The 71,725-nt window shown below is 43.4% G+C and overlaps 3 protein-coding genes, 1 long non-coding RNA gene and 1 pseudogene across 5 annotated transcripts; 2 read left to right on the top strand and 3 right to left on the bottom strand.

Moving 5' to 3' along the window:
* Window positions 1-5,206: 5,206 nt before the first annotated feature.
* LOC308611687 (UDP-N-acetylglucosamine--peptide N-acetylglucosaminyltransferase 110 kDa subunit-like) lies at window positions 5,207-8,392 on the top strand (the record flags this gene model as incomplete). The annotated part of the gene is made up of 1 exon (XM_081260382.1): window positions 5,207-8,392. Exon 1 carries the CDS (start codon window positions 5,252-5,254, stop codon window positions 8,390-8,392), a length of 3,141 nt encoding a protein of 1,046 aa, XP_081116508.1. The 5' UTR covers window positions 5,207-5,251.
* A 7,761-nt stretch (window positions 8,393-16,153) lies between these two features.
* Window positions 16,154-45,154, bottom strand: LOC308611689 (ferritin light chain-like; annotated as a pseudogene). The gene is made up of 3 exons: window positions 44,927-45,154; window positions 21,101-21,572; window positions 16,154-16,187 (listed from the first exon to the last, which is right to left on the bottom strand). The product of its transcript is annotated as a ferritin light chain-like (transcript).
* Window positions 45,155-48,833: 3,679 nt separating this feature from the next.
* Window positions 48,834-55,752, top strand: LOC308611691. Its single transcript, XR_014015008.1, has 3 exons — window positions 48,834-49,599; window positions 50,494-50,609; window positions 55,087-55,752. It is a non-coding gene; the product is annotated as an uncharacterized lncRNA (long non-coding RNA).
* Window positions 55,753-56,896: 1,144 nt separating this feature from the next.
* Window positions 56,897-60,127, bottom strand: LOC308611688 (speedy protein E4A-like; the record flags this gene model as incomplete). The annotated part of the gene is made up of 5 exons (XM_081260383.1): window positions 56,897-57,195; window positions 57,356-57,524; window positions 59,044-59,129; window positions 59,614-59,755; window positions 60,123-60,127. 5 exons carry the CDS (start codon window positions 60,125-60,127, stop codon window positions 56,935-56,937), a joined length of 663 nt encoding a protein of 220 aa, XP_081116509.1. The 3' UTR covers window positions 56,897-56,934.
* LOC308611686 (uncharacterized protein) lies at window positions 59,671-61,299 on the bottom strand (the record flags this gene model as incomplete). Its single annotated transcript, XM_081260381.1, has 2 exons — window positions 59,671-60,785; window positions 61,154-61,299. Coding segments are annotated over 2 exons (618 nt in total), but the record flags the coding sequence as incomplete, so codon positions are not given.
* Between the last annotated feature and the right edge of the window lie 10,426 nt (window positions 61,300-71,725).

The raw sequence follows: 71,725 nt of genomic DNA, 5'->3' as shown, positions 1-71,725 counted from the left end.
TATGATAATATGATATATTAGTTATTTCATCAGCATCCTCAACACAGTTATAAGCTTTTGTGGGGCTGGGATCATACATTCTGTAATTTTTCTCAGTACTTACACTTACTTTGATAAAAAGCGCATTCATTCATGTAAACATCATTTATTGAGTGTTAATTAAATGTCTCAACTCAGTAAATATTGTTTGAATAAATGCATGCATGAATGAGGGAGTATGCAATAAGTAGCCTAATGTACCGCCCAATGTGAAAAAACCAAAAACATAAACACAAAAGCAAGCCAAAAAGTGGACCAGGACTTTCTGTAAAATATCCTGCTTTTTGTTGGATGAGGCCATGAAAATCAAGATGCTCCTGAAAGGTCTTAAGAGCTGACCAAGAATAGTAAACAAATGAAATTCTCTCAGGCTTATTCAACCCTATCACTGGACACATTTATACCTCTCAGGAATGTTATTAAAATAAGAGATTAATAAAGCTTTTAGAGATGAGTTGATAAATCTCTAAATATTTAAATCTTCATTTCCTCCTAGGTTTCTCTATTTTGGGTTTCCAAAAGATTTCAAGAAACCACAGGATAATTAAAAAATTAGACATTATCTTTCTTACCTTCATGTTTTTTGATGGCAAACACCGTTTTATTTTCTCCATAGTGCCGCCCAATTTCCACCAGTACAGTTCTTAAGTGAATTTTGCTCTGGGTGGTGGGATATATAAGATGTAAATGAATTGTTTGTATATGTTTTCGAATTCTTCAAAAGGGCCTGGCCATGGAAATGCATTGAATATTACGTAAATAACTAGAGTAACTTCTTCAGAATTATTATTCTATTCTGGTTAGGATACTCTCTGCTCTGGTTTGTTAAAATTTCCCTCTAGAGTGGTTTTAATTTTGTTTCTGATAGGGTCCTAGGATTTATTGCCACACCCATCCTGCATCTGTTTTTCTTTGAATTACTCTCCTTGCAGTTTCTGATTCCTACAGGGCCTTACAGGTTAGTGACAACCTGGCCATCACAACTCTGGGAAGGACAGGCCTACTTTTCAGAGGTGTTGATGTTTTCTGTACCTGAAGGTTTTCAAGAGATATCAGTCTTCCTCACCATCTCCCTTGGCCCTCTTAATGGACTAAGCAGTTCCTCATGAAATTTCTGTAGGATATCTGTACTAACTTCTCAATATTGTTCCATCCTGAGTCTAAATTCCTGGCCTCAAGGTAATGTTAGATTTCTAGCTCCAGCCCCTATTTACATAAGGCCTATACTAAGGAACGGAACCCATACACATCAGTCTGCTCTTATTTCTCTGGATTTAATTTCTCTGTTACTTTCTGAAACATGCAGGTATTCCTTTCTTTCTTTTAATCTCAGCTATGTGCTTTTAACTTTTTCAAAATTGACCCAGAATTTACATGTGTCTCCAATAAGAGTACATTAAATTGAGCTTAGTCTGCTCTTCTACTGGCATATTTGATACCCAAATAATTTGCTACTTAACTGGATTCAGTTACCTGTATTTTCAGGCACCTAAAACTCACCATGTTCCAAATTTCCCCCTTTATTGTTAGTAATTTTCTTGGGAATCTGGATATCATTAGACAGAATAAAGTTAGTGAGTGGCCCAGGAATGCCTGAAATTTTGTTTGTCAGAGTGGCCAGAGAAAGTTAAGCAAAGAAGAAAACCAAATGAAAAGCAGAATCACATTATTATGGCTGAGACAAGATTCCATGCAGAGCTCTCTGTGGAGCTGGGTTGGGTCATAACTTATGCCAGAGCTCTAGGAGGGGTTGACACCATCTCATGCCAAGCTCTCAGTTCTGGGCTAATGTCAACTCTGGTCCACTCTATGGAGTGGAAACTTTGGAGGAATGGCCAATGTGTTCCACGGTGTAGGAAGAGGGAAATTGTGAATGTTACTTTCTAAATTGTGGAGGAACTAACCACTGTAAATGTGCCTTGAACTATGGTGTTTAATTTGACCAGTCAGATCAATGGCTTTCCCCTTGAATGAAATGCTGCTACGTATATGAGTGGAAAAACAAAACTGGTGTAAGGAATAGATAACTAGTGGGAAGCAGCCGCATAGCACAGGGAGATCAGCTCTGTGCTTTGTGACCACCTAGAGGGGTGAGATAGGGAGGGTGGGAGGGAGGGAGATCCAAGAGGGAAGAGATATTGGGACATATGTATATGTATAACTGATTTACTTTGTTATAAAGCAGAAACTAACACACCATTGTAAAGCAATTATACTCCAATAAAGATGTTAAAAAAAAAAACTAGTATAAGGAGATGGAGAGACTGGGAGTCTTATTTTCCCAGCAATTAACTTTTCCTCGACCATGACCTTCCCTTTGAGTCTCCTAGACCTTGGGGATGATTGCAACCCCTTGGGTTGGGTGATGGCAACCCCATCTTCACTAGAACCTCTATAGTTAACTTTGATTTTTCCCACTCCGTCTATCCATCCCATGTATGCAGTCAGACATTTGATCTTGGACTTTTATTGACAAAATATCCTTGAATATAACCATTTCTTTTCACTCCCACTGCTACTGCTTTTGTCACTGCCTTAACTAGGGCTTTATCTTTAAGTCCTTTATATAAATATATAAATAAAATATACAAATAAATAAAATATAATATTAATTCTGATGATTTTAAAGTCTTTTCTTGATAAAGACTTTTCCTGATAAAGATACACAATATCTTATATAAATATTTTTGTATTATCTGTTCCTTTCTTAGAATTTTAGTCAAATGATTCTATCTCTTGGTATGTCTAGAACTTTTTGATTGAATGCTGACTATTTTATTTGGCTTTTAAAATTTTTCTCCGTGGAAATGTTGTTTTGCTTTACTCTACCTGGAAGTAGCAAATCTTCAAATTACAATTTTTTAAATGCTTTCAAATATCAATACTATAGGTGTCACAAAATCTAGAAAAATGACATTTGAAAATTCACTACTGCCAGATGTGTCTCTATAAAACTTTTTCCCCACTCTTGTAGCTATATATTCTTTAACTTCCTCCTCATATGACAGTTTATGTGTTTTAGAAATAAAATTTTCAGAAATAAACTTTGTAGTTTATAGACATAGATTTCTTTTAATGGTTGATTAGAGTTTGCTTTTAGTTATTAATAGTTTAGAAAAGTTTATTTCAGCGTCACAATTTATTATTGATAATGTCACATTAATTTTCATTGTTAACTTTGAGAAAACCTCTATGGATTACTTCCTCATAACTATTTACTATTATAAATGCATTACTGATTTCACTACTGCTATAGGATTGTGCATTACAGGAATTCTGATAAAATACTCATTCACACCATTCCATTACACACATTATTGATGGGCTATATTCTTTTATTTATTTATTTATTTATTTATTTTTGACTGTGTTGTGTCTTCGTTGCTGTGCGCAGGCTTTCTCTAGTTGCAGCGACTGGGGGATACTCTTTGTTGCGGTGTGCAGTCTTCTTATTGCAGTGGCTTCTCTTGTTGCAGAGCACGGGCTCTAGGCACGCAAGCTTCAGTAGTTGTGGCTCGCAGGCTCAGTAGTTGTGGCTCACGGGCTCTAGAGCACAGGCTCCATAGTTGTGGCACATGGTCTTAGTTGCTCCGCGGCATGTGGGATCTTCCCGGACCAGGGCTCGAACCCGTGTCCCCTGCATTGGCAGGTGGCTTCCTAACCACTGTGCCATCAGGGAAGCCCCTGGAGTTTATTGTTTTTTTGTTTTTTTGTGTTTGCGGTATGCTGGCCTCTCACTGTTGTGGCCTCTCCCCGTTGCGGGGCACAGTCTCCGGACATGCAGGATCAGTGGCCATGGCTCACGGGCCTAGCCGCTACACGGCATTTGGGATCTTCCCGGACCGGGGCACGAACCCGTGTCCCCTGCATCGGCAGGCAGACTCTCAACCACTGCACCACCAGGGAAGCCCTGGAGTATATTCTTGACAGAAGGAAATGTCCGTTTTGACTAAGCATTGAAGAAAACTGAATCTTTGACTTATCTTTCACATGCCTGATGATTGAAATAATTTTCCACAGAATAACTTCTGGTTTTATACTTTTCAGTTCTTTTTTTCTTCTTCAAATGCACATGCTTTGAGAGCTGTGAAGTGCAAGACATGGCTATATTGTAAGGTGGTTTTTGTCCTTACATTTCTGTGTCTTGTGCTAGTTAAGTCAGTAGAGTAGTCAGTAAGAGTACTGGAAGTTATTCCTGTAATGGGATATTATATAGTCAATTACATATGGTGGTGTCTGAAAATCACATAATAGCCTCACTTAAAACATCTCCTTAGCCAGGTTTCAAAAAAGCCTGTGACCAATCCAATATGATCCAACATAGCGGACTATGATAGAAGGAAAATTGGCAAAGAAATAGACGCTGGTCTTACCTGATGGAAGTTAAAATATCTCACTTTTGACAATTTTGCAAAAACCTATAATTACATGAACTAATTTCTAGGGTTCTTCGTAGGACCTAAAAAGGAACCCATAGAGTTGTGGAACAACAACAGAAGCTACTGTGATGAGAAGCCCCGGCACCACAACAAAGAGTAGCCCCCGCTCACCTCAACTAGAGAAAGCCTGCACGCAGCACTGAAGACCCAATGCAGCCAAAATAAAAATAAATAAATAAAAATAAATAAATTTATCTTTTAAAAAGTAACACTCAGGTTTGAGTCATGAGAAATTTGATGAGGAGAAATTAGCTAATGTTTTCAGAACTTTTAAAATATCAAACTCAGTCTCTAAGATTTTAGCATCATATACAACATCGGTTACTTATTAGTGGTTTGGGAAGGCCAATTTAAAATTTTCTCATCTTACTGTATTGAAATTCATGGCCCTAATGTTTTCCACGTTGACTATATGAATGATGAAGAAAAGTCAATCATGTATCTCATTTCCAACTGGACAGAAAACAATATTTTAAAAAGTGTTTGGACTACTGACTTTTGATTTCTTGTAAGGCAAATGGATAGGTAATTTTTATTCCCTGATTAGCAGAAAAATGGTGGAAGAGGGCAGGGTTAAGAATTAAGATTTCAAGAGCATGAGAGGTAGATGGCCAACCAGAGTTCCTAAGGTTCGGTGCCTGTAACCGTTGCCGCCGCTTAAGCAGCAGTACGGCTGCTGCGCTCGTGTTTGCTACCTCTAGAAACATTCTTGCCAGTAGTGGCGGCAGCGGGACTCAATTACCCCCTTTTTTCACTCTCTCCAGAAGCTCCAGATGGCGTCTTCCGTGGGCAACGTGGCCGACAGCACAGAACCAACGAAATGTATGCTTTCCTTCCAAGGGTTAGCTGAGTTGGCACATCGAGAATATCAGGCAGGAGATTTTGAGACAGCTGAGAGACACTGCATGCAGCTCTGGAGACAAGAGCCAGGCAATACTGGTGTACTTTTATTACTTTCATCTCTACACTTACAGTGTCGAAGGCTGGACAGATCTGCCCACTTTAGTACTCTGGCAATTAAACAGAACCCTCTTCTGGCAGAAGCCTATTCGAATTTGGGGAATGTGTACAAGGAAAGAGGGCAGTTGCAGGAAGCAACTGAGCATTACCGGCATGCATTGCGTCTCAAACCAGATTTCATCGATGGTTATATTAACCTGGCAGCCGCATTGGTAGCAGCAGGCGACATGGAAGGGGCAGTACAAGCTTACGTCTCTGCTCTTCAGTACAATCCTTATTTGTACTGTGTTCGCAGTGACCTGGGGAACCTGCTCAAAGCCCTGGGTGGCTTAGAAGAAGCCAAGGCATGTTATTTGAAAGCAATTGAGACGCAACCGAACTTTGCAGTAGCTTGGAGTAATCTTGGCTGTGTTTTCAATGCACAAGGGGAGATTTGGCTTGCAATTCATCACTTTGAAAAGGCTGTCACCCTTGACCCCAATTTTCTGGATGCTTATATCAATTTAGGAAATGTCTTCAATGAGGCACGGATTTTTGACAGAGCTGTGGCAGCTTACCTTTGTGCCCTAAGCTTGAGTCCAAATCATGCAGTGGTACATGGCAACCTGGCTTGTGTATACTATGAGCAAGGCCTGATGGATCTGGCAATAGACACCTACAGGCGAGCTATTGAATTGCAACCACATTTCCCTGATGCTTACTGCAACCTAGGAAACGCACTCAAAGAGAAGGGCAGTGTTGCTGAAGCAGAAGCTTGTTATCATACAGCTCTCCGGCTGTGTCCCACCCATGCAGACTCTCTGAATAACCTAGCCAATATCAAAGGAGAACAGGGAAACAGTGAAGAGGCAGTTCGCTTGTATCGTAAAGCATTAGAGCTCTGCCCAGACTTTGCTGATGCCCATTCAAATTTAGCAAGTGTATTGAAGCAGCAGGGAAAACTGCACGAAGCTCTGATGCATTATAAGGAGGCTATTCGAATCAGTCCTACCTTTGCTGATGCCTACTGCAATATGGGAAACACCCTACGGGAGATGCAGGATGTTCAGGGAGCCTTGCAGTGTTATACTCGTGCCGTTCAGATCAGCCCTGCATTTGCGGATGCCCACAGCAATCTGGCTTCCATTCACCACGATTCAGGGAATATTCCAGAAGCAATTGCTTCTTATCGCACTGTTCTGAAGCTTCAACCTGACTTTCCTGACGCTTATTGTAATTTGGCTCATTGCCTGCAGGTTGTCTGTGATTGGACAGACTATGATGAGCGAATGAAGAAGTTGGTCAGCATTGTGGCTGACCAGTTGGAGAGGAATAGGTTGCCTTCTGTGCAGCCTCATCATAGTATGCTCTATCCTCTTTCTCATGGCTTCAGGAAGGCTATTGCTGAGAGGCATGGGAACCTCTGCTTGGCTAATATAAGTGTCCTTCATAAACCACCGTATGAACATCCAAAAGACTTGAAGCTCAGTGATGGTCGACTGCGTGTAGGATACGTGAGTTCTGACTTTGGGAATCATCCTACTTCTCATCTTATGCAGTCTATTCCAGGCATGCACAATCCTGATAAATTTGAGATATTCTGTTATGGCCTGAGCCCACATGATGGCACAAACTTCCGAGCGAAGGTGATGGCAGAAGCCAATCATTTCATTGATCTTTCTCAGATTCCATGCAATGGGAAAGCAGCTGATCGCATCCATCAAGATGGTATACACATCCTCGTAAATCTGAATGGTTATACCAGGGGTGCTCGAAATGAACTCTTTGCTCTCAGGCCAGCTCCTATTCAGGCAATGTGGCTGGGGTACCCTGGGACTAGTGGCACGCTTTTCATGGATTATATCATCACTGATCAGGAAACTTCACCTGCTGAAGTTGCTGAGCAGTATTCTGAGAAACTGGCTTATATGCCCCATACTTTCTTTATTGGTGATCATGCTAATATGTTTCCTCACCTGAAGAAAAAAGCCGTCATCGATTTTAAGTCCAATGGGCACATTTATGACAATCGGATTGTGCTGAATGGCATCGACCTCCAAGCATTTCTTGATAGTCTATCAGATGTGCAAATAGTCAAGATGAAATGTCCTGATGGAGAAGACAATGCAGACAGCAGTAATACAACTCTTAATATGCCTGTCATTCCTATGAATACTGTTGCAGAAGCAGTTATTGAAATGATTAACAGAGGACAAATTCAGATTACAATTAATGGATTCAGTATTAGCAATGGACTGGCAACTACCCTGATCAACAATAAGGCTGCCACTGGAGAGGAGGTTCCCCGTACCATTATTGTAACCACACGTTCTCAGTACGGGTTACCAGAAGATGCCATTGTGTACTGTAACTTTAATCAGTTATACAAACTTGACCCATCTACTTTGCAGATGTGGGCAAATATTCTGAAGCGTGTTCCCAATAGTGTACTGTGGCTGTTGCGTTTTCCAGCAGCAGGAGAAGCTAATATTCAACAGTACGCACAAAATATGGGCCTTCCCCCGAACCGTATCATTTTTTCCCCTGTTGCTCCTAAAGAGGAACATGTTCGGAGAGGCCAGCTGGCTGATGTCTGCTTGGACACTCCACTCTGTAATGGACACACCACAGGGATGGACGTCCTTTGGGCAGGGACCCCCATGGTGACTCTGCCAGGAGAGACTCTTGCTTCCCGAGTTGCAGCTTCCCAGCTCACTTGTTTAGGCTGTCTTGAGCTGATTGCTAAAAATAGACAAGAATATGAAGAGATAGCTGTGAAACTGGGAACTGATGTAGAATACCTGAAGAAAATTCGTGGCAAAGTCTGGAAGCAGAGAACATCTAGCCCTCTGTTCAACACCAGACAATACACGATGGAACTAGAGCGGCTCTATCTACAGATGTGGGAGCATTATGCAGCTGGCAACAAACCTGATGACATGATTAAGCCTGTTGAAGTCACCGAGTCGGCCTAAATAATGACTGTGTGCCCAGGAGAATTACCCCTGTAGCTGAGCCTCAACCTTCTGGGGGAAGGGGAACTACTTTTTCAATATCATGTTGCAGATGGGTGACACACAATGATAAGAAATAGCACAGCCAGACTTGCTTCCTGCATGATCATGACAGGGAGAGACACAAGAGATGGGAAACTGCTGTTCCACAAGGAGATTCCATCGAATTTTGCTGCAGCCAGGTGTCTGGAAGGTCTGGAAGGTAAGTCTGGAAGGTCTGATCTCCCTTGGTCTTCCAGGGGATGGATGGTTAGTGTGGAAGGGAGATAGAGATTGCCCAGCCATTTTGTGATTATCATGGATGGATTGAGTCTTCTGAATTAATTTTTTTCTTTCTATTTTGGGTATTGGAGCTTTTAAAAATGTTTGGTTTCAGGTATTTTTATTCATGTGAAGTGTATATGATTCTCTTGAGATAAGGTGTTAAGCTGAAATATTCCTTGTTTTAGTTTCTGAACTCTACAGATAAATGGGGACTTTGCTGGTGTAGTCTTTTTCTAGGTTTTATAAACCATTTGAGCCTGTATCAGTCATTTTAGTGTCTGACATAACGTTTGGAACTCTCAGTGCTTTGTTGGTTTGTAGATGATGGCTTCAATCCTTTTTCTGGTCCGTTTCCTTCTTCCCTTCCCCCCACTTTAAAAATTCTCCTGTAACTTGGCTAACAAAAAACCAAGTCTGATTCAAAACCTCCCAGAGTGTTTCTCTTAAACACATCATCTGGTGCCAAATGAAGACTCTTAGGAGTGCTTATTAATTATGAAGGGCACAGTTGTGGTACTGTCACGGATGATAATAATAATGGATTTTTGGCCTAGAGTTTTGTCCTATTTCACCAGTGTTTTACTGTTGACTGCCCCTCTATGCTGCTTCCAAAAGTGATAGTGTGTGATAAGATGTTTACTTTCATTTCTAAAGTTTGTTTTTTTTTAGGTGAGTCCTGTTCTTCCTTTTTCTTTCAGCAGAAATGAAATTCCAGGTAAGTATAAGTATTCAAATATTTGATCAGTAATTCACAGTTATCTCCAGTACATTAAATAACTTTCATCAAAAAACATGTTATAGGTAAAAAGTTCTGAAGGACCAGCTATGTATATGATAATTATGTTTCAGGCCTTCTAGGGTATTATATATAATAACTTGTCTTCTGGTCGTGGTCTTGAAGTCTTTATGGATTCAGCCTCAGTAGTAGCGAACTGCACTGCTACTTGGTTTGGAGTACAAATTAGACTTTAACCCTCCTGGAGGTTGAGTTTTTGGTATTGAAAACCATAGGAATGAAATTATTGTATTTCAACAAAGGATCGAGGGCTTGAGGCTTAAACAAGCCAACATATGTGTGGGAAGCAGTCAGCCTTGAGAGCACCTTCGGACATGCCAGGCATGCCGCTGCTGCTCGAAGGGACTGTCCCTACTTGTTCCCCTCCTTGTTCCATTCCATGGGAGATAAATCACCAGGGCCCAGAAATCAGAAAGAAAGTAAAATGAGACAAGCAAAGCTGTCTCCTCCCTGCACATGCAGGTTATTTTGGATGATTCTGGGCTTATGGGTTTTCTCCCAGGGAAGTTAACCTTGAGCCGAGACAGTCATTAGATAATGTAAACCACCGTCTGGCAACCTTCCCTTTTCTAGTCTATATAATCTGCACCTGTAGCATAATAAAACTTACCTTGCAACCATCAGTTGTCTTGGTCCTTCTGACCCCATTCGTCGGTGCTACTTCAGTTCCTTACCCCGTCCCTTCTGACCCTGGGTGGTGAAATCCTCTTTCTCCGGCTGGTCCATGGCAAGTGGTGCCCGAACAGGGACCTGAAGCATGAAGGCAATTAAAAGGAAAAGAAAGTGCAGGTAAGAGAACCCTTATGCAAAATATGTGTGGCCACGAGTAAAAGTGAAACTAATAGAGGCATAAGGCAACAGTCAGAAGTAAAATAAGATGGGGCAAAAGGGCTCAAAGGAGCGTGAATTATTTGCTCAGGTTTTACTTTCGATGCTTATAGCTCGGGGTAATAAAGTTTCTACCTCACAGTTGACTGAATTTTTGCAGCATATCCATGATGTATCTCCCTGGTTTCCTGATGGCGGCTCTGTGACAGAAATCTGGCAGAAAGTTGGAGAAGATTTAAAAAATTATTATGAGTCTCGAGGGCCTACTCATACTGCTGTTGTTACATTTAGTTTGTGGAATCTGATAAAAATATGTTTAGGTTTTTCTCATGATAGTGTTGATTTGAATGTAAAGTCAGAAAAACATAAGCCTCTGACAGAAGACAAGACTGTATTATCAGCTACTGTGTCGCCACTTCCTAAACCGAAAGAGCTAATTAATTTAAATATTTCAGATGAAGAGGAACATTTTGACTTAACCGATGAGGCTTTTAAACATAAAAGAGAGAGAAAAAAAAACATAAAAGAGAGAATCATCCTGAGGATGATTTTCTAATGGCTATGACAGATAAGTCAGTGAAAAAGCTGCAAATTAGTAAGGACTGTCTTCCTCAAAAATCTACATCTGTAAAAATGCTCAGTCTCTTGCAACGTGCTGTATAAGCAGCAATAAAACGAGGAGAAGATCCTATTTTCTGTTGTCCTGTCATAGAAAGACCTGATCCTAATCATCCTCAACAGGCTATTAGGGAGCATCAGGCTCTTCCTTTTAAAGTTTTGAAAGATTTAAAATCTGCTTGTGCTCAATATGGGCTCACTGCTCCTTTTACTACTGCTATGGTTGACACTATTGCAGGAGAAGCTCTTTCCCCCGCTGATTGGAAGTCTATTGCACGAGCTTGTTTAAATGGTGGAGATTATTTAATATGGAAGTTTGATTTTTATGAACGGGCTGCTGAACAAGCAGAAAAGAATGCTACCCATGATATTCCGGTGGATTATCATATGCTGATTGGGGAAGGACCATATATTTCTTTACAAGATCAACTAACTTATACCTTTGTTGCTTATCCTCAAATAAATCATTTGGCATTACAAGCCTGGAGGAAATTACCTTCTACACACAAAACTGAGGATCTTTCACAAATGAGACAGGGACCTGATGAACCATATGCTGATTTTGTAGATAGATTGTTACAGGCGGTGGGGAGACTCATTGTGGATGGACTCACTGGTACAATTGTAGTTAAGCAACTTGCTTTTGAAAACGCTAATAATGCAGGTCAGGCTGCGATTCGACCTTGGAGAAAACGGGGAACACTGGAGGATTATATTCGCCTTTGTGCAGACATTGGGCCTGCTTATATACAGGGTGCTGCTATGGCTGCAGCATTAACTAAAGTGGGGTTTAAAAACAATCAAAAGAGAACAAAGACTAGTTTTCAATGTGGAAAGGCAGGTCATTTTGCTGGAGAATGTGGATTTTTTCATTGTAACCCTGCTCCTTCCTTCCCTACTCAAAAACCTCCAGATGGTCCGAAAATCCCTGGTTTATGCCCTAAATGCAATAGGGGAAAACGTTGGGCACGAGATTGTCACTCAGTGGCCCACAGGGATGGGACACCACTGTCGGGAAACTCCTCCCGGGGCCTTCCCCGGCCCCAACAAATAATAGGGGCAACGTCTGCGTATCCTCCTCAAACTATCAATCAGACATTAACCAAAAACAAAAACATACAATATCTTCGCTCTCCAGAGCAACAGCAGGAAGCACAGGACTGGACCTCAGTACCTCCGCCCGATATGTATTAACTCCTGCAATGGGTCCTCAGGCCCTCTCTATGGGCATCTGTGGACTTTTACCCAAGGGTTTGATTGGACTGTTATTGGGAAGAAGTAGTGTCGCCATGAAGGGTTTAACTATTATGCCAGGACTCATAGACTCTGAGTACGAAGGAGAAATAAAAATCATGGCACAAACTATTAAAAATATAATAACGATTTCTCCTGGTGATAAAATTGCACAATTGCTACTTTTGCCCTTTGTACCTCATGGACAAATTTTACAACATCAAAAGAGAGAAACAAAGGCTTTTGGATCATCTAGTGCTGCCTACTGGATTCAGAAGATAGGGAAAGAACGTCCAGAAATGAAATGAACCATGAATGGAAAGGTTTTTTCAGGTTTTTTAGACACTGGAGCTGATGTCTCTGTTATGACGCAGATGCACTGGCCTAAACATTGGCCCGTTAGTCCTATTATTACAGAACTTCAAGGAATAGGACAGAGTTCTCCTATGCAAAGTAGTCAGTTATTATTATGGCAAGATAGTGAGGGCCATTCAGGATACTTCTAGCCTTATGTTTTGCCTGGGCTGCCTTTAAACCTCTTGGGCCAAGATATATGAAAAGAAATGGGAGTATTACTTTATAGTCCAAATTCTCACGTCTCTAATATGGTGTTGGATCAAGGATTTCTTCCCACAAAAGGGCTGGGAACAAATCAAAAAGGAACTGTCCATCCTATTGATGTGAAAATAAAAAGTGATAGACAAGGTTTGGGTTTTTCTTCGGGGCCTTGGATTCTCCTCCACTCACTGCTGGTCCAATTACTTGGCTGAGTGATGACCCTGTATGGGTGGACCAATGGCCCCTCACAAAGGAGAAATTAGAAGCTGCAGAACAGTTAGTACTGGAACAATTAGGGCATTTAGAAATTTCCAATAGTCCTTGGAATACTCCTATTTTTATTATCAAGAAAAAGTCTGGAAAATAGAGGTTATTACAGGGTCTAAGAGCTGTTAATAAAACTATGCTAATAATGGGAGCTCTTCAACTAGGCCTACCCTCTCCAACAGCCATACCACACAGTTATCATCTTTTAGTTATAGATTTAAAGATTGTTTTTTCACTATTCCTTTGTTTCCTGAAGATAGAAAACATTTTGCTTTTAGCTTGCCTTCCTTAAAGTTTAAGGAACCCATGAGGAGATGTCAATGGAAAGTATTGCCTCAGGGCATGGCAAATAGTCCTACATTATGCCAAATATATGTGGCTCAGGCCTTAACTCCTGTGAGAAAAAGGTTTCCAGTGTTATTTCTCATACATTATATGGATGATATACTTTTAGCCACTGACAATATTTCTTGATTAGAGACTGCTTCTCAATTTTTACAACAATCCTTACAATCATTTGGCTTGGTCATTGCCTCAGAAAAAATTCAAAGACAATCTCCATTTTTCTATTTGGGAAAATATATTGATAACTCTACCATTAGGCCTCAAAAACTGCAAATTCGAGTTGATAATTTAAAAACATGAAATGATTTTCAAAAATTACTTGGAGATATTAATTGGCTAAGGCCTTCCTTAGAACTTCCTACTGCTCAGTTAGAGCCTTTACTTGATATTCGTAAAGGTGACTCAGATCCTTCTACTTCACGCTCTATGACTCCAGAGGATTTCAAGCTTCCCAAATAGTTAATAGAGCTATCAGCTCTGCACAGTTAACTCGAATACATACTCACCTGCCCATGTCTTTAGTTGCTTGTCCAACACCTCATGTGCCTACTGCCATCTTATGGCAAACTGTTGGAATTATTGAATGGATTCATATGAAAACTCCATCCTCTAAAGTTATTAACCCTTATTATGAACTTATTATTAAGTTAATAATGCAAGGTAGAACTAGATGCTTACAACTTATAGGTCTAGAACCTTCTCAAATTATTATCCCTTATTCAGTTAGTCAACAAAATTGGCTTTTTCAACATAGTAATGAATGGGGTCTTGTTCTTGCAGGATTTTCAGGTACCTTGGAATGCCATTAGCCTGCTGATAAATTGATCCAATTCAGCAAACTTAACTCTTATATCTTTCCTTCTATAATTAGGCAACAGCCTATTCCTCATGTACCTTTGGTTTTTTACAGACGGTTCTTCTTCAGGAGTGGCTACTGTAATCATTGACGATGGAACAAAACTCATTAAACAAACTTCCTTGACTTCAGCTCAACGTGTTGAACTGTTTGCTGTCATTATGGCTTTTAAACATTTGCCTTCTATATCTTTTCATTTGTTTTCTGATAGTAAATATCTTATTAGCTTATTATTTCTTCTGGAGACTGCGACCAGAGGATATACTAATGACCCTGAATTATCATCGTCTTTTCGTTTGCTTCAACAGCTTATTCGTTCCCACGATGGTCCTGTTGCAGCTCTGCATATCCGTGCTCATTCTAACTTGTCTGGTCCATTGTCTAAAATGAATGGGACTGCAGATGTTTTAACTCGATCTAAACGTGATCTTTATCCTGTGCATTTTCCTCCCAAAAATAAAGTTAAAGTTACTCTTCCTCCTCAATCTCTTTTCCCTAAAGCAGGACGTATCCCAATTTACCGTCCTCCTCCTTTCCGTTCGTCATGCTGTCAAGAATGGCTAAGGTATTGCATTCATTATCTTCATACTGTTGATACTCATGGTCCATGTCCTGGACACCCTCATATTATGGTAAGTTATGATCAAACTGCTTCACAAGCAGCACAACAATCGCATGCTTTACACCATCAGTCGGCAGCTACATTACGCAAACAATTTTCCCTTACTCGTGAAGCTGCCCTGACAAATTGTTAAGCAATGCCCACAGTGCTTACCTCACCTTCCTGTTCCACATTATGGTGTTAATCCTCGTGGATTATTACCTAGTCATTTATGGCAAATGGATGTTACTCATATCCCGTCTTTTGGGAAATTACAGTTTGTTCATGTCACTATTGATACTTATTCTGGTTTCCTCTGTGCTACAGCACAGACCCGAGAAGCTACTAAACATGTCATCACTCATTTATTACACTGTTTTGCTTTCATGAACCTTCCCAAAATTATTAAAACAGACAATGGGCGCACTTACACTAGTGTTGCTTTGCAACATTTTGTAATTCATTACAAATTACCAATATTACAGGCATTCCATGTAACCCTCAAGGACAAGGTATTATACAACGTGCAAATAGATCTTTAAAGCTAACTATTGAAAAAATAAAAATGGGGGAATTATATAGAACAACACTACATAACCTTATAAATCATGCTCTGTTTATTTTAAATTTTCTCACTGTTGACAGGGGAAAGGTTGGTGGCTGAGCCAAGATTGGCCTTTCAGTCTCTGGAGGTCCTCGGGAAAGATCCGCTAACCAGCACTTGGCGTGGTCCTGATCCTGTGTTGATTTGGGGACGTGGTCACGTGTGTATATTTCCCAGATCAGCTCCTGGACCTCTCTGGCTTCCTGAGCGCTTGCTTAGTCAAGCAAATAGATGGCTCGCCACAGCTCACAACTAGTTCAGAAGATGAAGAAGCTCTGCATCTCTCCCGAAAATTTGACAGTGTTGATTCAGCAAAAGAAGAAGAAGAGGAGACCACTTGCCAGGACGACTCAAAGGAGTGATGTTCCAACTTGGGGACAAATTAAACAATTGGTTTCACGAGCTCTAGAGTTAGTGAAACAACAGAATAATCCTGTTACACCTGTGACTTTATTTTTGGCTATGTTGGCAACCATTTCATGTGTTCCCTCTGTTAATGCAGCAACTTACTGGGCCTATGTACCTGATCCTCCACTATTAAAACCCATATCTTGGTCTGAAGCAGAGTTTCCTGTATTTTACAATGATACTGTTTATGGGCCTCTTATTGGGAATATAAAACAAATCAATATGTCTGTAAATTATACTAACTGGTTTAGTACCTATCCTGTCTGTCTTAGCCCATTGAATCTGGAAACTGGATGTGTAAAGGCTATTAGTTATGAGCATACAGATGTTTATGAGGGAATGGATCAATCAATTAGTTTATCAGGCTCTCCAGGCATCCTTCGTTTTACAGGAACCAACATTACTCTTACATGCCCGGCTACCAGCCGACGAGAGGATCTTAAGGATACCATCATTTGCTATAAAAAGGGGCAACCTATTAATATTAGAGGTCAAATCTCATACGCCTCACCACTTAGGGATTCCGCTATTACTATAGCCAAGGTTACAGGTGAAGATTCAGGAAATTATTTGTGTATGAAGCGTTTACTTGGAGGACAAGGGATACTTATGGCTGGACATATGGTTACTATTCTTAAGAGAAAATCAAAAAATCCATTTCCTCCTTTTATGACCATTAACTTTCCTGGATCCAATTTTGAATGTTGCAATGCATCTTGGAATAATAACCAAATATGGTGTACTATAGATTATACCAAGGGGTAAATTCTTATCTCTTGTATTCCCGTCATAGATAGGTTTATCGCATTTCAAAAGAACTGGGGTATATGGAAACTAGCTCTAACTTATTCCAATACACCTGTTATAACTTGTGTTGCTCCTCCATATACACTTTTGATTGGTTCTATTAGCATTGGTAATTCTTCCAAAGGAGGATATAATATTAGCTGTGTTCATTGTATTTTTACAGTTGTGTGTTCCCTTCTGCAGGAACACAATCTGTGCTTATACTAAAGTAACCCATATATGTTATGGTGCCTGTACATCTGAGAGAACCTTGGTAGGAAGATACTGGAGTACAGGCATGGGTGGAACTCTCTAAAGCCTTGCAGAGAAGGAGACACTTTATTGGGTGGCTAATAGTAAGTTTACTTGCCTTGGCTGCTCTGTCTGCTACCGCGGCTACTGCCTGTCTTGCTCTTTCACAGAGTATTAATCATGCTCACTTTGCTAATCAATTATCTCAAAATACCAGTCTTGCTTTATCTTTACAAAGTCACATAGATTTACAGATGAATAACAAGTTAGATGAATTTAAAAACGCAATTTGGGGGATTGGAGATCAGATGGCAGCATTAAAATTGAGGATGCGTTTAGCTTGTCATGAAAAGTATACATGGATTTGTGTTACTCCTTACAAGTACAATGACTGTATTTGGGAATGGGAAAAAGTAAAAATGCATCTGCTGAGTGTTTGGTCAGATAATAATATTAGTCTTGACCTTAAGAAATTAAATGCTGAAATTCAGGATATGCAAAATGCACATCTTGATGATATTTGGCAAGAAGATGTAATTAAAACTTTACTGGACCATTTAAAGTGGTTAAACCCTCAGTCGTGGATTACTGGAGGGTTGTCAGGATTTATTACCCTGGCCATAATTTGCCTATTTTTGATAATAATCTTCTCATGTCTGTTTCGTATCCTCATGCAACAATATACTACTCTCGGCACTACGCTTCATGGAATTATTTTGCAGCAAAAATTAAAAAATAAAAAAGGGGGAACTGAGGGAAACAGTCAGCCTTGAGATCAGGCTATGGACATGCCAGGCATGCCGCTGCTGCTCGAAGGGACTGTCCCTACTTGTTCCCTTCCTTGTTCCATTCCATGGGAGATAAATCACCAGGGCCCAGAAATCAGAAAGAATGTAAAATGAGACAAGCAAAGCTGTCTCCCCCTTGCACATGCAGGTTATTTTGGATGATTCTGGGCTTATGGGTTTTCTCCCAGGGAAGTTAACCTTGAGCCAAGACAGTCTATAGATAATGTAAACCACCATCTGGCAACCTTCCATTTCTAGTCTATATAATCTGCAACCGTAGCATAATAAAACTTGCCTTGCAACCATCAGTTGTCTTGGTCCTTCTGACCCCATTCGTCGGTGCTACTTCAGTTCCTTACCCCGTCCCTTCTGACCCTGGCCGGTGAAATCCTCTTTCTCCGGCTGGTCCGCGGCACATATGAATATATGTTTTTGTCTTGCTGTACTGCACATATGCTGTCTAGTAACAGATATTTTGTCTGCTAGTAGTGTTGTAGATTATGTCTTTCCAAAGCGCTGAGGCAGTGCACCTATTCTGTAGTTGCAGCTGATGCCTGAATGTATCCTAGCTGACAAATTATTGATTAATAAGAACTTGAATTTCTAAAGATTAGTACTGTTAACCAAAATCTGAGCAAGGAGTCTCAAATGTAATTCTTAGCCAGAATTACATGTTAATGAACCATTTAACAGTGTAAATCGAGGAACATCAGTGTAGGGATTTCTTTTCATTTATTTTTTACCTGTTTGAAATATCAGTTAAAGGTTGGCAGCTTGGTTGCAGACGAACGGTCATTTGAAGTTCACCAAACTACTTAATGTGGAATAGGATAACAGACTTCCAACGCCCTCAAGGCTGTGACCTTGCAGCCATTTTACACAGCACATCATCATCCTATAGGGATGAACCTTTCCCTGGCCCGAAAAGTAGCCGCTCTGTTGAAGCTTTGCTTATTGGAACAGGCTTTTGTTTCCAGGTTACATGTCTGTGGAAGACTTAATTCTGAATAGAAATATAGATATTACTGGAAACTAATTGTTTTTCTATTATACTCTGCTTTATCAAAAAAGTAAAACATTTAAGTTGTGCTACAAAAATTCGGATGTTGTCTTGCAATCTTTAAACAATAAATGAATGATTTGCCCTTAAAAAAAAGAATTAAGCAGTTAAGCTGTTGGTCCCACATCAGACAAATCATCCTTATACCTCCTGTCAATATTGTTAACAGAGACTGTTACTTTATGAATCCTTATGATCCCGTGATTCTTTCTTTCACGTTTCAGGGCACAGCAGGTGAGAGAGTGGATTTGTTAAACTGGGTGGGTTTATCCTTCTTTTATGCGTTCATTCAATTTTATGTTCATTTACTTACTATACACATATGGCAATAGAAGCTGCTAAAGCAATCATTGCTATTCTGCAAAACAACAAGGCACAGAAGCAGATGTCTTATTTCCGAGATTTCTCCCCCCAGGATTATTGTGATTAAAGATACCTTCCCGCAGTTTCCTGGAGAGGACAAGGGGCTACTCGCTGGAGGTTTTTTAATGACTTGGAGAAAGGCTCAAATATGCCCCCATTATGGTAATCCACCCCAGGGGCAAACCACACAAGAATATTATGAATTTATTTTATTTTTCTATCCTTGCAAAGGTAATACTCAGCTCATTAGAATATGAAAACTATACTGTCAAATTTCAGAATTACATGGATGAAGAAAATCACCAAAGTGGCATCATATCATGTGTGTTATAGTTGTATTGACTATATTAACTATGTTGTGTTAACAATGTATTGTATAACTATATATTGAAAAGGCAAAATGCTGTACCTTATTTCAGAGAAAATAATTATGTTGGCAAACCCCAAACTGTACATTGTAGACGGGTCCTAGGAAAAGAAGATTTAATTCATAGTGGACAAGAGGTTAGCTTCTGTTTTCAGCCATGTGCTATTTCAAGAATTAAACATCATGAATAATACAGGATATAAGAGGAATAGTCTAAAGACGGAAAAGCACATTTTGATTAGGAAAGAGAATTTAAGGCTTAAGTCTTTATTTTTTTTTAAGGAAAACTGCCTTATTACTATGAGATAAGAAAATTGTTTCCTTCTTTTCTTCCTTGCTTTCTTCTTCTTCTTCTTTTCTTTAACCTTTTTTACTTTGGATATTTGGATATTTGACCTCTAAGCTGAGATGACTGGAAATGCCTCCTCTGGGCACTAAATGCTGACACCTCCTGATAAGAGGGAAGCTGCAAAGTAGAAGAATTGACGGTCAGTATGTTGATGTTGGTCTCAAGCACACTGATGTACATTTGTGTATTGGGGAAGGGGAGTGAAGCTTGAGAGTGGGCCAGTGGGGAGGGGTAAATATTTTGTGATGCTGTCTACCTATGGGCTTATAAAGTTTACAGCTGCATTAGGAGGACAAGCACTACCATTCGCATGAAAAGTAGGGCAGACGTCAGTTGCAAAAGCTTCTAGCCATACACATAGGGAAATACATAAATGATACACCTTATTGCATTCACCCATTCACCCTCCCCTGTTCACGCTAATTGGAAATTTCTATCCATTTCAGAGAAGTAACACAACTATCAATCATTTTCCCTGGCACGAATCTTCCAGGAGGAAGAAAATGGAACACGCCTAGCAGCAGAGCTCACGCACTAGCCCATGTGTCTTAGATTTAATATCTGATCACTAGCTGGATTGAAGCCAAGAGGTGGTTCACAAAGTTGCTGCATATTAGAATCACCTGGGGAACTCTGAGACCTCCCCGTGCCCAGGCTCCTCCCTAGACCTACTGAATCAAAATCTCTGGGGCTGGGACCCAGACACCAAAGTTTCTCTTAAAAGCTCTTTAGGGAAAGGGATATGGGAACAGATGTATATGTATAACTGATTCAGTTTGTTATAAAGCAGAAACTAATTAAAAAAATATTTAATACTAAAAAAAAAAAAGAGCTCTTTAGGTAATTCATACGAGCAGCAAAGCTTGAGAACCAGCCCAATAACGGGAACAAACGTATTTCACACAGATAAAGTAGGGCAATTCATATGTTAAAAGAACATGAATATATATATATATATATATATATATATTTCTTTTTTTCTCTTTATTCTGTTTGTGTTTCAAATAGGCTTTTTTTTTCCTTCTGCAAAAAGCGTTATTGTTTCCATTTGGTCCAAGGCTTGGGAGAGTGCTCCAGGGCGGTTACAAAGCTGCCTAGTGGCTGCAGAGCTGGGCTTCGGGCAGAAGCTCTGACGCCAGAGGGGCTCCTCAGAGGCCGCTGGACTTCAGAGACTCCTGTTTGTGCTCGAGCGTGAGCCTTTCAAAAAGATACTCGCCCAGCCCAGCCTGCGGACCAGCCAGCCTGCGGAGGTTGGTCAGGTGGTTGCCCATCTTCTTGATGAGTTTCAGCTGCTCCTCCAGGAAGCGGCTCTCCACGAAAAGATACTCGCCCAGCACAGCCTGCGGACCAGCCAGCCTGCGGAGGTTGGTCAGGTGGTTGCCCATCTTCTTGATGAGTTTCAGCTGCTCCTCCAGGAAGCGGCTCTCCAGGAAGTCACAGAGGTGAGAGTCTGCGCGGGCAGGACCCAGGGCACGCAGATCCGATAGTGCCTGGTTCAGGTTCTTCTCCCTAAGAATGGCGGCTTGCACAGTGTCCTGGGTTTTACCCCACTCATCTTGAGAAGGCTTCCGCGCATCCTGGAAGAGGGCGCGGCCGCAGCACTTGTTTTGCATTTTCAAGAGTCGCTGGGCGCCCTCACACTTCTCTTCAGCCAGTTGGCGAAAAATGTGGCCCCCATTGTCCAGAGTCCCACTGTTGCTGTGGAAATAGAAGCTTAGAGAGAGGTAAGTGTCCACAGATGCATGTTGAACAGGCGGTGGATGGCGGCCTCCACCTCGATGGAATAATTCTGACGAACCTGGGAACTCGTGGTTGATCAGTGATAAGGAGCTAAGCTCCAAAAACGGTGTTGGCCTGTCCTGGAGGCTGAGGATAGCTGAGTGGCTGATTCCAAAGGTTGCGACACGAAGAAATGTTGGAGTGTGGTCGGGGGCTGGAGCAAGGAGCGTCCCTGGGTCTGTTCATTCCAAACACTGTTGAAGCCAAAGACAGATCTGCAGGACTGCCGAGTGCACTGCCTCAAATAGGCTTTGGTATAAATGAACAAGAAGTCCAAACAAGGACAAAACTTACCCTTCCCCTCACCAAAATAGCTGGTGATACTAGAATCTAGATCTGGGAAGGGATTCTTCCATTACTTTAACATTCCAAGCCACTAGAGCAGTGGTTCTCAAAGTATGGTCACCTTGTAACCAAGCAGTACCCTATGGGGCCTTCCTAGGACAGACCCATCCCCCATAGCCTCTGCTGTAGTTCCTCTCTGAAGTCCTCAGATAATAGTATCTCAGACATATTTCTTGAGTTTTCAGATGCTAAAAACCACCACCCAATGGAAGAAATTAACTCTTTGATGATCATGAGCACACAGCCCCCAGACCTCCTGGCACCTAAGGATGGATAATGTTACCTGCCCTGTGGCCTCGACATCAGCCAGTCAGATGATTGTGCACGAGCTGATCACATTCCCTGGGACATCCCTCCCTCACGTGGCCTTTAAAAATGCTTTGCTGAAATCCTTTGGAGATTTCAGGGTTGTTGGAACACGGGCCACCCCTCTCCTTGCTCGATCCTGCAATAAACCTTTCTCTGCTCCAGACTCCAACCTTTCGGTTTGTTTGGCCTCACTGTGCTTCAGACACACGAACGTGCATTCGGTAACAACCTGACCAGCTTTACCAGCGTCCCCTGATAATGTGTCAGATATTCAAGTTTTAGGGCCCTGTCCCAGCCCTATGGAATGAGCAACTCTAGTGGGGCTCAGTGATCTCTGTTATAACTGGCCCTCCAGATGATTTTTATTCACCTTAAAGTTTGAAAATATCTGCATTGTCAGCTGCCAAAGCGTCCACCAGCAGGTGAAGGGGAGAGACGCCTGGAAAAGATAGGGAGTAGCCAAGGCAAGTACAGCAGCATTTGCCGTGGTAGTAATGGAGAATGCCTTTTCTCCACTGGTTGGCACAGACTAGTATCTGGGGGCAGTGGCAGGGTTATTTAGGATGCTTTACATTTCAATGTAGAGTGACCTCTGTCCTGGTTTGCCAGGGACTTCCCCTGTGTGAGCACTTAAAATCTCATCCTGGCAAACCCCTTAGCCCTGGATTTGAAAAACTTAGGAAATCACATGAAATTTAGGGGAAACATGATCTAGGTTTTGGGCAAGTCACAAGTGCTAATGAAAGCTAAGCAAGTATGGACAACATCTAGCCTTCTTTACCCCTTTGCAGGAAGGTAAATCTGATTGGGTGAAAGAACTTATTGTTAAGAAATCTTTGTAGAAACATCCCCTTCAGCTTAGTCCGCTGGTTCTCACTTCTGGCTAGACAATGGCATCCTCTGAGGAGATTTAAAATGATTTTATTGGTTTAGGATGACCAACTGTTGGTGTGAGGGTTTTTAAAAAGTGCTTCAGATGATTCTAATGTGCAGCCAAATTTAGGTGCCACTGCTTAAGCTTTCGAACCGCTGCTACATATTTTCACCTCATCTTCCTATGAGAATATCCAACTGTAGTTGGTTTGTTTTTCTTTTTCTTTTTCTTTTTTTAACTGTCTTATTATAAGATATAACTGTCTTAAATAAGATTGAATGTACAGAAAACCCTGCTAGTCCATCTGGTATAGCTGGATCCTTAGAATAATATCGTTAAGATATATACCATCTAAGTGTTGTGATTGGCCTTTTTAAAATTAACATATGCATTGAATTAGTACCATCTGTTTTGAAGCTGTCATGTTGGGTAGCTATACCTCTAATCTGCTGCCATTGCTAAATATCTGGACACCTCTTATTAGGAATTGCTTTTAAACATCTTTCGGGGTTAAAACCAAGATTGCTGTATTATTTGTACTGGGACCACAAAAACCTCACAAAGATCCCCCGCTGTACTTTCTACCCCCATGTCTAACCCTTGGCAACTTCTAATCTGTTCTCCATCTCCACAGTTTTGTTATTTTAAGAATAATATGTAAATATCATCATGAATTACTTCATCTTCGGAGATTGGCTTTTTAAAATGTTTCCCTCGGCATCATTCCCTTGAAGTTCATTTCAATTTTTGCATATATTAATAATTTGTTCCTTTTTGTTGCTCGGCAGTATTCTATCATAAGATTTTATCACAATTTGTTTCAACATTCATCCATTGAAAGACATTTGGGTAGTGGCCAGTTTTGGGCTGTTATAAATAAAACTGCTATGAACATTTATGTGTAAGTTGCTGTGGGAACTTAATGAAGTTTTTGTTTCTTTTGGATAAATGCTCAAGAGTACAATTACTGTGTTGTAGGGTGAATCTACTTTTAGGATTAAAAGAGACTGTCAAGCTGTTTCTCAGAGTGGCTAAACCATTTTATTTTCCCACCAGTGATGTGAGATCCTTTTTCTATGTACTCACCAGCATTTGATGTTGTCACTATACTTTAATTTTCGTTATTCTCTGATATCTCATTATGGTCTGAATTTGCATTTCCCTAATGGCTAATGATGTTGAGCATCTTTTTTGCCATCTTTTTTGCTTCTTTGCCATGTGTATATTCTCTTCCATGAAATGTCTGTTCCTGTCTTCTGCCTATTTTCTAGTTGGGTTTTTTTAAGTTGTTTGGAGAGTTCTTTGTATATTATAGATACAAGTCATTTGTCTCATGTGGGATTTTCCAATACGTTTTCCCACTGTGTAATTTGAGTTTTCATCCACTTAAAATGATCTTCTATGAAGCATTTTTAACTCATTTTGATGAGATCCAATTTATCAATGTTTGCTTTTATTGATCATACTTTCGGTGTCAAGTCTAAGAATTATTCACGTAGTTCTAGATGCCAAAGATTTTCTCCTATTTTTTTTTCTCAAAATGTCCTGCTTTTACATTGAAGATTATGATCCACTTTGATTTAATTTTTGTGTAAGGTGTGGAGGTTTAGGTTAAGGTTCATTTTTTGTTTGTTTGTTTTTGTCGAGGGATGTCCAACTGTTTCAGTACCATTTTTTGAAAAGTCTATTCTTCCTTGATAGCTTTCACACTGCTGTCAAAAACAAGTTAAATGTATTTATGTCAGTCTATTTCTGGGTTCTCTATTCCATTCCATTGATCTGTGTATCTAACCTCCATCATTACTGCAAAATCTTGAAATTGGGTAGATGAATTCCTCCCATTTTAATCTTCCTTTACAAATTGTTTTAGCTATGCTTCAGCCTCTTCTTACCATATAAATCTTAGAATAAGCTTGTCTATATCCACAAAAACCTTGAGGGCCTTTTAAGAGTAACTCTGTTAAGCCTCTTAACTTGGGGAGAATTGACATCTTTATTATGTTGTATTTTCTAATCCATGAACAAGGTATGTCTCACTATTTGTTTGGGACTTTTACATTTTTCTTCATCAGCATTTTGTAATTTTCAGTATAGAGGACCTATAAATGTCTTATTGGGCTTATATTTAAGTATTTATTTAGGTCAGTTGTAAATGGCATCACATATTTTTATTTAAGCTTCTACACATTTGTTATTAATATATAATTTGATAAAACTGTGTTGATTTGTACTCTAAAACATTTACAAACTAATATTATTTCTCAAGCTTTTTGTGGATTCCTTGGTATTTTCTCCATTTAGATTATCATCTCCTCTTCAGATACCGTTTTACTTTTCCTTATTTAATATAATAGTATATATTACTGTTCAACATTCAGTAGGATATATTCCTTCCTATTCAACGTAGTAGGAATAGTCCTTTTATCTTTTAAATAAATGTTTTAAAAATTTAACTTTTAAATTTATGTATTTATTTATTTTTGCTTTACTTTCTTACTAGAACCTCCATTAATATATTTAATAAAAGTGGTGAGGGCAGATATCAGTGCCTTGTTTCTGATCTTACAGAGGAAGCATTCAGTTTTTCACAGTTAAATATAATGTCGGTATAGGTTGTTTGTAGACCCTCTTGATGAGTTTCAGTATGTTCCTTTTCTATTCCTAGTTTGCTTGGGGGTTTTTTTCTTCTTTTTAAAAAATTTTTAACTTTATTATTATTTTTTACAACTTTATTGGAGTATAATTTCTTCACAATGGTGTGTTAGTTTCTGTTTTATAACAAAGTGAATCAGTTATACATATACATATGTTCCCATATCTCTTCCCTCTTGCGTCTCCTTCCCACCCTCCCTATCCCACCCTTCCAGGCGGTCACAAAGCACCGATCTGATCTCCCTGTGCTATGCGGCTGCTTCCCACTAGCTATCTACCTTACGTTTGGTAGTGTATATATGTCCATGCCGCTCTTTCACTTTGTCACAGCTTACCCTTCCGCCTCCCCATATCTTCAAGTCCATTCTCTAGTAGGTCTGTGTCTTTATTCCTGTCTTACCCCTATGTTCTTCATGACATTTTTTTTTCTTAAATTCCATATATATGTGTCAGCATACAGTATTTGTCTTTCTCTTTCTGACTTACTTCACTCTGTATGACAGGCTCTAGGTCCATCCACCTCATTACAAATAGCTCAATTTCGTTTCTTTTTATGGCTGAGTAATATTCCATTGTATATATGTGCCACGTCTTCTTTACCCATTCATCCGATGATGGACACTTAGGTTGTTTCCATCTCTGGGCTATTGTAAATAGGGCTGCTATGAACATTTTGGTACATGTCTCTTTTTGAATTATGGTTTTCTCAGGGTATATGCCCAGTAGTGGGATTGCTGGGTCATATGGTAGTTCTATTTGTAGTTTTTTAACGAACCTCCATACCGTTCTCCATAGTGGCTTACCAATTCACATTCCCACCAGCAGTGCAAGAGTGTTCCCTTTTTTCCACACCCTCTCCAGCATTTATTGTTTCTAGATTTTTTGATGATGGCCATTCTGACTGGTGTGAGATGATATCTCATTGTAGTTTTGATTTGCATTTCTCTACTGAGTAAAGATGTTGAGCATCCTTTCATGTGTTTGTTGGCAGTCTGTATATCTTCTGTGGAGAAATGTCTATTTAGGTCTTCTGCCCATTTTTGGATTGGGTTATTTGTTTTTTTGTTATTGAGCTGCATGAGCTGCTTATAAATTTTGGAGATTAATCCTTTGTCAGTTGCTTCATTTGCAAATATTTTCTCCCATTCTGAGGGTTGTCTTTTGGTCTTGTTTATGGTTTCCTTTGCTGTGCAAAAGCTTTTAAGTTTCATTAGGTCCCATGTGTTTATTTTTGTTTTGATTTCCATTTCTCTAGGAGGTGGGTCAAAAAGGATCTTGCTGTGATTTATGTCATAGAGTGTTCTGCCTATGTTTTCCTCTAAGAATTTGATAGTTTCTGGCCTTACATTTAGGTCTTTAATCCATTTTGAGCTTATTTTTGTGTATGGTGTTAGGGAGTGATCGAATCTCATACTTTTACATGTCCCTATCCAGTTTTCCCAGCACCACTTATTGAAGAGACTGTCCTTTCTCCACTGTACATTCCTGCCTCCTTTATCAAAGATAAGGTGACCATATGTGCGTGGGTTTATCTCTGGGCTTTCTATCCTGTTCCATTGATCTATCTTTCTGTTTTTGTGCCAGTACCATGCTGTCTTGATTACTGTAGCTTTGTAGTATAGTCTGAAGTCAGGGAGCCTGATTCCTCCAGCTCCATTTTTCGTCCTCAAGATTGCTTTGGCTATTCGGGGTCTTTTGTGTTTCCATACAAATTGTGAAATTTTTTGTTCTAGTTCTGTGAAACATGCCAGTGGTAGTTTGATAGGGATTGCATTGAATCTGTAGATTGCTTTGGGTAGTAGAGTCATTTTCACAATGTTGATTCTTCCAATCCAAGAACATGGTACATCTCTCCATCTATTTGTATCATCTTTAATTTCTTTCATCAGTGTCTTATAATTTTCTGCATACAGGTCTTTTGTCTCCTTAGGTAGGTTTATTCCTAGATATTTTATTCTTTTTGTTGCAATGGTAAATGGGAGTGTTTCCTTGATTTCACTTTCAGATTTTTCATCATTAGTATATGGGGATGCCAGAGATTTCTTTGCATTAATTTTGTATCCTGCAACTTTACCAAATTCATTGATTAGCTCTAGTAGTTTTCTGGTAGCATCTTTAGGATTCTCTATGAATAGTATCATGTCATCTGCAAACAGTGACAGCTTTACTTCTTCTTTTCTGATTTGGATTCCTTTTATTTCCTTTTCTTCTCTGATTGCTGTGGCTAAAACTTCCAAAACTAGGTTGAATAAGAGTGGTGAGAGTGGGCAACCTTGTCTTGTTCCTGATCTTAGTGGAAATGGTTTCAGTTTTTCACCATTGAGGACGATGCTGGCTGTGGGTTTGTCATATATGGCCTTTATTATGTTGAGGAAAGTTCCCTCTATGCCTACTTTCTGCAGGGTTTTTATCATAAATGGGTGTTGAATTTTGTCGAAAGCTTTCTCTGCATCTATTGAGATGATCATATGGTTTTTCTCCTTCAATTTGTTAATATGGTGTATCACGTTGCTTGATTTGCGTATATTGAAGAATCCTTGCATTCCTGGAATAAACCCCACTTGATCATGGTGTATGATCCTTTTAATGTGCTGTTGGATTCTGTTTGCTAGTATTTTGTTGAGGATTTTTGCATCTATGTTCATCAGTGATATTGGCCTGTAGTTTTCTTTCTTTGTGACATCCTTGTCTGGTTTTGGTATCAAGGTGATGGTGGCCTCGTAGAATGAGTTTGGGAGTGTTCCTCCCTCTGCTATATTTTGGAAGAGTTTCAGAAGGATAGGTGTTAGCTCTTCTCTAAATGCTTGATAGAATTTGCCTGTGAAGCCATCTGGTCCTGGGCTTTTGTTTGTTGGAAGATTTTTTATCACAGTTTCAATTTCAGTGCTTGTGATTGGTCTGTTCATATTTTCTATTTCTTCCTGATTCAGTCTTGGCAGGTTGTGCATTTCTAAGAATTTGTCCATTTCTTCCAGGTTGTCCATTTTATTGGCATAGAGTTGCTTGTAGTAATCTCTCATGATCTTTTGTATTTCTGCAGTGTCAGTTGTTACTTCTCCTTTTTCATTTCTAATTCTATTGATTTGAGTCTTCTCCCTTTTTTTCTTGATGAGTCTGGCTAATGGTTTATCAATTTTGTTTATCTTCTCAAAGAACCAGCTTTTAGTTTTATTGATCTTTGCTATCATTTCCTTCATTTCTTTTTCATTTATTTCTGATCTGATTTTTATGATTTCTTTCCTTCTGCTAACTTTGGGATGTTTTTGTTCTTCTTTCTCTAATTGCTTTAGGTGCAAGATTAGGTTATTTATTCGAGATGTTTCCTGTTTCTTAAGGTGGGATTGTATTGCTATAAACTTCCCTCTTAGAACTGCTTTTGCTGCATCCCATAGGTTTTGGGTCGTCGTGTCTCCATTGTCATTTGTTTCTAGGTATTTTTTAATTTCCTCTTTGATTTCTTCAATGATCACTTCGTTATTGAGTAGTGTATTCTTTAGCCTACATGTGTTTGTATTTTTTTACAGCTCTTTTCCTGTAATTGATGTCTAGTCTCATAGCATTGTGGTCGGAAAAGATACTTGATACAATTTCAATTCAAACAAAATTTTTTTTTAGCTAAGTAGTATTCCATTGTATATATATATATCACATCTTCCTTACCCATTCATCTCTTAATAAACACTTAGCTTGCTTCCATATGTTGTCAATTGTAAATAATGCTGCCATGAACATTAGGGTGCATATATCTTTTCAAATTAATGTTTTTTGGTTTTATTTTTTTCGATATATATCCAGGAATGAAAATGCTGTGTCATATGGTAGTTCTAATTTTTTTTACAAGTTTATTGGAGTACAATTGATTCACAATGGCGTATTAGTTTCTGCTTTATAACAAAGCGTATCAGTTATACATATACACCTGTTCCCATATCTCCTCCCTCTTGTGTCTCCCTCCCTCCCACCCTGGACCCCTCTTTACCGCTTCCCAGCAGGTGCACTGTCCTCTCCCTGCTGGACTCTCCCTCTCCCTCCCATTCCTCTTCCACGGCCTGGTGGGAGAGTGGGGAGAGGGACAAGGAAACTTAGGGGAAGCAGCAACGTTTCAGCCTTATAAGAGTGAGATAATGGCTTCCGTGGTGGTGCAGTGGTTGAGAGTCCACCTGCCGATGCAGGGGACACGGGTTGGTACCCTGGTTCGGGAAGATCCCACATGCCACGGAGTGGCTGGGCCCATGAGCCATGGCCGCTGAGCCTGCGCGTCCGGAGCCTGTGCTCCGCAACGGGAGAGGCCACAACCGTGAGCGGCCCGCGTACCCCCCCAAAAAAAATAAATAAAGAGTGAGATAAGTATGTAAAAAAAGATCCCAGGTACATCGACTCAGTGGATTAAAAAGTTACGTTAAAACACGCAATTTGGCAAAGCTCTTTGGCTGAATGTTTACTGACACTGCGTTCAGAATTCTGTACTGGGGGAGTACACGTCCGCTCCCCTCAGGCACCTTTGAGTCCAAGAGCCATTTGGAGAAGCTAAAATCATAGAAAACTACAGGTGCTCACGACCCTTCAAAGGGTGTCTACAAACACACACACACACACACACACACACACACACACACACAAAAAGGGCACCTTTGGATGTCACAAAGTCCATGGATTGTCCAGAGCCTGCCCCTTGATTCCTGTTAAGAAGTTCTAGTCTACTTATCAAAATCTTGAGAATGTGGTATCACTGTTGACCCAGAGATTTCACTACCTGAATAAAAATGTCACATGTACAAAATACTAAATGGAAAAAACTCCAGTTCAACACAGATTATTTTTCTGAATAAAAATGTCACATGCACAAAAAGACTAAATGGAAAAATTTCCAATTCCAGACAGGTTATTTTTCTATGAGGGTAGGAAGTATATGGTAGCCGAGATGCAGAGAAGAAAATAGCCAACTCAGGGTCATGCAGTGTCACTGGAAGCTTCTTCTGAACCTCCCAACTCGTACTTCCACTCCTCCCCTTGGGGTCTGAGTCTTGCTTTTTTTCTTGGGTTTCCCTGGTGGCACAGTGGTCAAGAATCCGCCTGCCGATGCAGGGGACACAGGTTCGAGCCCTGGTCCGGGAAGATCCCACATACCGCGGAGCACCTAACGCCCGTGCGCCACAACTACTGAGCCTGCAAGCCATAACTCCTCAGCCCGCGAGCCACAACTACTGAGCCCACGCGCCTAGGGCCCATGCTCTGCCGCAAAGAGAAGCCACCTCAATGAGAAGCCTGCACACTGAACCGAAGAGTAGCCCCCGCTCGCCGCGACTAGAGAAAGCCTGCGCCCAGCAACGAAGACCCAACGCAGCCAAAAATAAGTAAAACAAAAATCTTAAGGAAGGAAAACAAGAATTCTCATTGTTGTGCAACCATCCCGACCATCCATCTCCAGAATGTTTTCATCCTGTCCAAGTGAAACTCTGTCCCCATTAAACACTGACTCCCCACCCCCCTCCCAGCCCCTGACACCCACCACTCCACTTTCTGTCTCTATGAATTTGACCCATCTGGGGACCTCACAGAAGTGGAATCATGTAACATTTGTCCATTTGTATCTGACTTATCCACTTAGCTTAATGTCTTCGCGTGTCATCTGTGTGGTAGCCTGTGTCAAAATTTCCTTCCTAGACCCCAAAGCCAGTGTGGACAGTACACAGTGAGTGAGAAGGAAATAAAACCGTGGGTCTGAAGAAGTTCAGATGTTTGCCAAGTGCAGTGGGAAAGCAGTGAATGAGAGGTGTCCTGATCCAGTTTGCACTGAAAGAGGAACAATTGATTTTGGCTGCTGCATAAATGGATGGGGTGGGGATTCAGTAAGAGTGGAAGTCGGGAGACCCACATAAGGTTAGGAATTTGCCGTGGTAGTCCAGGAAGACGATGTCTGAGAAGATGGAGAGAAGTAAACAGGTTCTCTATATTTGGAGGGAGAATCAGCAGGGCTCATCGGGGGATCAGATTGCGGGGAGGTAGCGGGGCGCTATTCTGTTTACTCTGTGTGCACGTGTGTGCTTATGCCTCTACTGCTGAGACTTAATTGTTTCTACAAAGAAACACTAACCTTTCCTCTTAAAAGTGGAATTGTTAAATTTTCACTGTTCATACAAAGAAATGTCAATCTTTGAAAAATACATAAATGGTCTTTGTATCAATTAGAAACTTTCCTTCCTGTTTGTGGGTGAATAATATCTGTTGTGTGAATATACACACTGCATTTTCTTGATCCATTCATCTGTCAGTGAACACTTGGTTTGTTTCCACATTTTGGCTCTGAATCTTGCTTTTGAATTATTGTTTGGACTTTGATGAGAAGTATCTCTGTTGTTCAGGATGTGCCCAGAGGTTTATTCTGTCTTCTGATCACTTCCATATTTCTAATTAGCCCAAGCAATGCATACGTAGAGTCAAATCAGTTCATCCAAGGTGCAGGGACTGAGTGTCTCTTTGATTTGCACTCGTGGACTTTCTGAGATGTTCTAGGTCTCAGAGGCCGTGCAAAGAGTGTCTGAGGTCCTCCAGAGCTGCCACAGCCTGGCTCTCCTCAGGGTCTGCACTGCTGGGAAAAGCACTTCTGCTTGAGGACCTGTGTCCCTCTGCTGTAGACGTTGCATTGTTAGGAGGCAAATGAATTCAGATTTGCGTTCATCATGCTTTCAACCATCACAGCTGATTGGGTCCTTGTATAACAAAACAGAAGTTCACTCTCCCTCTTGGCTAACAGGCTTTCAAATATTAGAAGGTTGGTATTCTGTCCCCATGAAAATTTCTCTTGTATACTGTGAAATACCCTGATTGCTTTATCTAGTCTTCAGATCTGGATTTGCATAATCCCACCCCACCGCACCTTGTCCAAATGTGCAACAGTCGGGTGGGACCCATCTTAAGATGTGTTGGTATGTTGTCCAAAAATGGCGTAAACAGCCCAGATTGAATGTGATGTTGTAAGTGAGCAGGACCTTGTGGGGCCTTCCTGGGACGGATTCTCCCCATGTCTTCTGCCTGCTTCTTGTCTTTAGAAAATTTTAGCCTCCTAGCCTTCCATGAGTTGGAAACAAACAATTTAATCAGAGAAGGGAGAAAGTGCCAAAAGAAAGGAAAAGAGTCCCAAAAGACCAAATAATACTAGTGTAGCCGTTAAACAAAGTCAAGGACCTTTAGTTCCTCCTCAAGGGCTGTAGATACTGTTCTGAGCCACGTCCTTGGAGCTGTTTTGCAGAGACTGAAGCCCCCAGCAGGGGGGAGGAAGGTAAATGCATGCTGCCCACAAGCACGTAGACCCCAGACCAGCTGGAACCAGCCGGTTGATGATGTTGACCTCAGATTACCTCACCACCAACCAATTGGAAGAATGTCCACAAGCTGACCACACACCCCTCAACCTCCTCTCCCTCACCCCACTCGTTTGTAATTCACTTTAAACATTTTTTAAATTTTATATTGGGAGTATAGTTGATTTACAGTGTTGTGTTAGTTTCCGGTGTACAGCAAAGTGATTCAGTTATATGGACACAGATATCTATTCTTTTTCAGATTGTTTTCCCATTTAGGTTATTACCGAATTTTGCTTTTTTTTCGTGGTGCTGTGTGGCTTGTAGGATCTCAGTTCCCTGACCAGGGATTGAACTCGGGCCACGGCCATGAAAGACCAGAATCCTAACCTCTGGGCCACCAGGGAACTCCCTAGGTTAATACAGAATATTGAGTAGAGATCCCTGTGCTCTACAAGAGGTCCTTGTTGATTTCCTGTTTTATATATAGTTGTGTGCATATGTTAGCCCCAACCTCCTGATCTATCCCTCTCCCCCACCTTTTCCCTTTGGTAAACATAAGGTTTTTTTCTATGTCTGTGAGTCTGTTTCCGTTCTGTTCAGAAGTTCATTCGTATCACTGTTTTAGATTCCACACAGGAGTGGTAGCATATGGTATTTGTCTTTGTCTGACATCCTTCACTTAGTCTGATAATCTCTAGGTCCATCCATGTTGCTGCACATGGCATAATCTCATTCTTTTTTATGGCTGAGTAGTATTCCATCACACATATGTACCACATCTTCCCTATCCATTCCTCTGTCGATGGACATTTAAGTTGCTTCCATGTCTTGGCTATGGTAAATCGTACTGCTATACATATTGGGGTGCGTGTGTCTTCTTGAATTATGGTTTTCTCTGGGTACATGCCCAGGAGTGGGATTGCTGGGTCCTACGGTAGCTCTAGCTTTAGTGTTTTGAGGAACCTCCACACTGTTCTGCATAGCGGCAGCACCAGTGTACATTCCCACCAACAGCCTCACCCCATCTGTAAACACCTTTCCCTGAAAGCCACGGGGGAGTGGGGGCCTTTTGAGCCCTAGATACCTGGACCCCTTGCTTGTTGCCCTGCCGTAAACGCGGCACTTTCCTTCACCGTGACCCGTGTCCGTAGATGGGCTTTAGTGCGTGCGGGCGAGTGGACCCAAGTGTGGTTCCGTAACAGCGTGTTTGGAGATCAGCAGAACTGTCGCCTCTCCTCCTCTCTCTTCCTCCTGCGGATGCAGTTTAATACAACAACGGCTGTAGCTCTAGTGCAGAAATATCAGTGGGGTGAAGCAGAAGGGCTTTGTCAATACAGTCCTTTGGGCATGAGAGTCCCGTGGAGAAAATATTCCAACACAGATGCCTGGACCCAGCCTCACAGATTCTAATTCCACAGCACTGAGCCAGGGCCTAATTTTAACCTTCTCAATGGACATGCTTCTGATGTGGAAATGACTGGGTGGGATGTGCCACCCAGGCTGGTGCAGTAGGGGGTCTTCAAGGCATCGTTGAATGCAATAAGCAGGAGGGAGGTGAACCGTGACCTGGATTTCAACCAGGCAGCCTCTGGCAGGGCTGTGGCCGGGCCATGGGTCCACAGCTGAGCAGACGTCTGTGTCAGCCTGCAGTCCTCCTGCCAACGGGTCCGTGACAAGCCCTCCAGCGGCCTGGTGCTGCTGCGGATGAGCAGCCCTGGGATTGGAGTTCAGCCCAGGCACCTACCTGCTACATACATAGTGCATGTGCTTGTGAGGAAACCGCCCTCTCCACCAGGAAGCCTGGAGCACATCCTCCCGTACAGCCCTCAGAGGGGACCAACCCTGCTGACACCTTGATCTCAGACTTGCAGCCTGCGTAAATGTCGGACAGTGCATTTGTGTTGCTTAAGCCCGCCAGTGTGTCGTATTTTGTGACGCAGCCCAAGTAAACTGCTACGACCTGTATTTTGAATAAGAAGGAATTCACATGAGGCGGTCACTTTCCTGCTTCCCCTGCCTTTATTTTTTTATTTTTATTTGTAAAAAATTATTTATGTCTCTTAGGCTGCATCGTGTCTAATTGCAGCACGCGGGCTTAATTGCCCCGTGGCGTGTGGGATCTTAGCTCCCGGACCAGCGTTCCCAGGCTTTGAACCCACGTACCCTGTATTAGAAGGCAGATTCTTTACCACTGGAACACCAGGGAAGTCCCTCCCCTGCCTTTAAATTAAGACGTGTCGCTGAGCTTCAAAGAAGAGCCTGTCCTTTTCTGTTAGATTACAAACTTGAGTTTTCTTCTTAAACAGTGCGTTTCCTGGTTGTGGTAGATGAAAAAAATGGTTGAGAGACTTTAAGAGGAAAATGATTTTACAAATCCTGAAGATGGGTGCCAGTTATCTTGATAAAATTGGTATGTTAAGAGACCCAAAATAAACAGGAGAAAACACAGGCAACTACTTAGGAAATGCAGGATGGGAAAGGCTTCTTCAAGTACAGTGTCCAAGCTGATGAAAAGTATGAAGTGAAAGTGAAAGATTTGAACACAAAATATCTTTTTAAGTGTCTGTATAACAGAATGTGAGAGGAAAAAATTAAGTTAAAAAGATAAAGAACAGGGATTGACAGATACACACTTTTATATGTAAAATAGATAAACAGTAAGGACCTACTGTATAGCCCAGGGAACTATGTTCAATATCTTGTAATAACCCATAATGGAAAAAAGAACCTGAAAAAGAATACATATATTCTTACATAAATACATGTAACTGAGTCACTTTGCTGTACACCTGAAATATTGTAAACGAAGTATACTTCAATAAAAATAGATAAGTGACAAAGTAGGGAAAATATCTGTATTTAATAGAAATGCAGATACAAAAAGAGAAAGCTTTATATTGTAAATCTCCATATATATGAAGAGATCTTAATGAAAGCAAACTAAAAGGTGGCCATTGCTGCTTCTGGTCGAGGTGAAATCGCAGGGTCCAGGTTTACCCTCCTAGCTTCAACAACTTTAAAAAGGGGGAAATGTATGAAATGACAGTTTTTCGCCTTTTGGAGAGAGGGGTGAGTCGTGAGAGACATCAGCTCACTGCTGGACATCCTGTTCATTGGGATGACTCCGTACTTCTTATTCCCTTTTTTAGAGCATTTCCTCAAGACAGCTTGTAATAGAAAGACTTCCAGAGAGTGTCCAGGGCAGGGGGCTGGGGAGCCCAGCATGTCTCTGGGCTGGAGGGATAGAATGAGGTGTTGAGGTGGGCACAGCAGCTGGGGTTCACAGGCCACCCCAGTCTTCTGCTGAGACACGGTCAGTGCACGTGGGTGAGGTGAGAACTGGAGGCCTGGTGGCGTGCTCATGGGCGCACTGCCCTTCCAAGGCGCTTCCCAGCAAGGTACTCCGTGTAGCTGATGTCCTTACGTGGTGAACTTGGAAAATGCGAGAAATGCGCCCTGGAGGTTTGCCAGGCTCAGGCTCAGAGGAGGTGTGGTCGCTGTCATTCCCACACAAGCAGCATTTCATCGGTGAGAATTCAGGCAGAGGCCACAGTCAGCAGCAGCAAGAACTGGAAAAGACCATTCGTGGCTCTAAGCAGCCACTTCCAAGAGCAGTTTTGGAGAAGCACACATTTTGTGCAGGATTCATTTAATGTGGCAGTTCAGCTGGGGAAATCAGGAATGGGTTAGGTGCTTATTCATTTGCATGAATCATCACTTCTTATTTCCGTTTTTAGAGGATTTCCTCAAGACGCTTGTAATAGAAATACTTCCTCTGTCCCTTTCGTAAGTATCTAAATCTTTTTAAAAGCTAAATCAGTCTCTTGCCAGCATTACAACCCAGGAATGTTTATGTTAAGGACCTGAGAGCTATCTTCTTTATCTCTCTGTCACCAGGGGAGTTTAGGCTAGGTGTTAGGCACTTTCCTCTGAGCTATAAGTACGTGCTTGTCCTAGAGATAGGAGAAGTTGTCTTTCTCCTTTGGATAAAGGGTATTAACTAGCATGGACAACCACCGAGATGACCAGGTGAATTTAGGATGTACTCTGAAAGAATGTATGCCATTTTTATGGTGGTGTCAAGTCTATTCCCATGAGGCAAGTTCCCGTTTATCTTGAGAACCTGTATGCAACAGATTTTATCTGCTGAGCTATAAAAAAAAAAGGTGAGGTTGATTTCATTTGCACAAACATTAGTGGTTCACCTGTGGGTGCACAGCACAGTCTGGTTTAATGGTTATTCAACAGTAAAACCGTTTTCTTTACCTCTACATTTGTGGAGAGGATTTTCTCGGTTGGCGAGAGATTTTTTATTTTTTTTGTGTGTGTTCGTTAATTAATTAATTAATGAGACTGTGCTGCACAGCGTGCGGGATCTTAGTTCCCCAACCAGGAATCAAACACGTGCCCCCTGCAGTGGAAACTAGGAGTCTTCACCACTGGACCACCAGGGAAGTCCCTGGAGATTTTATTTTTAACTTTTCCCCTAGCAGCTTTTAAGGAACAGTTGGCCAAGAACACAGTTATATTATTTCACCCCCAGTGATAAATAGTGATAAATCATTACCCTTCTGATTCCATTTTTGAAAAATGATATTTTTACCTAACATAAACAGCATCCTGTATAAGAAGTAAGATCCCAGGTATCTGTTTTCTGTTTTCGGTTTGTGTGTACGTTCTGATTTTCGTACAGTTTTTAATGCGTTGGTTGTGTAATCTAAACAGCTACAGTTTCTATTTTCTTTTCCTTCCGTGGGCAATATTAGTTTGTGTCATGGCTGGGCATTTATTGTATTCTAGGATTTGAATGAAAGTTGTAGCGTTTCAGTTAAGCGAACATGATACCCTCCTTCCCCTCTCCTGGTGGTGGGGGAATCTCAGATGTAACCCGAAATGTCCCAGGGCCGGGAAAGGACCAGGGAGCCTGGAGACCATCACACAGCCCCCACTTGAGGCCACACCTTTCCTTGATCCCTAACAGGAGTGAAGACAAATGGGCAATGGAGTCCCTGGTCCAGGCGGCACACCCTCGCAGCACAGCAGCACTTGAGCGCCAGATGAGAAGGAGACATTTCATACGTTCACTATCTTGACGGCACGGAGACTTCTGGGAGGCTTCTGGAGTCCGGGTACTTGTCCCGTGCTCCTGGCGGGCTTTGGCAGGCGGACTTCGGGCGTCCGCCTGCGCAGGTGCGCCTCATGATTTGTGCGTGTTGGCGCACGCGCACCGTCGCCGCCCCGCCCTCGCTTCCTGTGCGGGCCCAGGTCGTCGCTGGCCGTCGTTCCCCCGTCTTGGCCTCTTGCGGGCGAGCATTTCGGGGGCCTGCGGGGCGGTACGCTGTCCGGGCCGGCCGGCAGCCCGCGGGAGCGGGCTGTGCGGGCGAGGGTTCGCGTGGGCCGGGTGGAGGCTGGAACTGTGACCTCCGAGCTCGAACCGCGGAGCCCGCGTTTGGGCCGGAGTGGCCGGGCGGCCGGCAGCGGTGCAGTGCCCGACCATGTGCAGCGCGGGGCCAAGCGAGGTCCCGGGAGGGACGTGGGCCCAGAGCCGGCTCCTCTGGCCCAGTGGTCTCGGGAGGCGGAGCGGAGGGACCCCGAGAGAGGAGTGCGCCCGAGGAGCAGCCCCCGGACCGGAGCCTCGGGAGCCCGGGGCCGGTGAGCGAGTTCCGACGGGGTAGGTGTTGCGTCTGCAGGCCTGTAGTTGGTTGTGGAGCCTGCGGCCCTTGAAGAGCAGGGCTTGGGGTAGCCCGCCCCGGGCCCCGCGGTAGAGCCACCTGGAGGGTTTGACCGCTTCCCGGAGGTGGAGGGGCCGGGCTGGAGGACAGGGCTGGCTGCTCCGGATGGGGCTCCCCTGGGACTTGTGAGCTCTGGGTGTCCTGGGGGAGCAGGGTCCACAGGCTCGGCCGGGACGTGCCGCGTCCTCCCCTCCGTCCAACCCCGATCCTCCTCCTCGTCCTCCCCCTCCTGTCGCCGTCTCGGCATCTCGCACGTGTGTCTCAAGGCGCGTCAGCACCTTGGTTGTGTAATGTAAGCGTCCGCCGCCCCCCTGGGTTGTGCCCTGTGGAGTCGCACAGTGTAATCGGTGCAGGATGAGTCTGCAGGGCTTCTGTCCTGCTGCCTCGGGTGAGGAAGGAAGCGATGGGGCCTGAGAAGGGAGATGACTTGTCCTAGACCCTCACCGGGTGTGCACGTGGGGTCGCTCACAGGACTCCAAACTCCTAGGGCAGGTGTTCTGTCCACTTAAAGTCAGCTTTAATAAAAGATGTTTTCGAGCGTCGCACTTAAGTTTGTAAAGTTTGTACAAATCATTGCAAGACTGAAACGCACCTGAGTGTGTCCCTTTATTCTGGGTATCCTGTGGATGTTGTGATCTAAGTTGTTAACAGACTGAGAAGAGATAAACTATAAGCGTTTTTTAATTTCATATTTAATGACGGAGGTTTATTTTAATAGGATTCAATGTACACTCGCTATGGAAAAATAAAGTATCCCCTCAGGTACCAGAGTCACGTGGGAGTTACAGACCTGAGGGTGGTTGCTCCCTCCTTATTGTCACAGGCCCTTCTGAAGGTGAAAGGACGGGTCTCCCACGGGTGTCTCTTGTGGAGCGCAGGGCGGGTGCTCGTGCACCCCGAGCCGCTTCAGTCGTAGCTTCACTGCCTGCGTTTTCCTTCTCCAGGTCCGCCTCCACTGTCACAGTCCTGCACGTTGTTCCAAGAGCAGCGGAAAATGAGTCAGCCTCTGGTGAGTTTTGCTGTTTACGTATTTACCTGCTGCTGTTCTTTTGTGATAACACCTTGGGAGGCGCATAGTTCAAAAGTTAAAATGGGAAAGTAGGAGTCGGTAAAAGATGTGGTTAGACAAAGTGTAGAGGAGCAGGTCAGCACCAAGTGTTTCTGGCAAGTTCTACGTGTAGATCCCAGGATCCTCTTAGAGCCACAGTACAAGCCTCGTGTTCTTGACATTTGTGGCAGAACACCATCCCTTGCTTGACTTATATGGTCCTGCCAAATCACTTTTGTTCTCGAGCGTTAAAAGGTTTCCCTGAGGATCCCGCTGTAGGCCGCGAGCCTTCCTGAGAGACAGCCCCTAACGTGTTGACGTTGGTGCCTTCCTTGTGCTTCCTGTAAGCCGAGAGCGTGCTGTCCAGGGAGCACTCAGTGCATATAAGTTGTCTGTTCAGTAGAACACCGTTGTCACATAGGTACATTGTTTTCAGTGCTCAGTCGAGGGATGCAATGAGGATCATCTGGAAGAACAGCCTTGTCACCCTTCCAGTAAACTGCGCTCTTTGTCTCTTACAATCTCAGAGGGTCGCGCTACACACCATGCAGTGAGGTCTCTGGCAAAGATTCTTGTTTCCCAGCTGAATTGTATCGTGCAGCCTGCGGTCTTGGTTCTGCCCCTCCACGGAACCTGATCCGGTTGAGGTGACCTGGCATCCAGCATACAAAGCAGTGGAGGTTTGCCAGTCGTCACCTCAGACCACTGTCGCCTTGCCACCTGCAGAGTCTGCTCTGTTGGTTTCTGTGACAGATCTCTCCTTGCTGTCTTCCTGACTGACTCTGTCGTCCGCCCTCTGTGTGTGTTGTCGTTTCACCCTTGGTCCATGACTCTCCACCCCGTCTGATCTCACCCTCTGGTGCTTTTCACCTCCAGCTCTGTCAGTTCTCCCCCCTGGACCAGACAGATGCCTCTGTCCAGCCACTTGCCAGCATCTCTATGGAGTTTGTCCAAAGGGCACCTCGGATGACTAGATCCAGTAGATCCAGAAATGATTATTTACAGCTCCCCTGCCCCTTGCCTTGTCCTGTTGTCTCTGGCGGCTCATCGTTGCATCATCCAGCCTGTCACCTGCCCAGAAAAATGAGTTCATTCTAAAGTCCTTCTCCATCCTCTGTTACCACGTTGTGGTGTGAGGCTTGTTAATGTCGTCTTCTGGATGGTTTTTATTCGTTCTCCTTCATCCCATACTTGCTACCATTAAAACAGCTTATCTGTTCATTTCTGTAGTTACAGAAACTTCTTTTCTGTGCCGCTACCTCTTTCCTCCAGCAGCTCAAGTGTATTCTCCACGCTGAGTATTTCTCCTAAAATATTAATCACAGCGTTTTGTCTGCATGTGGGAAGCACTTTAGAGGTTCCCTGGGTGACTGGACAAACGAGGTTGCCGTTCCGCGGAGCCAATAACCATCGAGCCCAGCACTGGGGGGAGGTCCTAACTCGCCGATGATGCGTTTGGATGGATCTGTGGGGTAAAATCCTGATCGGAGAGGCTTAGGAGAGAGGAGTGGGCGAACTGGGTTTGTTCTGGTCCCAACTTTTTCAAGACATTTTGCTGTGACGGGGAAAATAGCAACTGGACAGTAGCTGGGGTAGGAGCTGAGGTCCGGGGAGGATGTTGTGTTGTGTTGTGTTGTATTGTGATGGGAGAAATAACAGTGGGAATGATCCAGTAGATGCGTGTGGGGGAGGGGAGAGCTGCTGCCCGTGGTCCTGGAGTGGGGAGGGGATGGCTGAGCAGGGTTGCAGGTGGGGAAGCCCTCCGATGGCTTCTGTGTTCTCAGGGAAGCAGCTCCTCAGCTGAGGGTGAGGGTGAGGTTGGGGGTTTGAGGGGAGAGCAGAGCTCTGGGGCCCAGCTCCATCGTGACCATCAGCACACACAGTGCATCCAGCTGGGAAGACTGTACTTGCCTTCCCTGCCTGAAAAGCCATCTCCTTTCTTAAATGTGGGAGTAATTACTCTTTGGGGAGCCTATGTAACTACATGGGTGCTTCTCAGCTCAAAACGAATTGAGTGCCAGTTCTGGCCACAGACATTTTCTGCTCTGCTGATGGAAGGGTCCCCAGAGGAAGTGTCCTGCTTGCCTGGCTCTTGGCCTCGAGGACCCTTCACACCATCTAGTGTTGTGTCTTTTATCTTTGACATAAGCATCAAATGTCTTCAGGTTGTGCATGTGATCTTAAGAAGCAATTCTCTGCTTCCAGGAGCTTCTGTTCTCCTCGGGAAAGGCACTTCACAGACGTAATTACGGGAGAGGACGGGAATCCTGCCCGTCGATACGTAGGGAACTCCAGAGTGCTGACAAAGCAGAGCCTGCTTTTATTTATTTATTTATTTATTCATTCATTTAAATTTTTTATTTGTTTACTATTTAACTTATTCAGTTTTGGCTGCGTTGGGTCTCTGTTGCTGCGCGCGGGCTTTGTTCTCTAGTTGCGGCGAGCGGGCGCTACTCCTTGTGGCGGTGCGCGGGCTTCTCATTGCGGTGGCTTCTCTTATTGCGGAGCATGGCTTCTAGGCATGCGGGCTTCAGTAGTTGCGGGTCCTGGGCTCAGTAGTTGTGGTGCGCAGGCTCTAGAGTGCAGGCTCAGTAGTTGTGGCGCACGAGCTTAGTTGCTCCGCAGCACGTGGGATCTTCCCGGACCAGGGTTCCAACCCGTGTGCCCACCATTGGCAGGTGGATTCTTAACCAGTGTGCGACCAGGGAAGTCCGAGAGCCTGGTTTTAAATGCATTGTCAGAGCACGTGGCTCAGTGACTCGGGGAAGGGGGATGGCCCTCAAGTGCCCAGGACTTGGGTAGCTGCAGAGGTTGGCGAGGCTCTCAGAGCAGCGTGAGGTGGACTGGATGAGGCTCCTGAGGTGCTGGTAAGGACCTCCCTCCTTAGGATGTGGGTCTCCCGTCAGGAAGAGCGGGACGTGAAGGCAGGCAGACCCTGAGTTTGACTGAAGAGCCTCCCCTCTGTGCTGGTTTTGGTTTCTTCCTGTGCAGAAACTGAAACCTTGTAATTGGGACAGTGAGTCATCTGATCAAAAGATGTCATGTGTAGAGACTGTGGACGGCATGAAACGCGGGGTGGGGTGCGGTGGGTCAAGTCAGGGGGACTCTGGGCTCCAGCGCGATGCCCGACAGGAAGGGGCGAGGCCGCGGCGTGTTCCCGCTCATCCTAGGCCCCGGTAAGCAGTATGGACGTTCCCTCGGGGTTTTCCTGAATCGTGAATGAGGTTGAGAGTATTGTCACGTGCTTAGAAGCCGTTTCTTCTTTTTAATTGGTAGACAGTCTTTAGAGCAGTTTTAGGGTTATAGGAGAATCAGAATCAAGCAGACAGCACTTTCCTATACCCGTTCCTCTGGGTTCCCTCCCTTGGTAACGTCTCTGGCCTGTGTGGTGTGTCCTCTCAGTGATGGATCGGCATTGACACCTAATTCTCCCCTGGAGTCTGTAGTTTATATTAAGGCTCACTCTCTGTGTCCTACTGTTCAGGTTTGGACAGGTGTGATGACCTGCAGCCACCACTGCAGTGCCACCCAGAACCATTTCACTGCCCGAAACATCCCTGGGGGCCACCTTCCCTACCAGTGCCCTACCAGAACATCCTACCAGTGCCCCCAAGCCCCTGACAGCTGCTGGTCTTGTTACTGTCTGTGTTTTTTTGCCCTTTTGAGAATGTCACGTAGTTGGAGTCCTTCATTCTGTGGTCTTTTCAGACTGGTGTCTTTCTGTTTTTATATGAAGGGCCTGTTCATGTCCACTGCCTGTCTTCCTGCCCCAATACTGTCTTGTTTTGTTTTGTTTTGTTCTGTTTTGTTTTCCTTGTCTTACTGCCTTTCAGAGTCGTCTTAAATGTTTCTAAATTTTTCCAGTTGGGGTCCTGTTAGTAAACATTGTTTTCCCAGGTTTATTGTCATTTTCCTGTATTTTCCCGCATTGCTATATAATTCATTACTTTTTTTTACTTTGAGAGGTTGAATACCATGCATTTCAAAAGTTTCTCAAAATCAGCACATTTGTGTGGATAAGATTCCTAGTTGAAGAGCACCCTCCTTGGTCAGTACTGGGGTGCAGCTTCTTTGCGGGGGGAGGAATGCATTGGTCTCCTGGTTCCCTTTCTGTTGGGTCTCAGTTCCCCTTGCTGGTTCTGGGCACTGCATCAGCCACTCTCCTGGGATAGGCCAGGCAGGTGGGGTCCTCACTTCCTGGCTCCAGAAGTTGTGTGTGTCTGAGAACACCTTTGTTTTTCCCTGAGGAGCAAGAGGACTCTTTTGGTTGGGGAGCGGCATCCTAGGACTGCGGCCCTTGGGCCCCCACTGTTCTGTGTCATTTGGGCCCCAGCCATGCGTGGGAGATCTCTGACACAGGGACGCAGCTGTTAAAGTCCTCTTGGGGTTGTGTCATTTACAGTCCTCTGAGGAATACTCCTTTTCTTTAATGAAATTCCAGTGCTTAAGCTTTCTAGTCACTCATGAAAGGAATCTCAGAAAGGAAAGGAGACCGGTCCTCTCTGCCCCCAAGCAGGGGAGTGAGCCGACACTGTTAACCTAACAGTGAGAAAGTGGCTTGTGGGAAATGTGTAACCAGTTCTGAGTTCTGTGATTACAAGGCTGTCTGTGGAATCTTACTGTACCAAGGGGTCTTTTAAGACACATACATCATGGGTTGTTCCCTTGTGTTTTGAAACTAACCTAAAACCCCTAAATATTTGCAGTTCTGATTGCTTTCTTAATTTGTTATCCAGGTTTCCCGAAATCCATTTTCTTAAAGTTGAAAGTGCGAGAAGAGTGCAATTTTCTCATCTTCCCTTTACATAAAAGTGAATGTGGTCAAGCCGCTTAACCCATCACCAAATAGAAAATCATCTGGAACGTTCACATTAATGCTCTTTTCAAGCAGGAACAGTGCGTATATTTTTATGCCCATTACCAGTGAAAACTATAATGTTTTCTTATTGTGCTGTTTTTTTCGCATCAGGCAAAATGACAAGCAATTAGAAAAGCCCCACAAATCACACATTTTGTGAAATTACAAATGCAAAACCGGAAAGTAGAATAAGGTGCGCGTGATTCTACTTAGGCATTAAAATTAGAGTAGTTCATGGTCTGATCCCTCACTCTCTTGCATTTGGTAGTAACTTTCAGTGTGTGAACGAGTGGGCCCCCAGTCTTCATCCGGGCAGCCACAGATGTGACCAGCGACACCTGAATGGAATATGCGCAGAGCTTCTGGAAGACTTGCTGTCGATTTCTGAGCCAGGCTTCTCGAGGCTGAGCCGAGGCAGTTCTGCACAGACGCTTGTCTGCCTTGGGCGGCAACCAACTCTTTCCCCCGGCCCCCCTCATCCCCCCACCTCGTGTGTCCTATCAGCAGCTGGGCACCCTCAGCCTAACCAGGCCAGCAAAGCCTGGGTCCCAGACATCTCTGCATCTGGAGCTGGGGGTCAGGTGACCTGGCATCTCAGGGGACCTTGCTAACAGGACCCATCCTGCCTCTTCAATTGTTCCACATAAAGAACTTTGATTTGCAGTCAATGTCAGGAGTTTGTTGCCATCTGAAACGGCCTCTGAGCTTGGCATGGTCTTTTCCTTAACCTCCTCCACACCATTCCTTAGTTACACTGTGGCACGTGGGGTCTCAGTGTCCTGACCAGGGATTGAACCCAAGTACCCTGCATTGTAAGGCAGATTCTTTAACCCTGGACCACCAGGGAAGTCCCTACCCTTATGTTTTAACAGTTTTGGAGGTCTTCACAGAGATCTTGGATGGATTCACCTAACATCACCAGGTAAACTTCGTTTCAAAAGTAGTGCACCTTATTCCTCAAAACTTTTAAAGTAGAACTAATTATAAGATCCAGAAATTCCACTTCTGTGTATTTTTTCGGAAGAAAACAAAAACACTAGTTCAAAAAGACACATGCACCCCTATGTTCATTGAGCATTATTTATAATAGCCAGTGTATAGCAGCAACCTAAGTGTCCATCCATAGATGAATGGATAAAGAAGATGTGTCATATGTACATATATATTTATATGTATACGTATATATATATATATATATACACATATATATGTATATGTATATATATATAACTGTACACACACACACATAATGGACTATTAGCCAGAAAAAAAGAAAAGAAGAAGAAGAATGAGGGGCTTCCCTATGGATGCAGTGGTTAAGAATCCGCCTGCCAGTGCAGGGGAAATGGGTTCAAGCCCTGGTCCGGGAAGATCCCACATGCCACGGAGCAGCTAAGCCCATGTGCCACAACTGTTGAGCCACGCTCTAGAGCCTGTGAGCCACAACTACTGAACCCACGTACCACAGCTACTGAAGCCCGCTCACCTAGAGCCCATGCTCTGCAACAAGCTAAGCAACCGCAATTAGAAGCCCATGCACCGCAAGGAAGAGAAATCCCCGCTCGCTGCAACTAGAAAAGAGGCTGCATGCAGCAACAAAAACCCAATGCAGCCAAAAGTAAAATAAATAAATTTTTAAAAATTAAAAAAAATGAAATCTTGCCATTTTGTGGCAACATGGATGGAGCTAGAGTGTATTATGCTAAGTGCAATATGTCAGACAGAGAAAGACAAATACCATATGATCTCATTTGTATGTGTACTCTAAAAAACAAAACAAATGAACTAATGTCACTAAACAGAAACAGACTCATAGATACAGAGAACAAACAGGTGGTTGCCAGAAGAGGGTAGGTGGATGAGTGAAATAGGTGAGGGAGATTAAGAGGAACAGATAAGCAGTTAGAAAATAAATGAGTCATGGGAATGAACTATACAGCATGGGCAATACAGTCAATAGCATTATAACTTTGTACGGTGACGGATGGTAACTAGACCATAACTAGAGTTAATCTTGGTGATCATTTTTTAATGTACAGAAATATTGATATTATGCACCTGGAACTAACATAGTGTAGTAGGTCAGTTACACTTGAATTAAACTTTTTTAATTCAAACGAAAACAATAGTGTGCCTCGTTAACTAGAGATGCTTAGTCATACAGCAGTTCTCTAGAACATATTCATCCTGTGTAACTGTAACTTTATATCCGTTGAACAACTCCCCATTCTCTCCTCCCCCACCCCTGACAATTTATGGGTGACTCTTTTAGATACCTCACCTCATATAAGTGGAAACACAGTTTTGTCCTTCTGTGACTGACTTATTTCACCTATCATAATGTGTTCTGTTTATATCCCCGTTGTCACAACTGGTAGGATTTCCTTCTAATAGGAAAGTCTGAATAATATCCTATGTATATACCCCATTTTCTTTATCCATTTCTCTGTGGATGAAAATTTGCATTTTTTTCCTACCTTGGCTCTGGTGAATAATGCTGTAATGACTATAGAGGTGCATGTATCTCTTCTAGATATTGATTTCCTTTTCTTTGAATATACAGGCTATATTATATTGTATTATATTCTATTACATTATATTCTATTATAGTTATTGTGCTTCCCGGATCTTGTGTTTTTCACAAATTGAAGGTTTGCAGCAACTCTTTGTTGAGCAAGTCTGTTGGCACTGTATTTCCAACAGTAGTTGCTCACTTCTTGTCTTTGGGTCATATTTTAGTAATTCTCACACTATTTCAAACCCTCCATCAGCAAAAAGGTTACTACTCGCCGAAGGCTCAGATGATGGTTAGCATTTTTTAGCAGTAAAGTATTTTTAATTTTCTTTTTGTTTCGGCTGTGCTGCACACCACATCACGTGGGATCTCAGTTCCCCGACCAGGGATCAAACCTGCGCCCCCTGTAGGAAGGCGGATTCTTAACCACTGGACCACCAGGGAAGTCCCTAAAGTATGTTTTTTAACATCTTTATTGGAGTATAATTGCTTTACAGCGTTGTGTTACTTTCTGCTGTATAACAAAGTGAATCAGTTGTATGTATACCTATATCCCCATATCCCCTCCATCTTGCGTCTCCCTCCCACCCTCCCTTTCCCACCCCTCTAGGTGGACACAAAGCACTGAGCTGATCTCCCTGTGCTATGCGGCTGCTTCCCACTAGCTATCGGTTTTACATTTGGTAGTGTACACGTGTCCATGCCACTGTCTCGCTTCGTCCCAGCTTACCCTTCCCCCTCCCCGTGTCCTCAAGTGAATTCTCTATGTCTGCGTCTTTATTCCTGTCCTGCCACTAGGTTCATCAGAACCACTTTTTTTTTCCTTTGGTTTCCATCTCGCTTCGTCCCAGCTTACCCTTCCCCCTCCCTGTGTCCTCAAGTGCATTCTCTACGTCTGCATCTTTATTCCCGTCCTGCCACTAGGTTCATCAGAACCACTTTTTTTCCTTTGGATTCCATAAATATGTGTTAGCATACGGTATTTGTTTATCTCTTTCTGAGTTACTTCACTCTGTTTCACAGACTCTAGGTCCATCCACCTCACTACAAATAGTTCAATTTCGTTTGTTTTTATGGCTCAGTCAAATTCCATGGTATATATGTGCCCCATCTTCCTTATCCATTCATCTGTCAGTGGACGCTTAAGTTGCTTCCATGTCCTGGCTATTGTAAATAGTGCTGCAGTGAACATTGTGGTACGTGTCTCTTTTTGAATTATGGACTTCTCAGCGTATATGCCCAGGAGTGGCATTGCTGGATCATATGGTAGTTCTATTGTTAGTTGGGTTTTTTTTGTATAAATTTATGTATTTTTATCTATTCATTATTTTTGGCTGTGTTGGGTCTTTGTTGCTGTACGCGGGCTTTCTCTAATTGCAGCGAGCAGGTGCTTCAGTGTTGTGGTGCGCGGGCTTCTCATTGCGGTGGCTTCTCTTGTTGTGGAGCGTGGGCTCTAGGCATGCGGGCTTCAGTAGTTGTGGCATGCGGGCTCAGTGGGTGTGTCTCGCGGGCTCTAGAGTGCAGACTCAGTAGTTGTGGCACACGGGCTTAGTTGCCCTGCGGCATGTGGGATCTTCCCGGACCAGGACTTGAACCCATGTCCCATGCATTGGGAGGAGGATTGTTAAACACTGTACCACCAGGGAAGCCCTATTTTCAGTTTTTTAAGGAACCTCCATACTGTTCTCCGTAGTGGCTGTATCAATGTACATTCCCACCAACAGTGCAGGGGGAGGGTTCCCTTTTCTCCACACCCTCTCCAGCATTTATTGTTTGTAGATTTTTTGGTGATGGCCATGCTGAGTGGTGTGAGCTGATACCTCACCGTAGTTGTGATTTGCCTTTCTCTAATGGTTAGTGTCATTGAGCATCCTTTCATGTGTTTGTTGGCAATCTTATATCTTCTTTGGAGAAATGTCCATTTAGGTCTTGTGTCCACTTTTGGATTGAGTTGTTTGTTTTTTTGATATTGAGCTGCGTGAGCCGCTTGTATATTTTGGAGATTAATCCTTTGTCAGTTGCTTCATTTACAACTATTTTCTCCCACTCTGAGAGTTGTTTTTTTGTCTTATTTATGGTTTCCTTTCCTGTGGAAAAGCTTTTAAGTTTGAATAGGTCCCATTTGTTTATTTTTGTTTTTATTTCCATTTCTCTAGGAGGTGGGTCAAAAAGGATCTTGCTGTGATTTATGTCATAGAGTGTTCTGCCTGTGTTTTCCTCTATGAGTTAGACAGTGTCTGGCCTTACCTTTAGGTCTTCAATCCATTTTGAGTTTATTTTTGTGTTATGGTGTTAGTAGTGTTCTCATTTCATTCTTTTACAGGTAGCTGTCCAGTTTTCCCAGCGCCACTTATTGAAGAGGCTGTCTTTTCTCCATTGTATATTCTTGCCTCCTTCATCAAAGCTAAGGTGACCATATGTGCGTGGGCTTATCTCTGGGCTTTCTATCCTGTTCCATTGATCTATATTTCTCTTCCCCAAAGTATATTTCAATAAAGGTATGTACATTGTTTGTTTAGACACAAGGCTGTCACACACTTAACAGACTACAGTATAGTGTAAACAGAAGCTTTTCATGCACGGGTACACCAGAAATTTCATGTGACTCGCTTTATGGCGGTATTGGCTTCATTGCAGTGTTCTGGAACTGAAGCTGCAGTGTCTCTGAGCTGGGCCTGTACACCCAGAAGTGGGATTGCTGGATCATATGGAAATTTTATTTAAAAGATTTTGAGAAAACTACATACTGTTTTCCACAGTGCCTGCACAATGTTACATTCCTGCGTACAATATGCAAGGGTTACGATTTCTCTACCACCTTGACAACTCTTATCTTTAAAAAAAAATAAAAAATTGTAGGCATTCTAAGAGATGTGAGGTAGTATCTCATGATGATTTTGATTTGCATTTCCCAGATGATTAGTGACGTTGAGCACCTTTTCATGTACCTGGTGCTGTGTTACGTCTTTCTAACACACATACACACACACAGAGGGATAGAAGGAATCTTTTGGAAGTGATGAGTATATTATCGTGATGGTGGTGATGGTATCACAGGTGTGTGCATATGTCCAAACTCATCAAGTTATATACATTAAACATGGGCTAGATTTTGTATATCAGTTCTACGTAAATAAAGCCGTAAAAGCCCAGCAACAAATGGTGTATTTCATGAGCCAGTGAAGCCCAGGTACATCTTGTCTCCTCTCCCAGGGGTGAACCCAAGCAGCCTTTGAACTTGGCTCACTTTCTGTTTCTTTAGTTTCCCCTTCTATTACTTTTGTGTTTCTCCTTTGTTCTCAGATTCCAGCTAAGTGGTTCCCCATTGGTGGCAGCAGTGGTTCTGAGTTTGGCTCTGTCGTTTGAAGACTTGATGGTCTCTAAAGGGATTAAGTTTCTACAGAACTGATCTCAGTTAGGTGAGAGGTAACAGAGGATCTAGTTTGTTAGTCTTTTCTTAGTCTTTTCTGTTTGTCTATTTGTCTACTTTGACAAGCTCAAATCAATTAAGAATCTCTTGCCCAATGGGATGAGAATGGCTCTTTAGTATCTAGACTGGTGAGTGTTTATTCCTGACCCAAGTCTAAGACTTAAAGCTGCAGGTAAAAGTTCCATTTCTCTGTATGTCTGTGTGTCTATAATTCAAAAAGGTCTTTACCTCTGACAGTGCGAGTATGTAATGTTTTCCTACTTCTGGATCTATTAAAGTAGATTGTAGAGTCTGTTAAATTAAAGGGTTTCTGTCCTGATTGGCTTACAAAGATACAAATGTGCTTATAAAAATTATATATCCCTAAAATTCTCAGAGAGAAAGGAATTAGAACTTCTAATACTTTAAATGTGCTAGAAAAATATTCTTATTGAAATCAAGTCAGGGAATTCCCCAGCGGTCCAGTGGTTAGGACTCGGTGCTTTCACTGCCAGGGTCCAGGTTCAGTCCCTGGTCAGGAACCTAAGATCCAGCAAGCCCCTCGGTGCAGCCAAAAAAAAAAATCAACTCAGAAATTTAAAGACTTCAAGTTTACATAATTTAGGTAAATCTTTGACACATGAAGCTAGTTTAATATTTTTGGTTTCATAAAAAGTTATTCGTATCTTATTTATCAGTATTAGGCATACATTTAAAACAATTCTACTTGGGTGTGTTCTTCCTAAATTTATATAGGTGTGCCCATCAACTAAGCTCATATTACTTCTACTTAATGTTTAAGGTTATGAAAAATGTAAGTTTGTGTTTAACCACATTTAGTTTTTATTCTGACAAACTTTCTTTCAACAGTAACTATGTTTTCTACTGTGTTAGCTTGTCGATAAATTCCCAGATCTTCAGTTTACGTAAACCCTTGAACTGGTACTAAGTTGTGCTACTTACTGGATAATCATTGGATACCGAGGTCATTTGTAAGCAAGACAGAAACCTGAGGCATTGATTACTAAGCATAATCTCAAGTTATATGCTCTTGCTGCATATGTTTACTTGTTACCTAGAGGCTCTGTCTGTGGGTGTGTTAATGAATGTGTTTGTCTCTGCCACTTGAATAAGTTGTGTAAGGGATGTTTGTGGCTGTGTAAAGTTGTGTTATGTGTGTTCATGAGCTCTGCTAGCCTGAAATGCTGATGTGTGATGGGCAGTTGTCAATCATTCACTCCTAGTTTTCTTTGTGAAATGGAAGTAACTTTGGTTCAAAGTTAGTATTAATATACTATGAATGAGACTTGACCCATAGTGATGTTATCGGCTGGAACAGAACTCAGGTTCAGCTGCTCATCGCTCAGAAGTCAGTGTTCCAGAGACAAGGGTTGGTGGAAGAAGAAAGATGCTTTATTCAGGAAGCTGGCAACCTGGGAAGATGGTGGGCTAGTGTCCCCAATACCATCTCCCAGTTGCCAGTGAGAGGGAAAAGGGGTTGATAGGGAAAAGACGGGAAGTCTCTGGGCTGTGCCGGTGGGGCCTCCATGCAGAGTAGCACAGTCAGCTCTGACCATCCTCTTGAAATTGGTCATGCAGCGGTGTGGTCAGTGTCATGTTGATTGTTTCAGGCACAGTTAATCTTCAATTCCAGTGTTGGTTTGTTCCCATTTCCTTGAGGCCAGTTCCTGGAATTGTGTAAGCCATTGGTTCAGGTCTGCTCAAGATGGAGCAGCTTGTGTCATAGCTCCAGTCTGGTCATCATACAGTTAGCTTTCTCCTCTTGTAGTGGTTTTAGTATCTGCAAAACAAGTTAGGAGTGTGTGTCTGACACTGTTACTTACGTCCTTCGGGAGGAAGTAAAGATTCTGTGACTGCTGTTGTCCTAATCAGTAACTGCTTGAACCTGTTCTTTGGTGACTCAGGGGAGGCCTGGGAGACTGCAGCTATTTTACAAACAAGAGGCAGGGGACATGGAAGGGCCCTGCATGGTCCTCCTTGGTTCCAGCAACCGAGAGGTACAACTTTGTATGCAAGATAATGCGATGTAGTTTTGTTTATTAACAGGAACAAAAATAGTTTGGTCCTAAAGTAAAATGACTGATTGTTCCAGCACCAGAAAGAGGATAGTGAAGGACACAACCTGAATGAGTATAGAAAGTTGTAGGAGACGGGTAGAAAGGGAATTTTATTTGTCTGAGCTGAAGGCAGCTCAGTTTTGATGTTTATTCCAGAGATTTTCAAAAAAGAGCTTATGGTTCTCTTAGTAGCAAATATTATATTGATGCAAAGCTGGAGTTTGGTTTTCTCTCTGTACAAATGATAAATTTTTTTCATGGAGTATTGGTCTCTTTAATAAGTGGTTGGAAAAGTTGTTCTCTAAATCTGCCTAAACAGCAGAGATTCTGTATCTCACTGGAAGAGGTTTCTGCACCTAGTTCTGAATTCATCCGGCCTTATTATTTTTTTGAAAATAAATGTACAGGGACTTCCCTGGTGGCTCCTTGGTGAAGAATCCGCCCGCCAGTGCAGGGCACACTGGTTCAAGCCCTGGTCCGGGAAGATCCCACGTGCTTTTAGAAACTAGAGCACAGAAAGACTAAGGTCATGTGAAATTTGAAACGCTAAATATTGTCATAGTGTTAAGCAGTTTGAAGATTGTTGGAAGAAATTATTTGTCATTCATTCAAGCAATAAACATTTGATGAATACTTGCAAAACATAAAAAACCTCTAGAGCCCGTGAGCCACAACTACTGGAATCGACGTGCCTAGATCCCATGCTCCGGAACAAGAGAAGCCACTGCATGGAGACGCCGACGCACCGCAATGAAGAGTCGCCCCCGCTCCACTGCAACTAAAGAAAGCCCACGTGCAACAACGAAGACCCAACGCAGACAAAAATAAATAAATATATAAATAAATGTATTGGGGGAAAAAAAGAAAGAAAATAAATGCACAACAAAATTTCTGCATTTCTGAGAAAGTTAAGCTTCCTTAAAACTGTGTTCCTTTTGGTCTGTTTTTTTTTTTTTTTTTTAAAGTCTACTGTCAGGAACTCCCTGGCACTTCAGCGGTTAGGATTCTGCGCTTCCACTGCTAGAGGCCTGTTTTCGATCCCTGATCAGGGAACTAAGATCCTGCAAGCTGCGTGGCGAGGCCGAAAAAACAGCCAAGACAAAATAATCATCTCTTGGCTGTTAAACAAAGTCAAGGACCTTTAGTTCCTCCTCAAGGGCTATTGGGTGATATTCTGAGCCACGTCCTTGGAGCTGTTTGGCAGAGACTGAAACCCCCAGCAGGTGGAAGAAGTTAACTGCATGTTGCCCACAAGCACGTAGACCCCAGACCAGTTGGAACCAGAAGGCTGATGATGTTGAGTCCCCGTTACCTCACCACTGACCAATCAGAAGAATGACCGTGAGCTGATCACGCACCCTGTAACCCTCTCTTCAACATGTAGCCCCTTTCTCTTTTCCCTGTATAGTCCTCAAGCAAAACTTCAGGAGGGGAGAGTTGGTTCTTCGGGACATGAGTCCACCTCTCTTCTGGACTGCCGGCTTCCTCAATAAAGCTATCTTTCCTTTTACCCAAGAGTTGTCTCTCAGTATTGGAGTCCTGAATGATGCAAGACCTGCCTCATCTTCTGTAGTTTTCTCTACATGAAAAATAATTGAGGACTATTTTTCAGAGTTAAGAAATGTGGTTGGATAATCACAACGCCATTAAGCAACACCTCGTTGGACAGCAAAGAGGCGAAGCCGACTGGTAATGACCACACACATCCTGACTGTGAGAAGACTTTCATCTTTATTGTAGTTCCCCAAAAGCTGCATCGCACGGTACTCTTGAACAATCTAAAATAACATACAAACATGCTGAGGCAAGTTAAAAAATTAGGACTGAATTCCCACAATTCAATAATGAGAACTAAGAAAATACAAATTTATGCTTACAAGAATTGGGAGGAAATACCCACTATGCTATAAGTAGAATGGAAATATTATGTAATAGATAAAATCAACAATCTCTTGAAAATGTGAGTAAAATTGTATATATGTGTAAATATACAACAGCTACAGTTCTCATCACAAAAGTTTGTAGTAATAAGATGTTTCAAAATGAAGACTATTTCAAAACTATTTAAAATAAATATATAAACATAAAATATAAAAATACAATAATTTTATAGGTGACATTTTCAAAATAAGCCAGTGAAACTTAAGTCATGAGTCATGACCCTGTGGCTGTAATTATATATATATATATATATTTCTAATTATATATTTTAATGTTATTCCCTCCTATTCTGAGCCGCTACACTCCACCTTCAAATGCTTCTAGACTGGGGCAAACAAGTGTACAAAAAATGGGACCTCCAATGTTCGTCTCAGGGGAGATGGAAATGAAATGATCTGAAAATTGAGGTGGTGCCTTCCAAAAGGGTAGAATCTGAATAAACCCTGTTTTCTTATTGTCCTGCCACAGACTCCTAGAAGCACGCCCCGCTCCTAGGAGTATAACACGAAAACTGGCCTCCGCTCATTCTAGAAGATGCTGGCTTCTTCTCGATGATCTGCACAAGAGGCTTCTCCCTTCCTTCTTCACGGCTGTCGTCAGTGTCTGGATTGACTTCTTGTTGAACATCCTCATCTCTCCTGGGCTCTGTGATCTGGAAGTAAGAGAAGGAGCAAGGATGTCAGATTTCAAAGTGGCAACTGTCCAGATATAAAGGTTTTCACATTCTTAGTCAATTCTAACCAGAATTGAGACTCATTTATGATTGGAGTTTTATCTCAAATTCTCCATTCTGAACCCCAGTCCTGAACCATTCATTGTTTTCAAGTGCGATTCTTGGACTTTGGTGACCCTGACTCCAAAAACTACTGAATACACCCAAGGTCAGGCCCAGTAATCTGCTTTATAGCCCAGACTCCAGGTGATTCTGCTCAGGGAGCTGGCATTTGGAGAATGCTGCTTTAGTCTTAACTCACCTTGGTCCTTTGGCACCACTTAAATTCTGAACTTGGAAGCACACTACAGACATCACTGACAAGTCAACATCATGGACCAGGAGACCTGAGGCCGGATCCCTAACCCTAACCCTGCATCCTAATGTCTATGTTATTATTAAGTTTTCATTTATTTACTTATTTTCTTTCTTTTATTTTTGGCTGCATTGGGCCTCTGTTGCTGTGTGTGGGCTTTCTCTAGTTGTGGTGAGCGAGGACTACTCTCCGTTGCTTCTCCTGACGGCTTCTCTTGTTACGGAGCACGGGCTCTAGGCGCACAGGCTGAGTAGTTGCGACTTGCGGGCTCTAGAACGCAGGCTCAGTAGTTGTGGCTCGTGGGCTCTAGAGCGCAGGTGCAGTAGTTGTGGCGCACGGGCTTAGTTGCTCCACGGCATGTGGGGTCTTCCCGGACCAGCGCTCAAACCTGTGTGCCCTGCATTGGCAGGCGGTTTCTTAACCACTGTGCCAACAGGGAAGTCCCTGGATCCTAATGTTTAAATAATACTCAGCCCTAAACTTGGTTAGTGTTATGTGCTGAATGTTTGTGTCCCCCAAAATTCTTATGTTGAAATCTTAAAATCTTAACCCCTAAGGTGCTGGTCTTAGGAGGTGGGGTCTTTGGGAGGTTATTAGGTCATGGGGTAGAGCCCTCATGAATGAGATTATTGCCCTTGTAAAAGAGACCATGCTGTGTTGTTTCTAAGCAACGCGGTCTGTAGTAGGGCAGGTTGAATGGACTAAGACAGCTAGTTTGCAAGACTTAAACCAAATGTTTGCTCAATCCTCTGCCCACATCTAGAACTCTAATGTGTCAATTGTAATAAGCCATGCTGAAGATGGCATTCCTTAACCTTCAGTCGTTGTGATAAACCCCCTTGACCATAAACGTGAGGGGGAAAAGGTGAATTGTACTAGAGGAATCATTGGTCCAGAAGTGGTGAGTCAGGGGGAATAAAGAGTCACAGGTGATCTGGCCATAGGCAATTTGAAAGTAAATTTGGATGAATATAAAGCTAGTCATAATTCATCTTTTCTTATTGAACGTGTGGGCTGTTCTATCTAATATCCTGTTTGTAGACATTTACTTTGTTGTAGCTAAATGCTAGAACCCATAACCCTGAGGGATGTAAGGCCAAAAATGAATGAAAAAGAGAAACTGGAAACACAGTATATGGAAAAGAATCACCATCTCGTCAAAGCTGTTATTTGGACCCAGTTGCTTTGGGTGAAATAACTTCAGTGAGACCCATGCTTCTGGGACAAACTGGTTTCCCCGATGTCTGGTGCCCACGGGCCTCGCGGTGCTGGTGTCTGTGTGTGGCTGTCAGTCCGTGGCTGGCGCAGAGTCGGCACGTGGCTGTGTGCCTGGCTGGCCCCCTTCACAGCGTGAGAGGTGATGTGGGTCCAGCAGTGGGATTCCTCCGATTTCCTCAGTAGACAACACGTCATTCCACCCGCACCTTTGCGCACGCAGACCTACCTTTGCGCAGGCCGATGACCTCAGGCCTGCGTGGTCCTGGGGCCTCTGGGGCAAGAGGGCGCAATCTCTTCCCCACACCCAGAGCTCTGGATCAAAAGCCTGGATCTGGAAAGACAAACAGCCCCTGGCAATGAGGATGCCGCTGCCTCCCGTTGCCCCGCCTCCGGTTCTTTCTCGTCTGTCCCCAGGTCCCAAACCGAGTCCCCCATGATCCCCACCTCCTCTCCGTCCCTCCCCCTCCCCGAGACCGCCACAGCCCACCCACCTGCTCGCACTCTTCCCGAGTGACCCATGTCTTCCAGCCCATGGATCGGATGAACTGGGAACACAGTTTGTGGAACAAGGCATGCTGGGAGCTGTTCTTTCCATAGAGGAACGAAATGATGGCCTGCTTGGGGGCCTGGTTGTTCTCTTCCATGTCGCTGGCCACATAGCTGGGGAAAGACATCAGGTCGCTGTCATCAGGACAGGAAGGGCCTCCACTTGAGATCAGCTTCCCAGAAAAGAGGCAGGCTGAGCATCCTCACACGACCCACCCAGCCCTGCCCAGCGTCACCGGGAGCCGCCCAGTCATCAGGGAGCCACTGCCAGGCAGGACCTTCAGAAGGGTGCCTCTCACACCTTGATGATGAGGACACGATCCAAACCCCCCGTTCCCTTCAACTTGTTTTATGTGCACACACCTCTCTTCCTATGTTGTAGGTACATGTACAGTTCCTGAGGGCAGGAGCTGATCTGATCTGTTTCTGCATTCATCCCTCTCCTAGCAAATGACACATTTAGGGCTTGGTTCATATTGATGCATGAATTCAACAGCCTTTTGTGAATCTCTGTTCCCACCACCTCATATTCCCCAGCATGTAGGGTGTACTTTATAAGGTTTGTTAGATGAATGAATGAATGAATGAATGAATGAACATTTTATCTCATGGCCAAATGCAATACTGATTACCTAGAAGTCTCACAATAACAAACATTTGCCCAATGAAAAGAATTGTGCTGAGTGTTTTGGGAATGCATTGACATTTTGACGAGACCTGCCTTCCACGTGGTGTCTAGTCTAGTGGGACCGGGGAAGGGGAAGGGGGGAGATAAGAAATGACTATAATGCAAAGCATCACATTATAATACAATTTGAACTAAAGTGCCTCTGGGATGCAGAAGTTAGGGAGATCGGGCATCGTGAAGGTTTTGGTGTTTGAACCCACTTTAAGGATAGGGTCGTTTTCTTCAGATAAATGTATGGCAAAGATACCTGGATAGAAAGCTCAATAGAAACTTAGAGGGCAGGGTATTTGGAAGGAGCAGTGAAACACAGGAGTAAAGTATCAGGACGGTGTGCTGCAGATTGCAGAGAGAGTTAAATCCCAACGCAGAACTCTGGCCTTGATTTGGCATGTCATTAGCCAATGAAATTGTGTGAAGCGGTCAGACCTGTGTTTTGGAAGGATGTTCAGGCAAATAGAGCCAACTGGCTTGGGAGACTTGGAAGAAACATCAGTGGGGAGCATTTGACACCAAATCCGCGCTATGTGATACGGGCCCCGATTGTGGCATTTGTCGTGGGAATGCAGAAACGGAAGATAATCACACTTGGTGCTGATGTCGGAAGACCTGAGACCGGAGAATTCGAACCGGAAACGTCTCAAGTCTGTTACTCGGGGGCAGGATGGTGTCAGTTCTTTCTTCCTCTCCTCTTAGGAAAGTTTCGCGTTTTGCTTTGTTTCTTTCAGTGTTTTAATTGACATTAGGGTAGTTTGTTTTGACAATGAATGCTATAAAAAACAACATGGTTTGAAAAAGAAACCACGGTACCGTAATCCTGTCATTTTCACACCTAGAGTCAGTACAAAGGGGTTTAAAAAAATAGATGAAAGGTCAGAGCCCCACATCTCTCCCTCTGCCCTCCCAGGGTGTTGAATATTGATGGCGGGGATGGAGCAAGGTACTCACAGAGCTATGAAGAAATGGATTATCTGGAATTGCCAGGAGAAGAGGCCGGCCCGGCTGACATACGCTATCACCATCGACAGGAGATACTGATGGAAAGAGGGGAAAAAACGTAGGAGAGAGGTCACATCCTGGAAGAGGAGAAAGAGTGGGAGGGAGAAGGGAGCAGGGGACGAGGAATGGGTGGTGCCACTTGGAGGAGAGACCCCCGTGTGGGGTGAGCCTGATTATTTGGGGAAGGGGAGAGGACAGAAGGTCAGAGTTGGCGGCGCTCCAAGGGTGGGAGGCTGTGGGATTGAGGGCGTGGACTTAGGGCCGCGGGCACAGGACGGTGTTCGATGAACCGGAGCCAAGGTGAGTCCCCAGGATCTGAGAGGAGAGGGGACTTAGGCAGCAACCACCAAAGGGGCACTCCTGGGGCTCAGATCCCAGAGGGGACCTCGAGGCCCCTGGAGGGAAGTGTTGACAAGGCATGAGGTTAGGAGGGGAGTGGAAACGTGGGTGTAGAAAGCACCCAGCGCGCCCACCTAGAACAGGTGCTGGAGCAGGAATCCATCGCAGTGGGTGACTTACCTTGTCAGATACTTCCAGGTTTTTGTCCCAGGCGAGGAATTTCTTAACGATGGGATCCTCTGTGAAAAAAGGGCAGATGTTGCCAGTGGGAACAGGGCTGTCGTGGGAGCATTCCAGAGCCAAGAGGGTGAACCGCGCCCCCCTGGGGAAATGCCAAGATGTGGCCCAGGGTGAAGCTGACGGAAAGAGGGGAGGGAAGACCATTCACTGTGGGAGGAAAGGGGGTGACTCCCCTTCTGGGGGGGCCGAGTGACAGGGAGTGATGCCCCTTCATCATGCATTCACGTACCTGCAGAGGGCATCAAGATACTCTCAGCCAATGTCTCAATTGACAGTCATGTCAGGGGGTGAAGATGGCTTGTCAGCCCCTCCTCCCTCCACCCCGAACATGCCAGTAAGATTCAAAAGGCCAGTAAGAGCTAGAGTCTCGGGTACAGTTGAAACCAAGGGAACCTAATCCTGTATCATTTCTAAATCTAACCTAGTCTTGTATCATTTCTAAGTCTAACCTCATCCTGTATCTTTTATGTGCCCCCCATATCCTTTATCCGTAGACAGTCCGCCAGGGACGGAGAGCGCACCAAGTAGCAGGGAATTCTTTTCCACTGGGAAAGTGTAGTCATGGGAAGTTTTGGTTTGTTTGTTTTTCAAGTATAGGATTGGAGGTTGCTGGGCAGGGCGGTGGGTCCTTACCAAGCATCTACTTGAAGACCTCGTGGTGCTCAGGCAGCACTGAAGACACCCGCTGTCGCTTGAGCTTCATCTTGAGCTCACTGAACGACTCCACGACCCAGGTGTCGGCCTCGTGGTGCTCAGGCAGCACTGAAGACACCCGCTGTCGCTTGAGCTTCATCTTGAGCCCACTGAACGACTCCACGACCCAGGTGTCGGCCTCGTGGTGCTCAGGCAGCACTGAAGACACCCGCTGTCGCTTGAGCTTCATCTTGAGCCCACTCAGCGACTCCACGACCCAGGTGTCCTGGGCCTCAGCGGCCGTGTTGCCCTCCACCTCCGCTCCGAACGCCACTGACCTCTTCCTCTTACAGCCGGGGCGCTGAGGCGGGGGGCTGCAACCAGCCCAGGGAGCTGACGAAGGAGAAGAGACTGCAGTATGACGCTCTCGTCTTGGGAATCCAGCCACTGGTGACCACCCAACCCCACCCCGACTCCGCCTCCCCCCCCCGAAGCACCCCCGTGCTTTCCCGTCTCAGACCGCTGACCTTGCCCCAAGTCATCTTTCCATCTTTCTCTGTCCATATCTACCTATCCCTCCCCTGACTCTTTTTGTCATTTGTCCAGCTTCCCGTTCTCGAAACTCTTTCTCATGGTAGATAATTTCTCCCACCAGGAATAAAAAAAAAGAACCCTCCCCTTGTTTCCTCTCTCCTCTTCTCTCATCCTTGGATCTCATCTCCTAACCCTGTTTCTTGCTCCCCAGGTGTTCCGTGTCCCCAGCTCCTGTGCTCTCCTCCCTCAATCCCTGGCTCTCTGAATGTCTCCTTTCTTTCATAGGCACCTTATGCAGGTGCTCCTTCCCGACCTCTGTACCCTTTCCTCCTTACTGGTCAAATCTCTGAAATTCCTTCTCATGCCAGCTCCCTCACCTGATGGTCCTGGGCTTTCTTCATAGACAGTCAACTCCATGGGGTACCCTGAAGAGCTGGACTGGGAGTTCAGCTCCTCAGCCTGGGAAGTCGGTTGACAATTGTCCCTGATGTCTCCCAGACTCTTCCCTTCCTCGAAGCCTAGACTCTGCTTTGTCCCAACTCTTCTTCTGGACTTGGGCTAAACACAAGTGGTCGTCCCTTCTCCAAGCTGCGGGGCAACTGTCAGTGGAGAGAAGCTCTGGCGAGATTCTGTTGTCTACTACTGCTGCCAAGCACCAAGGAGTCTGGTCCATCCAATCAGGAAGGTCGGAAGCCTCTGATGTCATCATCAGAGTTTGAAGGAAACAAGTTTGAAGGAAAACACAAGTAACTGTCAGACCTATGCGTGCACTTGTCCCAGGGATCGGGGTAAATGGTATCTCCTGCCACTGACCCAACCTCTGCCCGTCCTCCAAAACCCCCCTCAAGGTATCCGGACCCCTCTTTTTTATTGTCATAAATGGCAAAATTTTATTCTTTTTTTTTTTCTTCATCTTTATTTTTTTATTTTTTTTGCTTTATAACAAATTTAATCAGTTATACATATACATATGTTCCCATATCCCCTCCCTTTTGCGTCTCCCTCCCACCCTCCCTATCCCACCCCTCCAGGCGGTCCCAAAGCACCAAGCTGATCTCCCTGTGCTACGCGGCTGCTTCCCACTAGCTATCTACCTTACGTTTGGTAGTGTATATATGTCCATGCCGCTCTTTCACTTTGTCACAGCTTAGCCATCCGCCTCCCCATATCTTCAAGTCCATTCTCTAGTAGGTCTGTGTCTTTATTCCTGTCTTACCCCTATGTTCTTCATGACATTTTTTTTCTTAAATTCCATATATATGTGTCAGCATACAGTATTTGTCTTTCTCTTTCTGACTTACTTCGCTCTGTATGACAGGCTCTAGGTCCATCCACCTCATTACAAATAGCTCAATTTCGTTTCTTTTTATGGCTGAGTAATATTCCATTGGATATATGTGCCACATCTTCTTTACCCATTCATCCGATGATGGACACTTAGGTTGTTTCCATCTCTGGGCTATTGTAAATAGGGCTGCTATGAACATTTTGGTACATGTCTCTTTTTGAATTATGGTTTTCTCAGGGTATATGCCCAGTAGTGGGATTGCTAGGTCATATGGTAGTTCTATTTGTAGTTTTTTAACGAACCTCCATACCGTTCTCCATAGTGGCTGTACCAATTCACATTCCCACCAGCAGTGCAAGAGTGTTCCCTTTTTTCCACACCCTCTCCAGCATTTATTGTTTCTAGATTTTTTGATGATGGCCATTCTGACTGGTGTGAGATGATATCTCATTGTAGTTTTGATTTGCATTTCTCTACTGAGTAAAGATGTTGAGCATCCTTTCATGTGTTTGTTGGCAGTCTGTATACCTTCTGTGGAGAAATGTCTGTTTAGGTCTTCTGCCCATTTTTGGATTTTGTTTGTTTTTTGGTTATTGAGCTGCATGAGCTGCTTATAAATTTTGGAGATTAATCCTTTGTCAGTTGCTTCATTTGCAAATATTTTCTCCCATTCTGTGGGTTGTCTTTTGGTCTTGTTTATGGTTTCCTTTGCTGTGCAAAAGCTTTTAAGTTTCATTAGGTCCCATTTGTTTATTTTTGTTTTGATTTCCATTTCTCTAGGAGGAGGGTCAAAAAGGATCTTGCTGTGATTTATGTCATAGAGTGTTCTGCCTATGTTTTCCTCTAAGAGTTTGATAGTTTCTGGCCTTACATTTAGGTCTTTAATCCATTTTGAGCTTATTTTTGTGTATGGTGTTAGGGAGTGATCGAATCTCATACTTTTACATGTCCCTATCCAGTTTTCCCAGCACCACTTATTGAAGAGACTGTCCTTTCTCCACTGTACATTCCTGCCTCCTTTATCAAAGATAAGGTGACCATATGTGCGTGGGTTTATCTCTGGGCTTTCTATCCTGTTCCATTGATCTATCTTTCTGTTTTTGTGCCAGTACCATGCTGTCTTGATTACTGTAGCTTTGTAGTATAGTCTGAAGTCAGGGAGCCTGATTCCTCCAGCTCCATTTTTCGTCCTCAAGATTGCTTTGGCTATTCGGGGTCTTTTGTGTTTCCATACAAATTGTGAAATTTTTTGTTCTAGTTCTGTGAAAAATGTCAGTGGTAGTTTGATAGGGATTGCATTGAATCTGTAGATTGCTTTGGGTAGTAGAGTCATTTTCACAATGTTGATTCTTCCAATCCAAGAACATGGTACATCTCTCCATCTATTTGTATCATCTTTAATTTCTTTCATCAGGGTCTTATAATTTTCTGCATACAGGTCTTTTGTCTCCTTAGGTAGGTTTATTCCTAGATATTTTATTCTTTTTGTTGCAATGGTAAATGGGAGTGTTTCCTTGATTTCACTTTCAGATTTTTCATCATTAGTATATAGGAATGCCAGAGATTTCTGTGCATTAATTTTGTATCCTGCAACTTTACCAAATTCATTGATTAGCTCTAGTAGTTTTCTGGCAGCATCTTTGGGATTCTCTATGTATAGTATCATGTCATCTGCAAACAGTGACAGCTTTACTTCTTCTTTTCTGATTTGGATTCCTTTTATTTCCTTTTCTTCTCTGATTGCTGTGGCTAAAACTTCCAAAACTAGGTTGAATAAGAGTGGTGAGAGTGGGCAACCTTGTCTTGGTCCTGATCTTAGTGGAAATGGTTTCAGTTTTTCACCATTGAGGACGATGCTGGCTGTGGGTTTGTCATATATGGCCTTTATTATGTTGAGGAAAGTTCCCTCTATGCCTACTTTCTGCAGGGTTTTTATCATAAATGGGTGTTGAATTTTGTCGAAAGCTTTCTCTGCATCTATTGAGATGATCATATGGTTTTTCTCCTTCAATTTGTTAATATGGTGTATCACGTTGATTGATTTGCGTATATTGAAGAATCCTTGCATTCCTGGAATAAACCTCACTTGATCATGGTGTAAGATCCTTTTAATGTGCTGTTGGATTCTGTTTGCTAGTATTTTGTTGAGGATTTTTGCATCTATGTTCATCAGTGATATTGGCCTGTAGTTTTCTTTCTTTGTGACATCCTTGTCTGGTTTTGGTATCAAGGTGATGGTGGCCTCGTAGAATGAGTTTGGGAGTGTTCCTCCCTCTGCTATATTTTGGAAGAGTTTGAGAAGGATAGGTGTTAGCTCTTCTCTAAATGCTTGATAGAATTCGCCTGTGAAGCCATCTGGTCCTGGGCTTTTGTTTGTTGGAAGATTTTTTATCACAGTTTCAATTTCAGTGCTTGTGATTGGTCTGTTCATATTTTCTATTTCTTCCTGATTCAGTCTTGGCAGGTTGTGCATTTCTAAGAATTTGTCCATTTCTTCCAGGTTGTCCATTTTATTGGCATAGAGTTGCTTGTAGTAATCTCTCCTGATCTTTTGTATTTCTGCAGTGTCAGTTGTTACTTCTCCTTTTTCATTTCTAATTCTATTGATTTGAGTCTTCTCCCTTTTTTTCTTGATGAGTCTGGCTAATGGTTTATCAATTTTGTTTATCTTCTCAAAGAACCAGCTTTTAGTTTTATTGATCTTTGCTATCGTTTCCTTCATTTCTTTTTCATTTATTTCTGATCTGATTTTTATGATTTCTTTCCTTCTGCTAACTTTGGGATGTTTTTGTTCTTCTTTCTCTAATTGCTTTAGGTGCAAGGTTAGGTTATTTATTCGAGATGTTTCCTGTTTCTTAAGGTGGGATTGTATTGCTATAAACTTCCCTCTTAGAACTGCTTTTGCTGCATCCCATAGGTTTTGGGTCGTCGTGTCTCCATTGTCATTTGTTTCTAGGTATTTTTTAATTTCCTCTTTGATTTCTTCAGTGATCACTTCGTTATTGAGTAGTGTATTCTTTAGCCTCCATGTGTTTGTATTTTTTTACAGCTCTTTTCCTGTAATTGATGTCTAGTCTCATAGCATTGTGGTCGGAAAAGATACTTGATACAATTTCAATTCAAACAAAATTTTTTTTTAGCTAAGTAGTATTCCATTGTGTGTATATATATCACATCTTCCTTACCCATTCATCTCTTAATAAACACTTAGCTTGCTTCCATATGTTGTCAATTGTAAATAATGCTGCCATGAACATTAGGGTGCATATATCTTTTCAAATTAATGTTTTTTGGTTTTATTTTTTCGATATATATCCAGGAATGAAAATGCTGTGTCATATGGTAGTTCTAATTTTTTTTACAAGTTTATTGGAGTACAATTGATTCACAATGGCGTATTAGTTTCTGCTTTATAACAAAGCGAATCATTTATACATATACACCTGTTCCCATATCCCCTCCCTCTTGTGTCTCCCTCCCTCCCACCCTGGACCCCTCTTTACCGCTTCCCAGCAGGTGCACTGTCCTCTCCCTGCTGGACTCTCCCTCTCCCTCCCATTCCTCTTCCACGGCCTGGTGGGAGAGTGGGGAGAGGGACAAGGAAACTTAGGGGAAGCAGCAACGTTTCAGCCTTATAAGAGTGAGATAATGGCTTCCGTGGTGGTGCAGTGGTTGAGAGTCCACCTGCCGATGCAGGGGACACGGGTTGGTACCCCGGTTCGGGAAGATCCCACATGCCGCGGAGTGGCTGGGCCCATGAGCCATGGCCGCTGAGCCTGCACGTCCGGAGCCTGTGCTCCGCAACAGGAGAGGCCACAACCGTGAGCGGCCCGCGTACCCCTCCCAAAAAAAAATAAATAAAGAGTGAGATAAGTATGTAAAAAAAGATCCCAGGTACATCGACTCAGTGGATTAAAAAGTTACGTTAAAACACGCAATTTGGCAAAGCTCTTTGGCTGAATGTTTACTGACACTGCGTTCAGAATTCTGTACTGGGGGAGTACACGTCCGCTCCCCTCAGGCACCTTTGAGTCCAAGAGCCATTTGGAGAAGCTAAAATCATAGAAAACTACAGGTGCTCACGACCCTTCAAAGGGTGTCTACAAACACACACACACACACACACACACACACACACAAAAAGGGCACCTTTGGATGTCACAAAGTCCATGGATTGTCCAAAGCCTGCCCCTTGATTCCAGTTAAGAAGTTCTAGTCTACTTATCAAAATCTTGAGAATGTGGTATCACTGTTGACCCAGAGATTTCACTACCTGAATAAAAATGTCACATGTACAAAATACTAAATGGAAAAAACTCCAGTTCAACACAGATTATTTTTCTGAATAAAAATGTCACATGCACAAAAAGACTAAATGGAAAAATTTCCAATTCCAGACAGGTTATTTTTCTATGAGGGTAGGAAGTATATGGTAGCCGAGATGCAGAGAAGAAAATAGCCAACTCAGGGTCATGCAGTGTCACTGGAAGCTTCTTCTGAACCTCCCAACTCGTACTTCCACTCCTCCCCTTGGGGTCTGAGTCTTGCTTTTTTTCTTGGGTTTCCCTGGTGGCACAGTGGTCAAGAATCCGCCTGCCGATGCAGGGGACACAGGTTCGAGCCCTGGTCCGGGAAGATCCCACATACCGCGGAGCACCTAACGCCCGTGCGCCACAACTACTGAGCCTGCAAGCCATAACTCCTCAGCCCGCGAGCCACAACTACTGAGCCCACGCGCCTAGGGCCCATGCTCTGCCGCAAAGAGAAGCCACCTCAATGAGAAGCCTGTACACTGCACCGAAGAGTAGCCCCCGCTCGCCGCGACTAGAGAAAGCCTGCGCCCAGCAACGAAGACCCAACGCAGCCAAAAATAAGTAAAACAAAAATCTTAAGGAAGGAAAACAAGAATTCTCATTGTTGTGCAACCATCCCGACCATCCATCTCCAGAATGTTTTCATCCTGTCCAAGTGAAACTCTGTCCCCATTAAACACTGACTCCCCACCCCCCTCCCAGCCCCTGACACCCACCACTCCACTTTCTGTCTCTATGAATTTGACCCATCTGGGGACCTCACAGAAGTGGAATCATGTAACATTTGTCCATTTGTATCTGACTTATCCACTTAGCTTAATGTCTTCGCGTGTCATCTGTGTGGTAGCCTGTGTCAAAATTTCCTTCCTAGACCCCAAAGCCAGTGTGGACAGTACACAGTGAGTGAGAAGGAAATAAAACCGTGGGTCTGAAGAAGTTCAGATGTTTGCCAAGTGCAGTGGGAAAGCAGTGAATGAGAGGTGTCCTGATCCAGTTTGCACTGAAAGAGGAACAATTGATTTTGGCTGCTGCATAAATGGATGGGGTGGGGATTCAGTAAGAGTGGAAGTCGGGAGACCCACATAAGGTTAGGAATTTGCCGTGGTAGTCCAGGAAGACGATGTCTGAGAAGATGGAGAGAAGTAAACAGGTTCTCTATATTTGGAGGGAGAATCAGCAGGGCTCATCGGGGGATCAGATTGCGGGGAGGTAGCGGGGCGCTATTCTGTTTACTCTGTGTGCACGTGTGTGCTTATGCCTCTACTGCTGAGACTTAATTGTTTCTACAAAGAAACACTAACCTTTCCTCTTAAAAGTGGAATTGTTAAATTTTCACTGTTCATACAAAGAAATGTCAGTCTTTGAAAAATACATAATGGTCTTTGTATCAATTAGAAACTTTCCTTCCTGTTTGTGGGTGAATAATATCTGTTGTGTGAATATACACACTACATTTTCTTGATCCATTCATCTGTCAGTGAACACTTGGTTTGTTTCCACATTTTGGCTCTGAATCTTGCTTTTGAATTATTGTTTGGACTTTGATGAGAAGTATCTCTGTTGTTCAGGATGTGCCCAGAGGTTTATTCTGTCTTCTGATCACTTCCATATTTCTAATTAGCCCAAGCAATGCATACGTAGAGTCAAATCAGTTCATCCAAGGTGCAGGGACTGAGTGTCTCTTTGGTTTGCACTCGTGGACTTTCTGAGATGTTCTAGGTCTCAGAGGCCGTGCAAAGAGTGTCTGAGGTCCTCCAGAGCTGCCACAGCCTGGCTCTCCTCAGGGTCTGCACTGCTGGGAAAAGCACTGCTGCTTGAGGACCTGTGTCCCTCTGCTGTAGACGTTGCATTGTTAGGAGGCAAATGAATTCAGATTTGCGTTCATCATGCTTTCAACCATCACAGCTGATTGGGTCCTTGTATAACAAAACAGAAGTTCACTCTCCCTCTTGGCTAACAGGCTTTCAAATATTAGAAGGTTGGTATTCTGTCCCCATGAAAATTTCTCTTGTATACTGTGAAATACCCTGATTGCTTTATCTAGTCTTCAGATCTGGATTTGCATAATCCCACCCCACCGCACCTTGTCCAAATGTGCAACAGTCGGGTGGGACCCATCTTAAGATGTGTTGGTATGTTGTCCAAAAATGGCGTAAGCAGCCCAGATTGAATGTGATGTTGTAAGTGAGCAGGACCTTGTGGGGCCTTCCTGGGACGGATTCTCCCCATGTCTTCTGCCTGCTTCTCGTCTTTAGAAAATTTTAGCCTCCTAGCCTTCCGTGAGTTGGAAACAAACAATTTAATCAGAGAAGGGAGAAAGTGCCAAAAGAAAGGAAAAGAGTCCCCGAAGACCAAATAATACTAGTGTAGCCTTTAAACAAAGTCAAGGACCTTTAGTTCCTCCTCAAGGGCTGTAGATACTGTTCTGAGCCACGTCCTTGGAGCTGTTTTGCAGAGACTGAAGCCCCCAGCAGGGGGGAGGAAGGTAACTGCATGCTGCCCACAAGCACGTAGACCCCAGACCAGCTGGAACCAGCCGGTTGATGATGTTGACCTCAGATTACCTCACCACCAACCAATCGGAAGAATGTCCACAAGCTGACCACACACCCCTCAACCTCCTCTCCCTCACCCCACTCGTTTGTAATTCACTTTAAACATTTTTTAAATTTTATATTGGGAGTATAGTTGATTTACAGTGTTGTGTTAGTTTCCGGTGTACAGCAAAGTGATTCAGTTATATGGACACAGATATCTATTCTTTTTCAGATTGTTTTCCCATTTAGGTTATTACCGAATTTTGCTTTTTTTTCGTGGTGCTGTGTTCCCTGACCAGGGATTGAACCCGGGCCACGGCCGTGAAAGACCAGAATCCTAACCTCTGGGCCACCAGGGAACTCCCTAGGTTACTACAGAATATTGAGTAGAGATCCCTGTGCTCTACAGGAGGTCCTTGTTGATTTCCTGTTTTATATATAGTTGTGTGCATATGTTAGCCCCAACCTCCTGATCTATCCCTCTCCCCCACCTTTTCCCTTTGGTAAACATAAGTTTTTTTTCTATGTCTGTGAGTCTGTTTCCGTTTTGTTCAGAAGTTCATTCGTATCACTGTTTTAGATTCCACACAGGAGTGGTAGCGTATGGTATTTGTCTTTGTCTGACATCCTTCACTTAGTCTGATAATCTCTAGGTCCATCCATGTTGCTGCACATGGCATAATCTCATTCTTTTTTATGGCTGAGTAGTATTCCATCACACATATGTACCACATCTTCCCTATCCATTCCTCTGTCGATGGACATTTAAGTTGCTTCCATGTCTTGGCTATGGTAAATCGTACTGCTATACATATTGGGGTGCGTGTGTCTTCTTGAATTATGGTTTTCTCTGGGTACATGCCCAGGAGTGGGATTGCTGGGTCCTACGGTAGCTCTAGCTTTAGTGTTTTGAGGAACCTCCACACTGTTCTGCATAGCGGCAGCCCCAGTGTACATTCCCACCAACAGCCTCACCCCATCTGTAAACACCTTTCCCTGAAAGCCACGGGGGAGTGGGGGCCTTCTGAGCCCTAGATACCGGGACCCCTTGCTTGTTGCCCCGCCGTAAACGCGGCACTTTCCTTCACCGTGACCCGTGTCCGTAGATGGGCTTTAGTGCGTGCGGGCGAGTGGACCCAAGTGTGGTTCCGTAACAGCGTGTTTGGAGATCAGCAGAACTGTCGCCTCTCCTCCTCTCTCTTCCTCCTGCGGATGCAGTTTAATACAACAACGGCTGTAGCTCTAGTGCAGAAATACCAGTGGGGTGAAGCAGAAGGGCTTTGTCAATACAGTCCTTTGGGCATGAGAGTCCCGTGGAGAAAATATTCCAACACAGATGCCTGGACCCAGCCTCACAGATTCTAATTCCACAGCACTGAGCCAGGGCCTAATTTTAACCTTCTCAATCGACATGCTTCTGATGTGGAAATGACTGGGTGGGATGTGCCACCCAGGCTGGTGCAGTAGGGGGTCTTCAAGGCATCGTTGAATGCAATAAGCAGGAGGGAGGTGAACCGTGACCTGGATTTCAACCAGGCAGCCTCTGGCAGGGCTGCGGCCGGGCCATGGGTCCACAGCTGAGCAGACGTCTGTGTCAGCCTGCAGTCCTCCTGCCAACGGGTCCGTGACAAGCCCTCCAGCGGCCTGGTGCTGCTGCGGATGAGCAGCCCTGGGATCGGAGTTCAGCCCAGGCACCTACCTGCTACATACATAGTGCATGTGCTTGTGAGGAAACCGCCCTCTCCACCAGGAAGCCTGGAGCACATCCTCCCGTACAGCCCTCAGAGGGGACCAACCCTGCTGACACCTTGATCTCAGACTTGCAGCCTGCGTAAATGTCGGACAGTGCATTTGTGTTGCTTAAGCCCGCCAGTGTGTCGTATTTTGTGACGCAGCCCAAGTAAACTGCTACGACCTGTATTTTGAATAAGAAGGAATTCACATGAGGCGGTCACTTTCCTGCTTCCCCTGCCTTTATTTTTTTATTTTTATTTGTAAAAAATTATTTATGTCTCTTAGGCTGCATCGTGTCTAATTGCAGCACGCGGGCTTAATTGCCCCGTGGCGTGTGGGATCTTAGCTCCCGGACCAGCGTTCCCAGGCTTTGAACCCACGTACCCTGTATTAGAAGGCGGATTCTTTACCACTGGAACACCAGGGAAGTCCCTCCCCTGCCTTTAAATTAAGACGTGTCGCTGAGCTTCAAAGAAGAGCCTGTCCTTTTCTGTTAGATTACAAACTTGAGTTTTCTTCTTAAACAGTGCGTTTCCTGGTTGTGGTAGATGTGTTAGTGTTGAAAAAAATGGTTGAGAGACTTTAAGAGGAAAATGATTTTACAAATCCTGAAGATGGGTGCCAGTTATCTTGATAAAATTGGCATGTTAAGAGACCCAGAATAAACAGGAGAAAACACAGGCAACTACTTAGGAAATGCAGGATGGGAAAGGCTTCTTCAAGTACAGTGTCCAAGCTGATGAAAAGTATGAAGTGAAAGTGAAAGATTTGAACACAAAATATCTTTTTAAGTGTCTGTATAACAGAATGTGAGAGTAAAAAATTAAGTTAAAAAGATAAAGAACAGGGATTAACAGATACACACTTTTATATGTAAAATAGATAAACAGTAAGGACCTACTGTATAGCCCAGGGAACTATGTTCAATATCTTGTAATAACCCATAATGGAAAAAAGAACCTGAAAAAGAATACATATATTCTTACATAAATACATGTAACTGATTCACTTTG

Source organism: Mesoplodon bidens, assembly GCF_964165515.1.
Source record: "Mesoplodon bidens genome assembly, contig: HAP1_SCAFFOLD_806, whole genome shotgun sequence".
In the NCBI taxonomy this organism is placed as follows: domain Eukaryota; kingdom Metazoa; phylum Chordata; class Mammalia; order Artiodactyla; family Ziphiidae; genus Mesoplodon; species Mesoplodon bidens.
Note: the sequence above shows the minus strand (reverse complement) of the source record. Positions and strands in the feature narration are given on the sequence as shown.